Source organism: Liolophura sinensis, chromosome 12, assembly GCF_032854445.1.
Source record: "Liolophura sinensis isolate JHLJ2023 chromosome 12, CUHK_Ljap_v2, whole genome shotgun sequence".
Classification (NCBI taxonomy): Eukaryota; Metazoa; Mollusca; class Polyplacophora; order Chitonida; family Chitonidae; genus Liolophura; species Liolophura sinensis.
Genome location: NC_088306.1, coordinates 27,832,554 through 27,904,642, shown reverse-complemented (window position 1 = coordinate 27,904,642; position 72,089 = coordinate 27,832,554). Strand labels below are relative to the sequence as shown.

Sequence of the window (72,089 nt, the reverse complement as noted above, 5' to 3'; positions counted from 1 at the left end):
TTTTCGCCCAATCACGTGGATATTCTCGTATAACCATGTGAAGAATTATTCATATTCCTATAGCTCAATGTGATGTTAATCCATAATGATTCATTGGTTCCTTCTATGAGTGGTTGAGCAGAACGAAAACATCGGTGTTTCACGATTCCATTGCTGCTCAGTGACTATATATCATTTTGTAGGATGTTCAAAAAAAAACAAAAAAACAAAAAAAAAAAAACAGACAAATAAGATTGCTTGTGTTTAATGGGCGGACAAAAGACCCTGTCTATAAGCATCAACAAAACACTCATGGGTGGGTTGAACTTTTTCAGAAAATCACCCCAGGCAGACAAATCCCACTTAATGGCCATACGCTACTGGTGTATGCGTAAGGCCTGTTAACCTTAATACACTTTGGGCTTAATAAGATCTAAACTGATAGTGTCTACCGTCTAACTAACGAGAGTGTCACATTTGTCCGTGCTTTGCGCTTGGCTATTAATTACATTGAAATGATTGAGCATTTGGAGGTGAATTTTGAGTGAATTTTAATTTGCCACCAGTCAGTCATGATCGCGTTTCTGGATGTGATGTCAATCGTTTCGTCTAGCAAGTCAGAGCGACTCTTTTGCGAGCATATTGCCCCGTTTACACTCGTATGGTGTGGGAGCAAAAGCTCGCAGTTGGTCTCAGTCGGTAGCAGATACTTGTTTCCACTCATCTGCGATCACTAGATCGCTACTCAAAACTCGCTTCTCATGAGACAAAGGTGCTTGGCCGCTTAGATTGCAAATGTGGCTTCAAGTCGGAAGGTTTGTACGAAGGGCGCTGATTACCAACGAGATTAGTGTGGTTTTCCGTCTCCAGGTCTAAGTGTAATATTTTTTTCGCATAACGTAAAATACTAAACGTTGGATATCGTATCCAACATGAAGTTTAAAAGCATTTTCCGTTATAATTTTGTGATGTTGCTTGGCCGATATATCGTTGTACAAAGTCATCAAATCGCATACACTGAGAAAGTCAAAAGCGCTGCCATTTATACCAATTTTAACCAATCAGGCTGTTTCTGTCTACATCACCGACCCCTGTTTTGTCATTTAACCGTATGAGAGTGGGGTAGGAGTGATGCACTTCCGTGGGCTCGGAAGAATTCTTGTCCTGAATAATGAATGCTTACAGTATTTCTTGAAACAAGGTGAAATTCGAAATGGCATGGGCATTCCACAAAAAGTTTGATGTTGTCTTACACACAGGCTCCTCGTTAAGGGCATGTGTGTGTTAACCAAAATATATGATGAAGAAGACTTAGCCGACCGACCGACAGAGACGGTTATCGCAGATAATCACAAAATAGATCTGTTTATATAATATGTTTATACGGAGCTACAACAACTGTACCATACACACAAATACATCCACATGAGACATGCGCAGGTGAACATACGGTGGAAGCCATGTTTGCATGATTGATACTTGCTAGGGGCACACTTGATCATCTTTCACAAACTTCATATAAGTCCAGGTTTAATAAAACTTACAATTAGGGTTTCATAGCTCGGCCTATATAAAGTAGCCAGTAAATTTCGCTCATGCAATAATTTACTGAGAGGAATTTGCAAGACGTCGACCTCAAGTACTTTCTGCCTTGCTGACAAAAAAAGTTAATTAAATTGCGCCTAATGGCATAATGAAAACCATGTGTATACGGCTAATTAATCTTTCGTGCTTCAAAATGGCAGTCATGAGAGTATTGTAACAGATAGCTACAACGTAACATATTGCGGAAACTTATGAACCACTTCAGAGAGGCAGGATGGCATGAATACAATCCTTGGCGTCCTTGTTTGCACCTCAGCCATGATCCGACCTCCACCAGAGCATGAGACGGTGGGTTATATGTGATCAAGGTATTCTCTCTTGTCTTTTTTCATCGAGGCGCAACCTTTAACTGTCAGGTTCGTCGCCCATTATTAGGATGATCTGATGGACCTGTGAGGCGAAATGAGCGTTCACTAAGGTTACGGTAGAGTGATAATTATCATGAACGCCTGAAAGAATTAAACCCTAGGGTAAAATATATATGAAAAACAGTAATCAGATTTTTTGCAACCAGTTTTTATCCCCATTTTCATTTCCTTGTGTGAAATTCGTCTTCACTACTTCTGCATAGATAAACAACAATAGTATGATATTAGACAGATTTGACTGATGATTAGACTTGTATATACACAGCCAGAAAACACGGTCAACTATAAGCAATACAACACATATGGAATTTAAAGAAAACTAATTCATATTTGAGGCGATGGGGGGGGGGGGGGGGTGGGGGGAGCCTTGGCAACAATATTTGCTTAAAATTATCAATTTAGTACACAAAATATTTATTAGATACATGTGTATTTTAATATCACTGCCTTTTAAAGCACGTTTTGTGAAAACGCCAAGAAGATTTCCGTGAAAGAACCATTGTTTTTTTTTTTCACACAAATTAATATTGTCTTCAAATCGTGTCTACTATTCACCCATAAATCGGTATATACTCTTTTTCGTCCAATTAAAAGGCATTTGAACCTAACAATCCCTGATAATAACAAATAATGTTGTTATTATTCATATACTTTCTATTCGTCTATTCGTCACAACGATTACTGTTCTTATGCAACCGTGTTTATTATGACTTCTTTTTTACTTGTCTTCTGTGTGCAATATTCATCGGCCTTTTTCCTTTTTTTTGGTCAAATTTTTTTTGGCTACAGATTTTATCTGCCTACCCCAATGAGGGTGACGCTGGCTATGGCTACAAATGAGACACATTCCTCACCCTCAGAAATATTGATGGGTACAAAAATAGCCTGACATAACCCCAAGGGCATCCTATCTACGAACACGCTCCGTATACTTCCACTTCATTAAGAGACGGGTTTTATTAATATACGCCTAACCGTCCACCCAACCACATAGATGGTCGTGCGGTCTACAGGATAGGTGATTTGAACAACAGATAACGCTAAAACACGGCGTACTGAACTATGTGGCTGACAGTGAAAATGTTCACTTAAAATTCAGTAATTTAATCTTTTTCATTTTATTAAATCACATACACTTGCTGTATGTCAGTACGTACTTTCTTACCTTGAATGATGCTATCTGTGGCTTAATATCACAAGTTTATTTGATCATTTATTTGATTGATGTTTTAAGCCATTTTTAAGAATGTTTTACTCTTGGCGGCTGGATTTATGGATGAATCCGGATTGCCCGAGGTAAACCACCGACCTTTGGCAAATTGCTGACGAACTTTCTCATGTTTGACGTACATATATGTACACGATATTGTTTGAAGACAAGAATATTCTCAAGTCCGGCGTAAAACACCAAATAAATGAATAAATTGAAGACAGGCGTTCTTAAACGAACATTAACCTGGCTGCGCAAACTGTCGCATGGACGTCGTCGACACCTTATTCTCAGGAAGAGCAAGGGTGTTCACAGCTCAGATCCAGCAATGAAAGAGATATCTCATGGGCTTCGTCGACACCTTATTCTCAGGAAAAGCGAGGGTATTCACAGCTCAGATCCAGCAATGAAAGAGATATCTCATGGGCTTCGTCGACACCTTATTCTCAGGAAGAGCGAGGGTATTCACAGCTCAGATCCAGCAAAAAAAGATAAATTTAAGTATACAACAACCTATTTTTGTAACTAGGGACACCTTCTGTAACTGCCAGCTTTTATTCATTACATTTAAAAATCTATTTCGTGACATACTTTGTTTCAGAGTTATTATATATATGCTTGAAAGGTCGACCCTGTCAGTGGTATGTAGGCGTATATTACACATGTAAGTATTTATTTATTTATTTGATTGGTTTTTTACGCCGTACTCAAGAATATTTCACTTAAGTCCAGCATGAGCTGGACTTGACATGTAGATAAATACAGAGGCAAAGTCAATTGGTCTGCATGTGATAGCGCTAAATTGTGTTGGTTTTTTTAACAGCGATAAACAGAACATGAGTTCTCTCTTAACGAGGTGAGAAAATGATGATGGCGTCCATTGTTCAGACTTATTTAGGATTTCGAAAACACTATTTTGAAAACGTTTGAGTCACGATTCTTTCAAAGTCTCCGAAGTGACATATTGTCAAACCCTTTGAATAGGGTTGATTGTCTACCGGCCAGATTTCTTTTCTTTTTTTTCTTTTAGTTATTTTGTTTGAATTTCTAATGTAAAACCTAGGGTTTTTCCTTATTTAAAAGCACTGCATACATTGTTGTTTAAAAGCGAAGGTAAAAAGAGCCTGACTTTCGCATAAGAATACAGGCATGTCAGACATACAGATACCATCAAGAGTGGATGTTTTACGCTGGGCCTAAATATACATATATAGACCTACATATATAGAACTACATATATAGACTACGAATGATAAACTGATGATAAACAGAGAAACACATATAGGCCCTATATTCTTACATTTACTGGACTTAGAATGTTGTAAACTATAATAAAAACTAATCCTGTGCTGGCTTCAAATTGTAAACGCGCATTTATTTCTTGTGTTTATACATGGAAATGGCTGATTTGTGGAGACACTCATTTAAGTACTAAAAATTAAAGCACTAAATGACAAAACAGCATACAGAGATAAAACTGACTTGCAGATCTGTAGTTTGATGAAGATTGATGAAAATTATCATATTAAAAATAGCTCTCGACAAATTACCGAAACGCATAAAAACTATTTTAGATGGTTTATTAATTAGCGCAGCGTGAAATACACAAAAGGATAATTGATGAATTTCACATTATTTATTCATTTATCCTATTTTCAGAGATGGGTTAAGGAAATATTCAGAGTAATTATTTAACTGAATCCTTTTTCGGATGTTCACATTTCATGTTTGCTCTACATGTGCTCGATCGAGCACAAACTCTCGTTTTGTCCATGAGTACATCTGCGTGAGCTAAATACAACTTCAAATCGTGTCTTCGTGAAAACACACTTAGTCTAGGTGTTTTATTTCAGATGTGTGTTTTCAGGTTAGATGGGACGTATCGTTTGTATCATTAAATTTATTGGTATATGTTCATTTGTGTTGTATATTCATCAATATACATTTTTATCATCCTGAAAATTAATTATAGCCAAAAAGCATATATTTAAAATTTAGCTTACCCTGTATTTGGTATAGGCTATATTGTCCACTCCTGCAGTAATTCAACTAAAATCTCTCATTTTCTTATATGACTTTACACTGTAAGTTATGTACATTATGTTAAGTAAGTTCAGACAAGCCCCATGAGGCGAACCAGTGGCAAGCTAGTGGTGGGCTATCTGGTTGATTTCAAAACACTTTAAGAGCGGTTATAGTGAACTGTATATTAAGCGAATCACATAGCTTTGAAAACAGTACACAATGCATTGCATAAAAAATATATCATTTGACGGCGTGCTTTGTTACAGTAGAAACTTGACATGTGAATGAACCGGACAAAAAGCAAACATCCACCAAACAAATATTGCGGTAACATACAATGTAGCAAAGAAAATGATTAATTCATTTAGAATTAATATTTCGTCTCTTAATTATTTTGTCATCAACAAGGGAAGTTACCCCAAAATACCGGAAAATAAAGATATGGGTTGTCAATTTCCGGCATTGAATGAACATCAAGATCTATATTATTGTATAGTTTCAGTTATTGTACTGGAAGCGGTAACTAGACATCAGTGTTCACATCCTCTAAAATTCGATATAGTGTAGAACTTCCAGGAAAATGAGTACAGAGATTACATATACCTACATGTATGCTACCCAGAAAAAAATTGTGTGATAAGCAAAGATGATGTTTGAACAGAATTATAATCTTTCTGACAAGTTCGCCCATCGTCACTGTGTTATGTCTGTTTTCACAGTGTCCGTCACGCATCATTAACCACTAATTACTTACTTATATATATATATATTTGTCATATTTTATTTGCCAATGTTGTTTCACTGACGGCAAACTCACAAACGCTGTGAGACTAAAAACAGTTCCGCACCCTTATCTCTCCTTGATATAGATGGCAGCGTAAAAAAACAAACAAATAATAACAAATAACAAAGAGGTAACTGGATGATGTTGTAAATCTCGTTCTCCTCGGGATTGACTCGCACATTTCTTTGGACTTGTATGTTGCATTATCGGTTGATGTCTAAAGAACATTGCAGCTATCGCTCAGCAAATGTTTAGAGCACATGCACTGCATTTTAGAGTGTGAAATCTGAAATATTTTGTCACTGGGTTTCAAACAGATCGAACATTTGAAAAAAACATTTCATGCAAGTTTGTACTATGGATCATCGTGATGTTCAGCAGCGTACATTCGATACTTATATGGATATCCAATCAATGGATATCATTTTAAGGATCTAAGTTAAATAGAAATATGCATCCTATAAAAATAGAAACAAAAGCGATAGCAATTTCCTCGCTATAAATACAATCTATGTATCTTATATAAAAGTTTTTAAACAGACTGAATTCTGGTTACCAGCGGCAGATCATGTCAGATTTTAAATCAGATAAAATGAATGTTTTAGATAATATAAGGCAAATTCTTCTTGCTTTCGGGATGTGCGCGCTAATTGTTTGTCCACTGTTAATTTGCACATTCTGATTAACATTTGAATCAATGGTTTAAACTTTAATACCGTTTCTATTTTAAGTGAATATTATGCAAATTTTAGTGAACGTTGATGTCTTTGGATGTAACTGTTACACGCCCTGCGGTAAGTAACTGAGCATAAAGAAACGTAAAATTGATAAAAGTATACTATACACTATCGAAAAAGTAACGAATGTTTACATATTACTAACTTCTTCAGGACACGTGGAAAATTGCCTTCTCTAAATAGCTTATAGTGAACAGAAATTTATTTTCTGTTACTTAACAAAAGCTACAGGCCCCAGCACAAATAAATCTTCTGTTAGCTTTGCTACTGGAATTCATAAAAGATATGGTAAATAAAACTGCATGATGTCGAACTGAGCAGTATATTCGTGATACCTGGTGGTACCGATCAACGGCTTTTTCTCACCTGTATTGATTTTTGTGTACTTTTAATGTATATATCTTTACTTACCCTCCTAGGAAACTGTCTTCTCTCTTCAGCCATTGAGGTAAAACTCACGTCAAGTTGCTCACATATAAATGTGATCCTGAACAGTGATGCTTTTGTCAGGTTTTCTTACAAAATTTCTTCAGTTAATGACTTGTCCCTTGTCGAACCTGTTTTCGCCCCTTGATGAAGTTTTTGGTACAGTGTGGGCCCGGCTGCATGTTAAACTGTACAATGTCGATACCTTCAGGTGTTCACGGGTAAACTCTCATGGCCCAGTCCGCCCATCCATCCTTATCCCGATACAGAGAGAGACTGAGCGTCCTGACGTGTTTTACTCTATTGAGCACAGCTTAATACACCTTAGGCAGTGCTGATAAAAGAAGCAAATATACAGCCGATTATTTTCAGGCATTTTCGTTGTACGTAAGCTTGACTCGGTGGTTTACGGCAAATCTCGTGGAGCGCCGAAAACGAGGCGGAAACTACCGATCGGGGGGGTCTTTCTTCTGGCGCAGATAGATGTTGTCTTCTCTCGCATACCATAGCGTGTTTTTGTGTCTCGAGGCTACATCCATATTAAAACGGTTACTTTATCTCAGGGTAAGCTCGAGGTCTACACTGATAAAAAAAGGCACACTTGCTCATGGGTTGGTAGGATAGATCATAACCTGTTTAGCATCACATACACATAAAGTGAACGAGCCTGATTAATGCAATCGGTAAAAGCTGTCCAAACAAAATTAGCAATGAAAAAACGGAACCAGAAAATTCACAAAAAGCTGTAAGTTATTTTTACTTTTCTCTTTCTCCAAGGTGCAAATGAGTCTATTTTTGATCGATGAAATATTTGTAAACTTATCGGGAACATGTAAACTCATTTAAATGCTGTTTATTAACTCTTCCATGGGGACGAAATGCGATTGGTATGTCAAAGTCTGGATCCCTGACCTCAGACGACTGAATACTATATATTTACGACATTTTTATAAAAATTCCCTGATTTTCTGCTTCTTGCTCACTGACTGACAATAATTCAAGTATATCAATATCACTGCCTCACATTTTGAACATATTCTCTCCACGATATGTCCGAAGTGGCGATAAGTCACAATCATTCACTGAAGTATGTCAAACGGTGAATGATATGTATACATATCATTCATGTATACATATCATTCATGTATACATATCATTCATGTATACATAACATGTATTCATACAAAGTCAGGGAGACGTCCAATAGCACATGTTAGATTAACATATCTATATATATATATATATATATATATATATATATATATATATATATATATATATATATATATATATATATATATATATATATATATATATATATATATATATATATATATATATATATATATATATATATATATATATATATATATATATATATATATATATGCCAAACGTTAACTCGCGGTGATTACACTGACGTGTCAAAACATTTTGGATTTGCAAAGGATTACATTTTCTCGCTAAAATTTAACGAATAATGTTCCTTTGTTTGATTGTTTCTGATTTAAAGCCGGTTTCAGGACAAGTTTCGTCATGTCACTCTGATATCTTCTTATAGCGGATCAGTCGCAGTGGTATCTTGTAGCAGACTTATAACTGTGATATCATCTTGTAGCAGACCAATCACGAATCTTGTGGCAATCACGGTGAAATTCAACTTGACGTATTCTTATCACTGTGGGTGATATAATCTTGTAGCACGCGAGGCACGATGACATCGTATTGTAGCAGGCGTATAACGGTGATATCATCTTGTATTTGTCTGTTTGATTGGTATTTTAAACCATACTCAAGAATATTTCACTTATACGACGACGATGTCTTGTAGCAGACCAGTTATAGTGATATCATCTTGCAGTATGCTCTTTCGTGCGAAAATCAGTTTCAGTATATTATAACAAAAACCGGGCTATCTCCTGATGCTGACGTGATTGTCGATTTTAAAGTCGTTAACGGCCAGACTCGGGGTTGAAATCTGGGTCCCTAGCTTGCGATTCGACCATCTTATATATTAATCTTATACATTGTATACATACACAGAGCACATATTTTGTCTGTAAAATGCACTGGGGATTCGATATCAGGCATGGAGATTCTTACATCTGGTTATTGTGCATGAGATAAGCAAGGCGAAAACAATAAATGAAAAGGATTTGACATGCACTTAATAAACGCACCCTTATGACTATTGGGGTGCATCCCACTGAGAGGTGATTTATAACTGCACTGTCACTGATCTCATACTTTAACTGATTTATAATTTACTTAATCCATATTCCTTACCGCGCATGCGCCGCTTACTATTTTCACTTTACATTACCGCTGCTACCCCTACTACCACTAAAAAATTTTGTACGGAACAACGCCGTGGTCACCAGGGTCACCAGGCCTATACGTCGCACAGACTCTAAAAGCCAAGCTTATCTAGTGGTGGCAGTGATGTTAAGCGAGCGCAGAGAACGGCACATTACCTGGTGGATGTGTTAACATATCCACAGTGACATCTGTATTAGTGTACTTCACGCTGGCTTAATCTTGATTTGCTCGAACGAAGGAAGCTCTTTCAGCAACCTGCAGATGATCGCGGGTTTCCTCCGGACTCTGTTCGGTAACCTCCCACCTTAAAGCTGGCCGTCGTTTTACAAGTGAAATATTCTTGAGTAAGGCGTAAAACATCAATGAAAAGAAATATTTATTTATTTATATGACTGGTGTTTTACGCCGTACTCAAAAATATTTCACTTATACGACGGCGGCCAGCATTATGGTGGGAGAAACAAACGACCATCCGCAGGTTCAAAAGAAATAAGTAAATAAATACACAATCAGTGTACACTGATACACATATTATTGGGGACGTGTAAATGTGTACACAGTCGTGTTTAAAGAATGTATTCCCGAACCAGGAACTAATTACTGCTGTGTGCATGTAACTTCTGACTTCTAGACAACGCCTTTTACTGCATATAGAAACGTCTACGATTTACGAACAAACAGTCTGATAGAATGGAGGTGCAGTCAGCTGGTAAACCACATCGTGCTGTAGCTTTTACCTTTGGTCTCTAGTAACACCCACACACCTAAATTTATACGCCTCGCCTCTTTGTTCATCCTCAAGCATTTCCGTTAGTTTACTGCTTAGAAACATTAATCAACAAGAAACATATTTATATAAAACCACAGCACAAAGAGTAAAACTAAAGGAGTGACGTCAGTGCAATAGTTGGAAAGCGGGCATAAATACGTAACAGGTGAAATCCGAGCTCCTGCCAGTTCACCTCAGGGTTTTATTCTAACTGTTTGTGGAAATGACCCGTATGCAACACGTGTGTATCAAGAAATGATCAAGATGAGCCATGTTCCGAAGTCAGTTGTGAATTTAGTTGAGTTTTGTCTTGTGTTTTTCGGGATGTTATAGGGACGTCCGAATTTAGGGCAATCCATTTATACTCTGCTCCTTTGTCGCCAGTATTCATCGGTCTGTACAGTCGTTCAGTCACACACTCCATATGCTCTACGTTTCGATATGTTGGACGTCCTTGTGGAAATACAACATACTTTTGAACCCCCTATGTTTGTTTTACAGACGAAGAGCTCACTGGCTCCAGGTGATGTCACAATTATTTAAAAAAGAAAACGAGTATAGCTCTAAATCGTCATACCAAAGGCATGTAAGTCGGCTGTTTCTTGGTTTGATTGTCATGAACAGACCAATTTGAATGCCAGGCCAAGGAAATTTCAACAGACAACTTAGACTCCGATTAAAAATTATTTCTCTTATAGCACACACATTTTTGGGACTGTTAGCACGTTCTCTATTATGTTCACAGTTGTTTCCAGTGTTGGAACACCATATCAAAGACACCAAAGATCGCGTCGTTTGCGGTATACTCACCGTATATACGGTGCATCCTGCCGTAAGTTCAGGATTACGTCACAATGATTCACATCATCAAGGATTTTAAAAGGCAGAGTGCGGATTAAGCCCGAACTTCCCCCTTACGCGGTTGTCACTCGTACTTTTATGACTCCGGCGAAAGCTTAATTGGACGTCACTGTTCAAGAATTACTCAAAATGTTGTATTGTCATCACATTTAATATACAATTACGTTATAAATGTGTTCATCTTCATCTAGGCAGCCATCATTATAAACAACTGAAATAAAACACACTAAAGACGACATTATGATTTATATGAATCGTCAAGATTTGGTAATTGATGATGTCCGAAATGAAAGATATATCTTTGGTTTTTATAGTGGCACACTGGAAGAACACTGAAATCCATATTTCCATACACTAAACAAATTTAGGATACTGTGTTTTACTGTCGTTTGACTGAGGTAGGACGCAGTATTACTCAACCACGACGTATCCAATCTGTATGTAGAATGTATGATATGACATGTTATATAGCGATGACTTATGAAAGAGTTAGTACCTAGGCCAGATATCACGTTAAAATTAACAATTGGCCTCTTTTCATTTACATAAAAATTATGCTTTCATAATAATTTCATTTTGTCCCTTGGTCGAAATCAATGACCCATGTTTCATACCGTGTCAACGAGACTCATCAAAACGTTGTCGTTTTCCTTTTCGACTGCAATGCCTGAGGATGTATTTCTGAGTTAAAGTGAACATTTTTTAAACTTCCGGAATTAGGAGTTGTATATTCTACTCGCAGTGTAGCACCAAGACTTGTTCTGCCTGAGTTAGGGAAAGGTAAGTTTCGATTTTTGTACTGTTTTTCAGAAAGTTTGTTTTTCCGGTTGAGCAGCGCCTCCTGTCGGCGTTTGAATTCCAACCTTCTGAGGTCCGCGGCCTCAGCTTGGAGTGTGATGGCGGAGCGCAAAGCCTCGAGTCGTCGAGATTCTTCCTCTTCGTTAGGATAGCCAATCATGGATATCATAGACAGTTCCCTGTTGAGTTTAATGAAACTCTCCCTGCTTGAAGACACGTCGGCTGTGCTCTCAGATGTATCATCTTTAGAGTCGGTTGTTGATATCAAGCTTTCTCGCCGGGAAGATGGCGCTTGGCTGTCGTTATCAGACCTGTACGATGAGCTGTAATTCGCGTCTCCGTCTGAATCACTCTGGGGTAGATCACCGTCACTGTGCTCGGCAATGAATCCGTTATCTGTAGTTGTAGGGAAGTTCTCTAGTGTGGAGTTACATTTAGCGGTAGTCTCCTCTGGATTGCCACTAGAATTATCCCCATTTTTTTCTTGCTTAGGATCTTCCTTATTTCCCAAATTTCCATCATTTAAAGCATTATCTTGCAACACAATCTGTTTGTTACCGTTTGCACTTCCCTCGGTTTCGACAAAGGCCTCTTCTTCTTTCTCGGCCATTGTGCGCGTAACTACTGCTTAAACTTGTGAACCGTCATTTCACATTGAACCTCGGTTAGTTGGAAAGCGTAGCTTTTAAAAAAATAGATCAGAATTTTATCTTTTCCAACCAGAAAGCAGCCTTACATCCAATATCTGGCTTGTAGCTATAAGGATTGTGAATTCTTATTAATTTCCATACAGCAATTACACTGATTAGAAATATCAAAGTATGTGGCATACGGTGGCCATTTGTGCGACATTCAATTGTCCAGTTTCTAGTGATACTGCAGCAAAATGCAGACCATCAACGATTACAACATCCAATTTTATAGTGTCCGGTTACGGTGTCAAATGTTACACCATCTAAGGGTATTCAGTATGTAGATAAGACATCAAATATTACGCTATCCAGTGGTATAGTATCCATAGGTATGGTCAACTACGGCATCCAGTGGTATAGTATCCATAGGTATGGTCAACTACGGCATCCAGTGGTATAGTATCCATAGGTATGGTCAACTACGGCATCCAGTGGTATCCAGTATCCATAGGTATGGTCAACCACGGCATCCAGTGGTAATGGCATCCAGTGGCACCCAGTCGTAATGTCTGAAATATGCAGATATTAAAAAAATAGTGGGAATTGTTATATGTACCTATTTTTGTTTCCCTTCGAAAGCCATTCGGACTTTGCTCTTTCTTGCAGTCATGAATTCAGTGAAACAAATTCCTGTCTTTAATATTATTATATAAAGTTAAGACGACTTTATTTTCAACAATTAACAATTATAAAAGGTCAGTGTGTTATATTTGCTATAAAGCAATACAGGTGTTTAAATCATGTTTAAATTATGTCAAAATTAGTTTTGTGGTTTTCAGTCCGAATGCAGTTCAGACGCATAGACATTAACACAGGAAAATTAACCCAGGAGTCATTTTATTTTAATGGTGTTTTATGTTGCACTGAAGAATCGTCCCTTTATATACGACGGTGGTTAGGCCATGGGTGGAGAAAACAGAAGTGACCTGGGTGAACTACAAACCTTTGCTAGACAATCTGCAAGTCACTTTTACATGAAAATTACTAATTGATTCCTTCACACGATGTATTTATTTATTTGATTGGTGTTTTACGCCGTCCTCAAGAATATTTCACTTATACAACGGCGTCCAGCATTATGGTGGGTGGAAACCGGGCACAGCCCGGCGGAAACCCACGGCCATCCGCAGGTTGCTGGCAGACCTTCCCACGTAGGGCGGGAGAGGAAGCCAGCACACGATGTATTAGTGTTAACGAAATTTTGAAAGCAAACTTTTTAGTATTCCTACAGCTGCACTTTGCAGATGAAGACAAACATGTAAGTTCAGATGTATATTAGTTATAATATTATAATATATATCATTCCAACATGAACATTTTTAAAGTAAATTTCAATACTGCGTCAGTGAATTCATCACATTTTGTACACAGCTTCACAATATTTAAATTTCTGTAAAATTGTACTTCAAATATCGGATATGCAGTATAAGAGCCATTAATCTGAGTTGTTCTTATTTGCTTCCTGAAAGCAGTATTACATAGCAGAGTGTACACTTGTAAATATTCGCCACTTACCTCCAGTGTATATTATCGGCCCTTCTTGCCACGTCCACCGCGGCTTCCTATGTGCGACTTCGGATCATACACACTCAAGTACATGTTTGACAGTTTCTACACGCACATTTTCAAATATCGATAAAGATCAATGCTAAACGTTCGATTTCTCACCGGTAACGAAATCATCCATTAGCAAAGTTGCGAGGTCACGACAAAGCAGGTACAACTTGTGCACCTTTCAGATATTCTGCTTTGAAGAATCAATGCTGTGTAGTAACTTAGCTATTTACATTACCTGTATAAGTTAACGTGATCAGAATGACCCACGTGCCACGTTCATAGCAACGGGGCTTAGCCGCAAACGAACGTCTCCAAGAAATATCTGACTTGAAGTGCTGTTTTCACCTTTAACGCGGGTTAAGCTTTTGTTCATCGTTTATGGTCCGTCTCGTTCTTGATAAAGGTGTGGGTAACTATCTGTTTGCAGTGTTCTGAGGATTTCAATGTCCGATTGTCCGTCAGGTTAAGATTTCTGTGTTGTCCAGTTTGTGCACACATTGTGTTGGGACTCTCTCGTGGTTAATGGGCCTGCTAGCCAGGTCGTCCATTACGACAGAATTTAACACTGCCATCCAGAGATAAGCAAACAAACGTGGGCAATACCACCACGCTACATGCCTATGTATAGTTGTGTCTAGAAACTTATTCAGGCCTTCAAATGTTTAAATGCCTACATTAGCGCTTCGCCGTCCTATGAAATCTCCATTACATTAACTCTGAATGTAAAACCTTATAAAACCGCCTACATGTACAGCCATTTCAAAGGAGGTTTTTACAAGTCTCAGCCACTGCAGAACAACCATTCCTGAATACAGTATAATAGTAAGCCGAGTGCCGAAATGCACTGCCCAGGCTTTCTTCAACCAATAAACATAAAATTTACTGCATTTTACATTATGTTTATTTCTTTACATATTTAGTGCTCAAGGATTTTATCCACCTGGCGAGCAGATTCATTTTTAGACTGAAAACCGCGGTCAAACTTATTGGCGCTGGAATCGAACCTGCGACCTCTCAGACACTGGATATGGAATTTCAGAGAGAAACCACTAGTCTACTGAACACCCCCCCCCCCCCACCCACACACACACACCACATTGTATTACATAACTTCTAGTCACTATGTATTCATCATAGCAAGCTTACACAAAGTTCATGTAGGGATGCAGTTGGTATTTTTAATAAACACAAAAACATGACTGTTTGTTTTTAAGTAGAAGAATCATGGAGTGGAGTAAACATGTTCCGGTATAATAAAACATATCCCTTTAATTCCTATACATAGTGTTTAGGAATAAAAACTACTGGTTGTACCGGTATTGAAATTCTGAAAATTGTTGGGTGAAATTTGCGCCCATCATATATACGTCTGTCTTTGTGTTGATGTGAAGTTGAATGGTGTTCGTTGAAAGCTGGTCAGAGACCAGGAAAAGGGGATATATCCACAACGAGCGGTAGTTCCAGGGTCAATCCTGGGTCGAGTCACACCTAAGACCGTAAAAGAGGAAGTTGTAGCTCTCTCGCTTGGCGTTCAGCCCGTATCAGTATAATGGCTCGGGCACGACCGCTTACTTGCCTTCGGTAAGGCCTCAGTGAAGCAGCACTAGATAAAAGAGCTTGGAAATCCGTCATGCAACACAGAGGCACATTAAACGTACATGCACTCTAAGGATTCCTTCGCCGTCGTATGACTGGAAAATTGTTAAGTACGACGTTAAACCCCAAGCACTCACTCACTCAAAACAACATGTCAATCATCAAGGGACTTAACTCAGGCTACCTTTTAGCTTCACCGAAGTTTGATTAGATACATTTTGTCTCCCCTGAAAATTCATGGTCGTTTAAGACATATTCTCACATACCAGCATGAACCCGACTTGAATTCACAGTGATAGCACTAGTGGGAGGCTCCTGAGTCATTGTGCCACGATGCCACGCCAATCATTAAGTCACGAAGGTCCCCGCTTCATTTCAAGTGTTGTGATGCATGAATAACCCTTCAGCCTCGGTCCATTTGTATTGTTTTCCTATGATAGTGTACTAAATCTGACGAGACCACAGTGATGTGGTGAACAATTTTTTTAATCACCAAACATATAGTCTCTGGTATGAATAAACACCAGGACGAGCGTAACAGAAATGTGTTTATAAACAAAATAATTCGTTTTAACGGAAAAAAGATCTCGATCGATGGTATCCTTTTGTTTGTCCGGTGTGTCTGTAAGAACGTTCTACGAAAGCAAGCTGAATACACTCGAAACACATTTAAAGGAAAAGTCCTCTAAAATCGAAATAGGCATCACTAAATAGGCCGTTTAAAACTATGCATAAATATGCTTTCATTTGTTTTATTTAGATTTTTGTGAAAAGAGTTAAAGTCTTTCAAACATTTGAAGTCTAAGGTGGGGTTTATTGACAATACTATCGAGGTTCAGGAACTCTGACGTTACAGGAGGTTTTTCCAACTCTAATCACGACACTGAAGGATGGAATAACTCTTTTTACCCATTAATAAAACATTACTGAAATAATGTTCTCAAAAATTCCTTTCTTCTGAGAGAATAAATGAAAGTCTATTTACGCATAGTTTCAGTTGTCCTTATTTCATACTTTAGCTTTCTTTTACTTCAATGTATCAGGTAACTGAAACAGGGAAAGCTCTATGTACTCGATACATCTGTGTGTGATTTGTCGTTTTGTACCAGATGATTGAAACAGGAAAAGCTCTATACTTTCTCAGCCTTGTGCACACGGCGCAAATTGTCCGTATTATACCAGCTGACTGAAACGGCTCTGTGTACTCCATACGTCGTGTACACATGGTGTGATTTGCTGCTATTGTACCAGTTAATTGAAAGAGGAAAAGCTGTATGTACGTCATAAGCCCTCTGCACACGGTGGGATTTGTCGTATTGTACAAGATGATTGAAACAGGAAAAGCTATATACTTCATCAGTCCTGTGCACACGGTGCGATCTATCGTATTGTACCAGATGATTAAAACAAGAAAAGCTCTATGTACATCATACTCCGTGGGCACACGAAGCGATTTGTCGTATTGTACCAGGTGATTGAAAGAGGGAAAGCTCTATGTACTCTATAAGCTCTGTGCACACGGTGCAATTTGTCGTATTGTACCAGACGATTGAAACAAGAAAAGGTCTATGTACTTCATAAGCCCTGTGCACGCGATGCGATTTGTCGTATTGTACCAGACGATTGAAACAAGAAAAGGTCTATGTACTTCATAAGCCCTGTGCACGCGATGCGATTTGTAGCGTTGCACCAGGTAAATGAAACAAGAAAACTCTCTACTTCATACGCCGTGGGCACACAGTGCGATTTGTCCAATGATGCCAGATGAATACAAAATGCGGTTTGTCTTATTTCCATACGACTTGCAGATATACAACACACCATGTGAAGGCGTTATAAAACTTGCTTCGCCATTTACGTCGTGGATCTCCTAAATGGTTTGATCTCTACTCTCATGTTAGTTGCACCTGATTGTTTTCGATTTATAGCTAGCTAAACAGCTTTATATGACCCAGATCTGTAACTGTATATATATATTTACTGTTTAATCTGTTTAAGATTATACTACGTGGGCACTGGACAGAGTGATGCGTTCCAAAAAAACAAGAGAACACTATGACAAATATGAATACGGGGAACCGTTTAGACTGTTACGTGGTTATAGGCCATATATAATGATTTATGTCTCTAATGGAGCTGGACTTCATACAGCTATTTAGTGCCAAGTTCATTTTTTTCGCGCACAGACTCACATTACATGAGCAATGTTTACAACAGTTTTAATCAAATTTGAACTTAAAGGTGCAAAAAATGTGTGACGTAACTTGGGATATCCATAAAGATCACACACTCATTTCGCTGTATTTAATTCGGGTTTAAAATCTAAAAAAAAACAGAAAATAAGTAACACTATTTTCGTATATGGTTTTTAATAGTTTTCTACTGATGCGTACTTTATTTTTACAGTTTAATTCCCCTTCAGATAGTTTTAAAAATAATTTTCAAATGTTTGGAAATAATTTGAAATAATGAACACAAAATACGGATGTATAATGGTAACACGATTTGCACAATAACATCAATCATGCAAGAGTTATTTACAAATAAGGTGCTCATTTATTTCATCCTCGCTTAACGCTGGCTTTAACAATGTTTCACCTACGTCAACAGTTTAAGTTTAAAGAGCCTTGCAAACAATACTATGGTGGCTCGTTAGGGCCACAGGAAATTTTTAGCATTTTCTGATAACTTTAATAATTCAGAAGACTTTGGAATAAAATATACCATTATGAATAAAACATTTGAAATATATGTAAAAGGATATCAGCGCAGAAACAAAAAAACCTCACAAAATTGATAAATTCAACTAAAAACTTGGAACACAGCGAAAAATATTTTCTCCGCGGTGGAAACCTTTTCTCAGCGGTGTAAACCTTTTCTCATTTTCTCGAGCCAAGGCATGATGTAGATAGAGTATCAGATCTATATCGCTTGGCTGGCGAAGATGACCTTTTCTCCGCTTTTTTCACCGTTTTTCAAAGGTTACAGTTGAATTGTGTTTGCGTTAATTTCCTTTTCCATATACTTTAAATTGTTTGTTCTTTGTAATAAGCTTTCATTAGAAGACCTCGAACCACGGTAAATCAGTAGAAAATGTAAAAAAAACTTCGAATGGCTCTAACGGACCACCGTACAATACGCCACGCTTTCCCGTTATGCGAAGGTGCGAGATATTAGCGGATTGAGCCGCTTAAATGCGAGCCTCTACTGTGGCCATATATACAAATATTGTCTGAAAATACCATCAGTTGTCATGCTATAAGTAAGGCAGTATTCGCAGAGGTGATCCGGACGGCACATTTAACAGCCGATATAAGATCGGTGTGTTAGTAACGAAATTATTGCGTACCATACATTTGACTGTTATGGATCACTTTTGTTCCCTGAGATATTCTCTCTTGGTCGCTATTGGGATAAAAACAGCGTCGACCAAATCGAATTACATCAGGAAACATATGCCCACCGACATATATACTGGGCTTATCAACCAAGGCATCTATACTGACCGCGCCCTTACACAGCGAATCACTAAATGCCTTCAGTATAAAGATCACTAAACATGCAGTCATAATTTATCACATGTTCTAAACTTCATTCAAACCTTGCACTAAACCTTGTCAATTATTTACCCGTCCAATGGCAGAATCGTGTTAAAATTATACCGCTGTTTCTCTGCGAACACTGGAAAGCGTTAAAGATATATGAGCAAACAGTATTCGGAGTCACGACATAGCAAACCCCGATACGATTGACTCAAGTATGTGAGTGATGGACACTGGTCATAGATGGCACAAAGACTCAGCATATAAAATACACTGCATTGAGTCACGAGATATCTGTATGCCCTTTTTAGAAACAGAAGCGTTTGCCTGATGTCATTGTGAAAAATCCATGGAGAAATGTATGAAGAAAGCGTCGATGCATCTGTATAGCACCTGGTGGGTGGGGACTTCGTTATAAATTCTGATGTATACGCTTCGTTATGTATATCCACAATTCATAGTGTTCACGCAATGGTCAATAAGCTAAATAGCGGTTTTCAGTGCGCATGGCACATCCGGGTCACAGGCAGGATGAACAAATAGTGTCCCTATGTTAAAGCATTGTAACCCATTTCAAGCAATTTATGTGTACATGTCTTTGTAAAACGTTAAACCTTACATGCACTCAAGCAATTTATGTGTATATGTCTTTGTAAAACATTAAACCTTACATGCACTCAAGCATCGTTTCCAAGTCGAAAAACAGGTACAAATTAATAACCAGGTGAATAACCATATGTTGTAGGCATATTTATTTATTTGATTTCAAGAATATTTCCCTTGTACGACGGTGGTCAGCATTACGGTGGGTGGAAACCGTTTAGAGGTTTTGGGGGAAAACCCACGACCATCCGCGGGTTGCTGGAAGAAATTGCTGATAGGGTTTGACCGATGAAATTTTCCCCATCAGTGACAAACAGCTTATCCAAGGGTCAGTCAGCCGGAACCTTTCAACACTTCAGGCTAGTGTGCATTCCCCCCCTCCCCCCACCGCCACACCTCATTATCTAAAACATTATACCTAGACTGAAACTTGGAAGCCTGCCCTACAGAACGCATACCGTATGCGAGTTAGACAAACGCACTTTTCTTTCTTTCGCTCATAAAACTGACCAGTATCATACATATCCTTCAATGTGGAGCTTTAAACAGCTTGCAAGCAATCAATCATTCTATATTCATGAGTTAATATTCATGTATTTATTTGATTGGCCTTTTGAAATTAAACATCCTTCGTCATTTACCTGATAACCGGATAGAATTGCTAGGACAGCGATTCAAAAAGATGTCTTGCATGTGTACAGATAAATGGTATATTACTCCTCGCTGTGTAGTGTTTGTGTCAAGCCTGTAGCCAGGGACTATCACGCAATGACTGTAAACCACAAAATGTACATGTCATGGCTTTTTAACCACAAACGACACGACTTCAAACAACATAAATATGAAAAGAAAATATGTGGGTTTGTGCACAATAAAAGACAATATAGACATAATTCTCTTTTGTCCTCGTTTAAATAATACGTTTTCATGTTGGCGAATTAATCTTCTTAGAATAGCAAACTCAGCATATCGACGGACAAAAGAGCGCTTGCGTGTTCACACCCTATACGTGGCAAATAGGTAACGTTTTCCCCAGCTCTCAGAGTTGGTGCACGGGGCCTTGGTTACACGGTAAAAATACGTTTGTCGTTTTTATACACATATCTCCTAATGCTTAGAAATGCGACCTGATGTTAATTCATCAAAGATTTTGATTAGTAAGTAAAGAGCTGTGTTTATTGTAGTAAACATATCAGATTTTTACACAGTATTGTGGTGGATATTTTCAAAAATACAAACAGTCCAGTAAACATGACTGTGTTTATATTGAGTGTGAAAAGGTGATATACATGTAAAAATGTTTACTATAGTAAACTTAGTAAATATAGTAAATATGTTTATAAAAGTAAAAACGTTCACATGTTTTCCGGATTTGTACACTTAATATAAACATAGTCAGTTTTACTGGATTATTTGTGTTCACTGGAAATATGCACTACACATTATGAACTTTTATTAAACAACACCTGAATGCCTTTCTCAGCTGTCATGTGCTTAAGAACGAAGCATCAGACTTAAAGCCTTAGTTGAAGGCCTAAAGTCGTAGAGGACGAAGCACCACAATTAAAGCCATAGTTGACCAACCACCAGACTTAAAGTCTTAGTTGACGGACCACCAGACTCAAAGTCGTAGTTGACGGACCAGAAGACTTAAAGCCATAGTTGACCAACCACCACACTTAAAGCCATAGTTGACCAACCACCAGACTTAAAGTCACTGTTGACCAGCCACCACACTTAAAGCCATAGTTGACGAACCACCAGACTCAAAGTCGTAGTTGACGGACCAGAAGACTTAAAGCCATAGTTGACGAACCACCACAATTAAAGCCATAGTTGACCAACCACCAGACTTAAAGTCACTGTTGACCAGCCACCACACTTAAAGCCAGAGTTGACCAACCACCAGAATTAAATCCATAGTTGACGGACCACCACACTTAAAGCCATAGTTGACGAACCACCACACTTAAAGTCACAGTTGACCAGCCACCAGAATTAAAGCCATAGTTGACCAACCACCAGACTTAAAGCCGTAGAGGACGAACCACCAGACTCAAAGTCGTAGTTGACGGACCAGAAGACTTAAAGCCATAGTTGACCAACCACCACACTTAAAGCAATAGTTGACCAACCACCAGACTTAAAGTGACTGTTGACCAGCCACCACACTTAAAGCCATAGTTGACCAACCACCAGAATTAAATCCATAGTTGACGGACCACCACACTTAAAGCCATAGTCGACGATCCACCACACTTAAAGCCATAGTTGACGAACCACCACACTTAAAGCCATAGTTGACGAGCTACCAGACTTAAATTCGTAGCTGACGAACCACGAGAATTAAAGCCATAGTTGACGGACCACCACACTTAAACCCATAGTTGACGAACCACCACACTTAAAGTCACAGTTGACCAGCCACCAGAATTAAAGCCATAGTTGACCAACCACCAGACTTAAAGCCATAGATGACGGACCACCAGACTTAAAGCCATAGTTAACCAACCACAACACTTAAAGCCATAGTTGACCAACCACAACACTTAAAGCCATAGTTGGCCAACCACCACACTTAAAGCCATAGTTGACCAACCACCACACTTAAAGCTGAATTTGACGCACCACCAAATTTAAAGCCATAGTTGACGAACCACCACACTTAAAGCCATAGTTGACGAACCACCACACTTAAAGCCAGAGTTGACCAACCACCACACCTAAAGCCATAGTTGACCAACCACCAGATTTAAAGCCATAGTTGACGAGCTACCAGACTTAAATTCGTAGCTGACGAACCACCAGACTTAAAGTCGTAATTGACGAACCGCCAGATTTAAAGGCGTAGTTGACGAACCACCGGGTCCAAGCCTGTAACATCATCCACTAGTCTGTAAGCAACAAACGCAGAAATGACAGGGTACTCATGCTCGTGCTGGCCTCCTTTCCGGCCGTACGTGAGAAGGTGTGTCAGCAACTTGCGGGTTATAGTGGGTTTCCACCAGGCTTTCACCTGTTTCCTCCCTTCCTCCTTTACATAAGTGAAATATTCTTGAGTACGGCGTAAAACACCATTCAGATAAATAACATATATAGAACGTCCATCGGTAACACACGTGTACTTTGTGAACAGCAAAGCTAGATGTGAAACAATCGAAATGTGATTTTGTAAAATAGGGTGCTTCGAAAAGGGAAGGTTTCTTCGCGATGAAACCGCAATGGCTCAGTAATATAGACGTGCAAAATGACTTAAGCTACAGTATGGTAATTTTGATCAGGGCACATTTATTTGGTAAAGTTATTGCTTTTATTGTGTTCCCCACAATCTCTATCTTCACGCACCCGGATAGGAACACAAGGTACATGTAAACCGTCTAAACGAAATCACGAAAAAATTCGAATAAAACTTATGTCTTCTCCCACGCAACGTATTGATTCCATAACTCGTTTGTATCGATGAATTACTGAGCTAATCTAGTTCATTTGAAAACTGTTATTATATGTATGTTATTGATTTGTGCTCATTTTATTAAGTCTTATCAGCCACAAAATGACACTAGAAACAAGGTGGCAGATAAACGCAGTTATGTGCCTCCACTTAACATGGCAATTAACTTCTCTGTCTCCATTAATGTGTGAAAACGCAAAGCCCTGTGCCGATTTGACAATTGTCCTCAACTGGAAGACAATACGTTTTCTCTCGACAAATGCACAATTGGGAATATAATTGTCCCCACGGGTATACATTATCATCCTTCAAAATGAAACACCCACTTTTAGAAATTCTCCCAAGAAATCCCTTGTGACTTTCGCCCGCTTTACTCGTTTAGCCAATCAAAGGTGTGGATGGCAGCATCGGCGTCGAGCCAATCCATGAGGTCGGCTTATGGGTGTCTAGGCGGGGGTGGCTGATAGTGATATCTTCCGTCCCGCGCGGTGCCGCAGACGGGCACCTGTGGTAAGAGTGTGTGAGTACTGTACAGCCGTGACGATCGCTCGATTCGACCAGACAAGCCACCCCGCGCCAGCCTCTTCGTGAAGCCTTTCACAGATATAGCCAAAGGTAAGCCACCACATATTGTCGTATGATTGCTAAACTGCTGCTAAAATTTACACGTGGGGATTATTTTACACAAAGGGGGGAACATTCATTCGAAAGGGCCAAAATATTCGATGTGATGATTTTGAAACAGGATGCAGTAAGTTAGGCTGGAACTTTTTTTTCAAATTTTGTCATTTTACCGCAGTTACAACACTTGTTAACCTGGCTCCTGGTAACAACATTAACAGTTCAAATACATAGGCAAGGATATTAAACTACAAAGGGAAGAAGTGTCCCTTCGAGAAAGCGAAAATATTCCTATTAGATGATTTTGAAACATGGCAAGCAAAAGTTAAGCTGGAACTTTTAGGCAAAGTTTGTTATGATGAAAAACCATCCTCTCTCCAGTCAGAAGTCACCACAGTTTTGGCATGTTGCCTGTTAACAGCAACTGTTCAAATATCTAGGCAATGATATTAACAATATAGAACGAAGTGTAATTTGGAGAAAGCGAAAATAATTCCATTAAGGTGGGACTTTTTAACGCAGATTTTGTCATTCTTAAATTTTCATCTATACAGTGTTGAAGTAGTATCTTAGGTGTTGTTACCGTTTTTCCGTCAAATAGAAATATGTTAGAGTAGTCTCTCAGGCATTGTTACCGTCTTTCCGCCATATATCTGCGTCCAAGGTTTAAATAAAGCAATTCCTCGTGCGTCCAACGCTCTATGCGAATGAGCGGCGTTCAGTAAAACAAATCACCATGCATGTTTAAACAGACTAGGTTTAAAGTAAAAGAACGCACCATATAGGGGCGTCACAATTCCCTCGACGATGTGCATCCTATATGTTTGAGCGGAATGGTTTTAGGCATAAAACACCTCACAATGTTTGAGCGGTCAGGGGTTTAGTGAAAAAACGCATCATATAGAGGCGTCACAATTCCCTCAACGATGTGCATCCAACTCACTATATGTTTGAGCGGAACGGGTTTAGACATAAAACACCTCACAACGTTTGAGCGGTCAGGGGTTTAGTGAAAAAAACCATCATATAGGGGCGTCACAATTTCCTCGAGAATGTGTATCCAACTCACTATATGTTTGAGCGGAACGGTTTTAGGCATAAAACACCTCACAATGTTTGAGCGGTCAGGGGTTTAGTGAAAAATCGCATCATATAGGGGCATCACAATTCCCTCAACGATGTGCATCCAACTCACTATATGTTTGAGCGGAACGGTTTTAGGCATAAAACACCTCACAATGTTTGAGCCGTCAGGGGTTTAGTGAAAAAACGCATCATACAGGGACGTCCCAATTCCCTCGACGATGTGCATCCAACTCACTATATGTTTGAGCGGAACGGTTTTAGGCATAAAACACCTCACAATGTTTGAGCGGTCAGGGGTTTAGTGTATCCAACTCACTATATGTTTGAGCGGAACGGTTTTAGGCATAAAACACCTCACAATGTTTGAGCGGTCAGGGGTTTAGTGAAAGAACTCACCACATAGATGCATGCAAAATTTCAGTAAAACAATTCTCCAAATACATTCTTCCAACCCATTGTGTTTGAGCGGAACGGAGTTAAACAAAACGACTCACCTCTGTTTGAAAGGACTACGCTTAAGCAAAAGAACTCACGCTGAATGTGCGTCGACGGTTTTAGTACTCGACGTGTCGGTGAATCCGGAGTTTAAGTAAAAATCAACTTTCCCCATATGTGTGTCCAAGTTTTAAGTAAAACAAATCATCGTGTATTATGCGCTATGTTCTTGTCGCACAGCCATTTGTATCGTAGCTGTTTATGAGCCGACGGAAATCAAATCGACATAGATACAGGCAAACATATATAAAATTGTCCATCCCTACCAAATGTATTAGCCCATGTGACTTTGGTTCGCTTTCTACCAAACTCACATAACATATTACCTTGATATTCGGATTGTAATCGTCTGTCTCCATAAAGTCAAAGGGCCGCTGTTTTGTATTTAGATAGGTAGCGTGCTACAATACGAAGCTTTAAGAGAATGAAATACAATAGCGCATTTTCTGCTTTCTGCTTGAAACCTTCTCGCCATCGTATGGCGGCAATATTGCTGAAGTGGGGCACAGTCATCAGTCTTTCATTCATTTAATACGGCATTTGTCCCAGAAATTCTGTTAACTATCAACTGTTATTTGTTACTTGATCGATTAGGCGGTTAGCGGCGTATACTCAAGAATATAAGAGTTATACGAAGCTAGTCAAATTTAAGTGAAGTTAAAAGGTAGATGTATATATATGCACAACTGCACGCACACCTATCGTGGGTTTGCCGTCTCGTTCACTATGCACAAGTATACCCACTCTTGTATGTACACACAGCCATATATGATATGTCATTAGCACAGGAGAACACAGCCCGTTGCAGGATGCACATTTTTTATACCAGTTCGTGATTAATAAGGTACCTGTTTAATCATGACTAAGTTACTCAGGTGTCAAATCGTTCTCACAAGACTGGAAATCTGAATCCACCTCCGTAACTGTCGATACGACACCTGACGTTCATTCGTTCACCCAGAAAGCATTGAACACTAAAAATCTGCTTTAAAAGTGACAACCGTTTTGTTTTTTGCCATTATATCACTCATACCTCTTGTTTTTTTTTACGTTTTCTACCAAGACAATACTGTCAGCTTTGACTAAACTGTGCACTGCATAAGACTAACAAATTCAGGCTAAAGTAAAACGTCTACTTCAGAAACGATGCTTCATAAAACGTTTCAGCTATTGATGATTTAATATGAAAGTTTTAATTTTAATAAATTTTAATCAAGTTGAATCAAGTGTTACAACTTGAATCAGCTGCGGCTTTAAATCAGGTGGTTTCACTCGTACCCTTCAAAGGGCGGTGACTTTCTCCGAACACTCCTACTGACATATACCTTTCACAGGGCGGTGACTTTCTCCAAACACCCCTACTGACTTTGGTGACTTACTCCGGACACTCCTGTTTTCCTCAACCATATTTGAGCTGACTCCTGTCAAAAAAGTCCAAAAAAAAGTGAAACATTGATTGAGTATGACGTTAAGAATACTAAATAACTCGGATATCATAAAAATGATAATAAAACAGGATAAATGAAGTATAGTGTGTTTCAAAGTTGCAATTATCGAACATTTCACGCGGCTCTTCCTCACTGAGGAAAGATGGCAGTGTAAAATAGTGCATATGTACATGTGCACACGGCACCACTCATACCCAACCCAACCCAACCCATCCCATCCCAACCCAGCCCCCACCAACCAGCGTTAACACCGCTTTTCATCGCGCGTCTGGGGATTTGACGTCCATTAAGAGATTTCCTCCTCTCATCCCATCAAGGGTAGAACAGAGGAAGTATGCCTGGTAAAGATTTGAGTGTGGCCCAAATCACAGTAATCCGAAATCACTTCGGTTTGGATTATCTTTATGGGCTTAGCTTGGAACCTTAGACTGGGGACGGAACTCATCTAAGATAAGAATACTCTGTCTTCTACCAGCCCATTGGCTAATGGGGAAATGTCGCAATCCAGGCGTGGAGGGTAATTCTTGGAATGTACTTAAAACAAAGATTTTCTCCACATTCCGGTTAATTAACGCCCATCTTTTCTACCTATATACTCTAGCCTCTGAACACATTGCCATTTGTATAATATATACCATGGACAGTAAAACTAGAGCAGCAACTGCAGTGTGATAGTAAATGATCACAAGTAACGGATGAAATACGGCCTGTTGTCAGTTTACCTCAGTCGGGGTTTTATTCCAACTGCTTGTGTAAACGCTTAAATGTTAGCAAATTACATGCCATTTGGCATCGTGGCTTTTACCACAGAATTAGGTAAAAAAAATATGCAGCGATGTTAATTCCGATTTATCAGACGAAGCTGATCTAGACTTTCTCACATTTTCTCCATAGAATACTATATATATATATATATATATATATATATATATATATATATATATATATATATATATATAATACATGTATACCAGTACACCTCACATTGTCTGACATTGTGCCTTCTCAACAGCATCAATCAAAAGGATGGACGGTTAACAGCAACTATAAAAGACGGCTATGTCCATGGTACACTCTCGCTGGACGAGTCGTCCAGACTGACTAAGTTCGGGACACTCATCACTGACCAACGAGATGGTTTGTTAGAAACCTGATCGTGATGAATCTACTGCAGCATTGCGTCTGGAGATTTGGGAGGTAACTGGTCAGGCGCAGTGGTTTCCCACGGGCGATGTTCGATCTACTCACAATAGAAAGATGTCCAGTATAGAGAGCAAAACCATAGAAAGGGCGACAGTGTGATAGCCGGCAAATTCTCTCTTATAACCAGTGATATACAACCTCCGCTCAATTTACCTCAGGTTTAGGGTTTTATTCTAACTGTTCATGCAAATGCATAAATAGAAGCAAATGACACGCCGTCTAACGCCATGACTTAAGCAGAATTAGGGGAAAAAACAATATTTAATAATGTTAACTGCTATACAAAAGCTGTTACTGCTATAGATTTAATAAAAATGCTGTATTTTATCCTCACATTTAATATAGAAACACATTAACACCCCAGTCCAGAAACCACAGAGTTATTGTACAAATTGGATATCACGATTGCTCACAATTTAAAAGCAAGGCGTCGAACGATACATTCATAGATACCGAATCGTCAGCTATAATATACATTTCAAGTCAACAATCGCAAGACCAATTTTCGAAACAAAGCTCAGCAAAACCACCTAAGAACTATAAGAAAATAGGTATATACAGACAGATACTTTAGAAACGGAGTCAACAATATTTGCATTTCATTGCTTGTTTTTCTGTACCGATCCACAAACCAATTTCTGGTCGGTCCAGTGTCAATGTGCTGTGACTTGATGAAGCGTCATTTACAGTTTCTTCATTTCAGTGAGGCAGCACTATTAATATTGCCGCATTACCCAGCTCATATATATTTCAAATAATGTTGTTATATAATTGTTATATAATGTTGTTATGTTTAACTTCAGGCAGGTAAGCACTGTGAATTACCGCATGTGCATGTGACGAGACAACACACATGACCTTGACCTAGCTGTTTTAATTAACCTTCTGTTTCACAGTCATTCCATGGGCATGTAGACAATGGAAGTTTCTTGGATTAATATACTGGGGCATATTGTACCCTTGGTCACTTATTTATTTATTTTTATTTATTAATTATTATTGGTGTTTTACGCCGTACTCAAAGATACTTCACTTATACGACGGCGGTCAGCATTATGGTGGGATGAAACCTGGCAAATCCCGGTGACAACCTTCGACCATCCGCAGGTTTCTGGTAGACCTGCCCGCGCACGACCGAAGACAATATGAAACGGACTTGAACTGAGCAATGACATTCGTGGAAGGTTCCTGGGTCATTGCGCCGAGGCAGACTACATCCAATTATTGTCACTGTCTTTCGATCTTGTACTAATATTTCTGAACTTTTGTGCTTAATTCTGCAAGAGCAACGATACTACATGTATAGGGAACGTCTAATTTGCTACTTTTTAAACGTTTACTGGTAAACGTTTGTAACGTTAATTGACAAGGGACCGTATTTCACCAGTTACGGGTTACCATTGGTCAACGATCTGGTTTCACTGTACATGTATATCTGAACAAGGCATCAAGAGAAAGACTGAAAAATGCGGCATGTGTTGCTAGAAATTGAACTACCAGGTAATGCACAAGAGAACACTTTGCATCTCAACAGGCGGCCAAAATATTACTGTCCACGGTTACTACGTAACCCATAAACTGGCCATTGACGTTCGCTATCCTAGATTAAAGGTTTGAAAGCTTATATCTGCCAAATAATACATTCTTAAGCATGGCTCTAGTGGGAAATAATGTGTAAAAGCCTCGTTTTATCAGAGAATGGGGAATCCTGAATCCGTTCTGGTCCCTGAACTCAATTTTGCACTATTTTTTGTTCTTGTCTATGATACATTGTAGCTTCTGTTGAAGTTATTTACTGGTAAAGCGGAGTAGAGATACTATGCTATATTTACTATGGTACTGGCCGTCGGTATTTTCCACTGAGCTCCTGGCTGACTTCATTTGAATACCGTTCCATTTCTCCATTAAGTGGCCATGGAGTCTCAGAACTCGATGTCGGGTTGACAGCTGGAAGTTCACCCTATTCGACCCGATCATTTTTTTTACTCAGAGAAGAGAAGAGTTTCTCTTAAGGGAGTTAAGCCGGACCGAACAGCCTTACCTCGAAAACAAATTGTCACAATGGCTCTCCCTAGGTAGCATGTGAAACATTTGCGCTTTTACAGTAACCAGGGACATTTCGATGATATCTCTCTATAAATCATAAATATACATTACACTAAATGATTAAATATACACCGACAGCTACAATATGGATGTGATATGACCTATCATATTTGATGATTCACTGATGTCTATATAATGCGGCGAACGCAGACACAATTTCATATGCCTTTAAGTGTATTCCTAGTGGAAATTAAGCGAGAATTTATGTCGAAAACCTGCGCTTGGAAACCCCATTTTATTGTAATCAGCCACCTGGCCATTATTCAAAGTCAAACGACAATGCTATGTTGACGTTTCACTTCTCCTTCAACTATTTATTGTTTTAGCTGGTGCCTTTATTTTATATTATCGCTATTTGACATTTCATATGTAAGATTGGTCTTGGGCAGAAAATAAAATTGTAGATTAGTCATCTTTCATTTTTTGTGGCGCTTTGATGACAATGAACACTCATCGGTATTTCTGAGGGCGTATACACCGTGTTACATTCATTAATGGCCACTTGTCTTCTGCCAATAAATTGTGCAACTCTGTTGGCAAGATCACACAAGGGAATGACTGTCAAAAACATTCCGGCTTATTGCTTTTACCAACAATCAGATGAATAAAATATTTCGTTGGCCTACAGCTGATGAGAATCCCGTTACGAGGATTCAAACTGTTTGAGGATTTTGTTAAACTTCCGATAGATACAAAATCTCTTGTCAGGCTCATGCGTGAATCCAACCCTACTCTGTGCTGCAGAGGGCTAAGTCATGTCATGGGATATAGATTATTTTCCCTATTTACCCTATTTACATAACGCCTTTAGGAAGTGGAACGTTATCAAGTTGTAAGGCGCACCATTCCAGCCACGAGGCAAACGAGGTGCATGTCCAATCTCAGCACTGAGCATGAATTGTGTTCATGCGATCACTCCATTGTTAATGAAACCTTGATCATGTTATTGGTTATAAGCAATCGACATCGCTCGTGCGGTCATGGGAACTATCTCACATTAGCAGAAAACCATTTGTCTAGCACCAGTTCCGTATGTAAGACAGTTCGCCAGTAGATTAGAAGATACTGGTGATTTACTCCGGGCATTCCGGGGCACTCCGGAGGCACTCTGGTTTCTCCCGTCCACTATCCCGAAAAAGATAAAAGTGGGAGTTTCTTTAGCATGGCTGTAAGCAACAGTCCAATAAATAAGTAAACAAACATTTATAAACGTTAATCTGACTGTCAGCGACCTTGAGGATGTTTTGAGGATCACTGATCAGCCATTCGACCTGATCCTTTTACGCAGAGGAGAGTTCTCCCCAAGGGAGATCAATCGATAGCATTCAACGCTATACTCGGTTATATTATGCCAACTACTCCAGACTATACTGTGGTGGGATGTTAAACATTTAATAGGAGCTCTGTGCTGACAGATAGTCCCGATTTGCACTGACCTGATCAAGTATAGCTAATCTGATCAATGGGTGCAAACAACGCGGATGGCACAAGAACAATTTCATTTCCCAGGGGGTGAGAAATTGTATCACTGTACTCGAAGAACCGTTGTTACGGTGTCTGATTCCGTTTCAAAGTTAACAAATGAACAATTTTTGCTGAGAACGTTTTTATGGTAGCATTCTAAAAATGGATTTATTGATGATGTCCATAGTGACTCTTTTTTTAACTGCTTGTTTGAATGACTAACTCCTGAATATTTCAGCGACAAAAGGTAAGTCGGGTTTATGGGTGGTGAAACTGGACAGCACCCGGGTAAAAATCAACGCGCTTCGCAACGCTTCGCAATAAATGGATGGATCCAACACATCCGTTATCCGAACACCCCTTCTCGTGACAACGTTGCTTTTCATTCTATTCTTTTTTTTTTTGAGTGGTGTTTTACGCCGTACTCAAGAATATTTCCACGACCATCCGCAGGTTGCTGACAGACCTTCCCACGTACGGCCGGAGAGGAAGCCAGCATGAGCTGGACTTGAACTCACAGAGATCGCATTGGTGAGAGACTGCTGGGTCATTACGCTGCGCTAGCGCGCTAACCAGCTGAGCCACGGAGGCCCCTCATTCTATTCCATGTGAAAGCAATTGTGACGCCATGACGTCACAGAAAGATTGAACATTTGTAACCAATGCGTGGGACATCCGCTTGACCTATTTGCAACAATACTACTTACGATTGGCCAGTTGCGTGTTCTTGATTGACAGGTCCGTTTGGCCCATTGGATCTAGAGTGAGGGAGTGAGGCTTGGGGTTTAACGCCGTACTCAACAATTTTTCAGTCATATGACGAAGAAGGAATCCTTAGGGTGTATGTAATGTGCCTCCTTGTCGCAGGACGGATTTCCACCGCTCTTTTATATAGTGCCGCTTCACTGAGACGACTCACTGAAAGCAAGCAAGCATGAGCGATTATACTGATACGTGTCAACCAGTCGTTGCACTATCCCCTTCATGCTGAACGACAAGCCAGGAAGTTACAATTTCCTCTTTTACCGTCTTTTACCGAGGATTGGCCCTGGATCTACCGCTCGTGAAGCGGACATCATGTTTTGAAATATATATATATATATATATATATATATATATATATATATATATATATATATATATATATATATATATATATATATATATATAGGTAGTGGAAGCTTGGAGAAAATAAATTAAGCCGAAATGAAACTCCCTTTTTCGCGGCCTCTGACCAGCTTTCATCGAACTACATTCAACTTCACATCAACACTAATACAGGCATATGTATGATCGGCGCAAATTTCACCCAACAAGCGGACACTCTACCAACTGTGCTATCCGGGCCGGTGCATTGGAGCTAGAGCCTAATGCAAAATAAACACACTGGAGAATTGGCAACATAACGTGTTAACAAGAAGTCGGTCCAATCGATGTACTATTTTGTTGTTCCTATGATTATATTTGACAGTTTCTGTATAGAAGTGCTACTAAAGCAAATACGTAGTTTACGAGCACTGCAGCCAACCAGTAGAGAGTGATGTGCTTTACACAGCTTGAAGCCGATTTGTTTAGGCAGAAAATTTGCTCAGTCGGCACAGATATAGGATACTTACACACAAAAACGGGCTTTCTGTTACGCTTAATTTCGTATCTGAAAACTATTTAAAAAGTTTTTGCTGTCTTTTTTTTTTCTTCAAACTTTTATACATTGAATTTCACATGAGAATAAGTTAATTAAATGTGTTAAATGTTTTCCACATACAATTCATAATGCATCCTTTTTAAATATGTTTCTGTATATAGTATTGGAGAACCAATACAGCCGACATCAAAACGTCCATTTCCCACATTTACATCACCCGGATTGCACAGCTAGTCAGCCTTTGTATGAGCGGGCCTTTGACAGAATCATTCTCAAATGGTTGCCAAGCTTAGTTGTATGGGAATAAACAAAAGGCATTGGCCACCTCCCTATTACATCACCCCCCAAGGGCCTGTTGCTGTTGTTTATTCTATGCACAATGATAAAGTGGTTCGATTTTATGGCAATTTAAAACCATTATTACCACCATAATACGCTACAATAACACTTAACCAGAAATGGCTCGGCTGCAACATTTTGTCCACTCGTGTTATAGCATTCACAGTGGGATACTTTTCACCCCAAGGACCGCTTTACGTGAAACGACCCAAAGCTTTTAAGCGTTGGATGGGATCAATTAAATATTCATATTCAAAGACATACATATATGCATATAAATATTACGCCAGCACAGAGCAATGACACAAGAGCCTGGCACCAATGCGGTGTCTGTGAGTTCAAGTCTGGCTCATGCTGGCTTCCTCTCCAGCCGTACGTGAAAACGTATTGCATCAACCTGCGGATGGTCGTTGATTTCCCCCGGGCTCTGCTGGGTTTCCTTCCACCATAATGCTGGCCGCCGTCGTATAAATGAAGTATTCTTGAGTACGGCGTAAAAAATTAAATAAATAGGTAAATCTTGTTAATTTGAGTCCAAACATGAATTGGATATCATGTGCTGTACACAAGAGGCATGCGGGCCTGCACTTTGTAAGTGTGTACTGTGCAAGGTGTAAATGTACTAGGTGTAAACTTTCCACTGTGAAAGAGTGTGTAGTGTGTAAGTGTGAAATGAGTACAGGTGTAGTGTGCCCTGTCTAACATTGCACCGCGTAAGTGTTGATTGGGTCAGAAGTGTGTAAATGTAAAATGTGCACGTGAGTACTGTATTAGCGTGCGATTTTTAAGTGTTTTACTGAATAAGTGTGAATGTCTAAGTGTCCAATGTGTTAGTGTACTAGGTGTGAGCAACAGATTCTCCGGGCACTAGATGTGAGCAAACAGTTTGTAGAAGTACAACAAACTAAATTCCACTGCTGAATTTTCCTACGAGAAAGACATTTGGAATTCCCGAGCTAGATTGCCTTTCTACATTGCCCTTGTTGATTGCGCTATTAGACTATCCATTTATTACCTGGCTAGATTGCCTTACTGGATTGTCTTACTAGATTGCGTTGGTAGCTCGTCCTGCTGGATTGCCTTGCCAGATGAACTCCTACGTGTCCCTCTAGATTGCCTGCAAGCTGCCTCTCTAGATTACCTTGCTAAAATTGTCTTGCTAGATTTGCTTAGTAGATTTCCTGGCTAACATTGTCTCTCTAGAATTTACCCGCTCGGATAGCACAGTTGGTAGAGCGTCCGCTTGGGAACGGTAGATCCAGGATCAATCCTGTCACACCTAAGACTCTACTCGCTTGGCGTTCAGCATGAAAGGGATTGTGCAACGATTGGTTAACCTGTATCAGTATAATGACTCAGGCGGGGCGCCTTACTTGCCTTCGGAAAGGCGCCTTACAGAAGCAGCACTATATAAAAGAGCGTGGAAATCCGTCCTGCGACAAGGAGGCACATTACTCTAAGGATTCCTTCGTCTGAAAAATTGTTGAGTAGGAATTTTAACTCCAAGCACTCACTCACTCACTCTTACTAAATTACCTTGCGAGATTAACCTTCTATATTACCTGGGTAGATTGTCCCGCTAGATTGCCGTGCTTAAACTGCCTTGCTATATTGCCCTGCGGGAATGCCTTGCCGAATTGTCCTGCCCAGATTAATACCCACCCAACTCAAACTTAGCTAAATTTCAAAGCCTGTCCTACAAAATGGCACACACCAAAGGGACAAAAACTTCAGAAATGCAAAGCAAAAATAAAATCACTAATATCAGAGCTAAAAGTAGCTAGCATGAACTATATTAATAGTGACCAGGAAATGCTAACTGTGGTATGTATACACATAAATACGGATACCTACAGCACTGACAGCCTTGGTAACCACGCATGCGCATAACTCTAGACTCTCTTAGCAAAACAGGCCGGGGTGGAATAAGACAGCCAGCTTGATAACCATGTATGGTACCGGTACCTAACTGAAAGTGGATTTCAGATGTCCGAGTGCCGGGCCTCGCGGCGGGAATTTTGTAACCCAGTCGGGATTGTCTGGAAAATTGTGAAAGATCACAATTAATCATAGTAAATACCAGGTATGAGACAAGGTGACAAACGACTGAGGCTCAGCCCACCTCAGTCACGTTCCTCGGCGCTTAGCGCGTGGCTATATCAATTTTGTCATCTCAAGGATGCTATTTACCTTACCGGTAATTTATACAGCGGAGCAAACTAAGTTACGTAAAAGCTTAAAAGAATCCCGTTTGCCTTTTATAGGTTATATAGGAAGTATATAATGGTAAACCAGACCACGCCTGTTGGAATAGTGGAGAACGGAGAGATCTTGCTAGGTGTAGTCTAGGTGTAGTCTAGTTGTTTTTTTCGCTTGAGAATAGGATTTAACTTCTCGCAGACTCTCGCGCTCTCTCAAATTACCATGGTTACATACAGGCGTTGTTGTTGCCCGTGAGTGTTTTATTTTGCGTACTGTCCAGTTTCTCTGAGAGGGGACGTGATAAGTGGTGTATAACGGAGTTTTACAAGAGTATATACGGAAAGAATGCAACTCTTATCACTGCTGGGTTTACATAAGTTCCCATGCCTCTGGGACTTAAATTCTGTGTTTTCTGATGTGAACTGCTAAAGGAAATAGTAGTAGTGGAGAGAGAGCTTAAATTATTGGCGTCTACCACACAAGAAAGACTATTCCTTCTTCTTTTATACAAAACAGGCATGGCCCTTTCCCGCCTCACATGCCCTGGAATTTTGCATATTACCCTACAGCCTACAGGACACAGACGTATTTAAGCTTTTCTTAATGCCACATATCTAAAAGTTTGTATTATCAGGTAGAAGTCTCGTGTGCATTCAGGGCATTAGATTTGACCTTTCTGGAAAATATCACTGAGCTTGGGACATTTTATTGACGTCAAAAGTAATTAAATGGACATTAATTTTTCCAGAAAACTTCAAAATGTTCTCCTAGGGATACAAAAGACTTGTGTTGTGTGTCTAAGTCTGGAGGTGGAGAATTTCAAAAAGTTCTGTATGTTCTACCCAATGCCATTGTTTTACAGGAAAACAAGATACAATATCTAAGTTTGATGCCTTGTTGTTTGTCAGTCTGCATGTTGTGTACATCACATGTGCTTTGAGGGTCATTTTAATGTGTTGGCTGTTGTCCTGTTTAAAACAGGCACAAAGATAGAGTGAAGTCCAGAAATCGTAATCATAGTTTCACTCGTCATCGGGTCCTATCAAAACTGAAATTGCATGAATCTTTCCTGTACATATCTCACGAAAACAAACAACCAAGAAATCGAGATTATTCCTGATGCCAATGCTCGTCCAAAGAACTGTCTCTCGAAACCGAACAATGTGCAAAATAAAGCACTCGCTGTCGAGCAATAGCGCCATTATGTAAGTGTGTTATCGTCATTGGCTTGAGGTGTTGATGGCGGCTTATACACCTGGTAAGGGGTAACATAATAGACCTCAGGCATTATTATGTAACCGCTTACCAGGTGTATGTATTTATTTGATTGGTCTTTTACGGCGTACTTCCAGGTGTATAACCGCGATCAAACACCTCAAGCTCAGATGCTAACTCTTACGTATCGCTGGATTAGATTTGGCGGAATACTCAGCTATAGATGTAGATTAAGTCTAACTAAAGCCAAGACTATCCTCAGGCAGCAGACCTTCCCACGGATGACCAGAGAGGAAGCCAGCATGAGCTACAGTTGAACTGACCAACCACACTGGTGAAAGGCTCCATGGTCATTGCGGTGTGCTTGCACGCTAACCACTATGTATCCAGCCTTGCTGACTTGTCGTGGATGTGTGTGCGAATTTCCTCCACGAGATAAGGTGATCTTTCCCACATCTACCTTGTGTGAAGGATGCACAATATAATATACTAAACAAGCATAACTAAATTATTTAATGGCATCTATTTGAAGCTCGCCTTTTATGACCTACACCTTCAGGAATTTTTTACAGACGATGTGGGCGACACTGGGAAATTAATAAACCATTATAGTGGAATGCCAAATTACCACATATTGTTTCTCAGGGGAATTCCCCTCTATACATTCATTGATTTCTGACTGAAGTTCCCATGGTTAAAGACTGCGGTAAGAAGTATCCAAATCACAGACTCAGAAGGAAAGCAAGACAGTTGCTGTTCAGAATACGGCCCCTTAATGAGCGCGGGTTTAATCACGGCCTTGGATAACGAGCTTTAAGATTTTCTCACTCTCATTGTTTGTTGATACTTGGTCACAATAAGCGTAAACGACGCTCGTGTGACCGTTTGCGCTGCCTAGCTCTCATTGAAGACCACTTTGTCTACCGCCATAAAGTGTGCAAGTCTATGCAAGTTCGTCAGTAATTTGCCAAAGGCTGGTGGTTTACCCAGGGTCGCTGTCCATTGACAATCGAATCTACGACAAATATGAAGGCTTCATTCAAGACCGTCATTACCTACCTGTGTCAGTGTATACGAATATGTTTGATCTGACGAATAAGCCTGGTTAATCTCTTAATCTTACACTGAACAGAGATCATTTTTTTAATCTGTGAATTTTCCCGCGTAAATAAATCAGTTCCATGCTGTGCCAAATATACATTTATTACTACTGATTTGCTATACAAAAACAGCGATTCAGAAACTGTGACGTAATGCAGAGAAGAACAAACTAGTACACAGTTTCACCGTTACATTTTACACATGGTTTTTAATCAGTGAATCTGAGTTGTTATAAACAATATCCGGTGGAAAACACGAAGCCTAACTGAGAGGTCCATACTCGGTCCATACTTTGTCCACACTCGGCCCATACTCGGTCCATACTCTGTCCACACTCGGTCCATACTTTGTCCACACTCGGTCCATACTCGGTCCATACTCTGTCCACACTCGGTCCATACTCAGTCCATACTCGGTATGTATTTAGTTTTCAAACCTGCCCTTTATGTAGAAAAAACACTCGAAAAATGAACGACCATCATTTGCTCAAAATTGGGCTTTGTATTTCAGTAAAAATAGTCAAAATGCCATTTGCGTTGATGTTCGCGTTTTTAGAGAATGATTTATCGTCGTGCCAAAATTATGTAACCTAATAGCGCAATCATCTGTGTCAATTGACTTCCTCAAATTTCCATCTTGGTTTGAGACATCGGTATTAACTGTTGTTGCTTACGCACTCACAAAATGTGCCTGTGAGTTCCGAATCAAATGCTCAGGAGAATCCGTTCTCTAAAAGGGTTACTAAAAAGATCTGCTTCGCAGAATAAATAATACACCATGGTTCTTTAGGGAATAGTTAATATTAAGGTGTCTCTAATATCACACTTTTTTCATTTTTTTTCAACTTATTATACCATTATTCATCGATCACAGATTTCAAAATCTGATTTAAATTTTGTGGGAAGTGGGAGCGAATTCGTCCATTACTGAAAACATTTTATAGTTGTAACATCCCTAATATATGAAAATCGCCAAGTGCGTTCACACGTTGTTATCCCATATATGGTTGTTTGAGGAAGAATGTGTGGTTGCTAAACCGATTGGTTTCACGTTTAAAAGGTCATAGTGTGCATATAAATATAAAACTTAATGATCTACACAAAAGAATGATTCAAAATTGGCGATGGGAACGCATTATTTTCTGCCTAGTTGTAACAGTTCTGATACAGATTCCACCCTTAAGTCAAACTTTAAAATCTCGATGTAATATGGCGTTTACCCCCCACCCCCTCCTCCCCCAGGAGTTTGGATACACTTGTTAAGTAGTCCGAATTTTATCTGGTGCGATTCAAAAACAAACGCTTAAATCACACGTGGTTTTGTAGATTTATCTCCGCTTTCAAAAGGAGTCGAAAACCTAAGTCGTATAATTAACTTACAATCTCCATATAACCTTTTTATCCGACGGACTGATGTTAGCTCTATGAACGTCGTAAGTTAAATCATAAACTAAAACCCAGCAGACCATTTTGCGAAGATTGACAAAGGCTCCAATATGTAGCAATAAGTAGACATGCACACATATACTTACCCTGGGTGGAATGTCACGGGGGACGGACAAAAACCCCGGGGAAGGAAACCCCCTCGGGCAAAAGCCCCAGCGTACAAAAGTTCTTCGATCGAGAGTATATGGTAAATGACAGATGTTGATAGCTTGTTTGAGAAAACTTGAAACTTATTACCTGAAGTAATGTTTCATATTTTAACATGTTTGCAATAGAATCCCTTCTTACTCGTTCAAGCAGCATGTAATCTAACTGTTTCTTGACGACATCGCTTTTTGCTTGGCTCGAGATCAGAAAGAGCTATTTTCTCTCAAGGGTATACAGAATGCTCAACCTCCATTACAGGTTCTAAAAACAAAAGAAATTTACAAATATGGTAACCAATGGCTGTTTTAAAGCTTGTGTTTTAGGACTCTCATTCCTTTAAGATTACAGATATTATGTATATTTCTATCCCAGAGAAATATATTTTACATGTTATAGACAATGATTGATTCCAAATAATTGTAACAGGGATCGTTCAGAGTGTATAGTATTCAACAACGTGTAGCCAGTGTTACTGGCCCGCATTTATGATTTACGGAATTAGTATACATAATTAATTTCGGGGTTTTATTGCTTCTTTTCCTGCTAGATATCATCCTGGCGAGACAATTTTAGCGATATAAGTCTATGCGTCCATGGGTATACATAAAAACATAAGCTAAAAGCAATCAGACCAAAAAGGATGACGTAGAAAGAAGAATGTTTAGGTTGGCCACAGATGCGCTGTTCTTCAATGGATAATTTACTGTTGGGTTTCAATAGTTCCACCTTTCGTCAATTTGTCAACTTTTGCAGGGAAAACTTACTGCTTAACAAATTTTGGACTTTTATGATTCAGAATAATTTGTATTCGATCATATGCATATATTATGGATCATATATAAAAGAGAAATTACACAGAAACTTACAAAAACAAATTTATGATTTTTTGTTCTTTTTCCTATTCCAAAATAATATTTTTCTTATAAACTATAATAAAATTTGGTTTAAATAGTCTATATTTTAAAATGCGTCTGTTACAGAGAAGACATAAAACTGCATATGATACCTGAAAACCGACTCAAATTGCATACGTTATGGCATGTGCGAGGTGACATTGTGAATCATAGTGAGCAATATAACCAGTCTGCCATACGCATTCTGAAACATGTCAACCAATCAGATTGAGCATAGTGGTAGATCAACTTATAATTTCTTGACGAAAAACATTTGATAATAGTATTAGTTTGACATCAGAGACAGACCACATTGTTTTGAAAACGTTTGTGTACAGCGCTTATGACAAGAATGCCGTTAAGGCAGAGTGCCCGACAGTGAGACGTTTGGATGGGAAGTTTTTATGTGGGAAACGAAGTCACTCTATATGTAATTCCAGTCAACAAACATTTAACGTCATGCTTTTTAGAATATTCTTGAGTACGGCGTGAAACACCAATCAAATAAATAAATAAATAAATCATGCTTTTTAGACTGTCGGACATGTTTTGTTGGTTACAGGACGACGGGGCTTATGTCCGCTGGGGTGATTGCCCGCCGGGGTTTTTGTCCACCGGGCACTTGTCAGTGGGGCTTTCACCCACCCGGGCTTTTGTCCTGGATTCGAATGTTACAGTGCAATGGGCCACTTCATCTACCTCCACAATGTGGCAGCAATATTGCCGAAGTCATGTCAAGCCGTAACCATTCATTCAGAGATATGCAATTTTGCATTCTCAAAAATGCAACTATTTTTTTTTTTGAATTGTTGTCATTACGACTTTTCTCTCCAAATAATTCTCAATTTACTCTCAAGTTAACATTCCGCGCATCTAGGCAGTCCGTAACTTCCCCAACTTGAAATTCTCAAATCATCTTCCTGACCGACTTGTGAGACATTACTGGTAAATTTGGAGAAACCACAATGAATGAAATTTTGAGGGAGAGCCTCTCAAAAAACTGGGATTTGGCTCGCGAAAAGCTCACCTCTAGAAGACACATGAATGCAGAACTTTAGCTCAATATATAAAATACTTGGTAACTGGTATTGGTAATTTACGGTAATTTACGGTGATTGATATGTACACAGAGCATCGACGATGGGACGTCCCCCTCGTATCAATGTGCTTTACGTCTGTACAAAACCTCAGCTCAATACATGCATTACTGTTCCGGATACCGTCCCTATTATTTATCCTAACATGGATTCTAATACAACATCGTGAATAATTTAATTTACAGTATTTATTATACACACAGATAATCGACGATGGAATACCCCCTCGTGTTATTGTGCTTTACTTGCAAGTAAAACCTCAGTTCTATACTTGCAGAACTTACTGCAGTACGACAGTAACGTGTACTAATGTTATGACTTGAATGACCATATGACTTTAATACACAATATATTAGGTCAAGGATTTTGTAATTTACGGTAATTTATATGCACACAGCAAGTCAACGATCACAAAATCACATTCGTTTGGTTTTCACCCACCAATATTTCCACGCAGACAGGTTATTTCCTGCAGCGGTACATATATGTTGTCCTGCATTGCGAGTGTATAGCAATAGCAATGTACCAGTCACTGCTACATTGCTATGGTAGAGGGGTTTAGTTCGTACTTTGTAAATACGTGTATTGCCAGTGTGCATACACTCCGATCAGTTGTTACAAAAGGTCGCCGCCGACTACTCACTGAATGTGTTGTTCTTTTTCAATCTTTGCTGATTTTAAAAATGTCCCGTTTTTTAAAATTTTCATGTCCAAAAAAGTAACTATTTTCTCACTCCAACATGTTTTTGTCATCATATATGATTGTAATGCTAGTTGTATGGTTCTAAACCTTAATCATTAATTCAATCATTCATTCATTCATCGCTTTTTGGACGAAGAGCTTACATATGGGGTGCTAAGGTGGTCCAGCGCACCTTTCCGTCATTTCCAAAAACTGTTCACTATTAACCGTAAATGTGCATAAACAGAGGCGCAATTAAGAGATATATGATAAGTCTTATAAACGAAATTATTTTTCCATTTTTTATGGTATAACTTCCTTCATTCCCGTAAACCACAATCTTCGTTCTAGAATTCCTTTTCATTTATCATTTAAGCGGATAGGCCAGCGAGGGTTCCTTGTTTCACTGTGTTGCAGCCTAGCTCCTGCAGTAACCCGACTATATACTGTCATGTTGATTTCACGTGTTCACTATCCGTTTAATTATGAGGAGACAGAAATAGATTAGCTGTGGATTTCAATAGAAAAAAAAGTTATAAATGTTTAGTTGGATCGATCTTTCTGATTCTTACTCGGGTTACCAATGGTGAAATTCTCACTCTAACAGTTTAGAACTCTTAATATGAATACCTTTAATTAGATTTTGCGACCGAGAATACCTCATATTCTTTTACTATACACAAGTACGCCTTTTCTTACCTTTAAAATTAACAGATGATTCTCCGTGAAAACAAGACCTCCTGACCTTAGAGTCTGCGTGTCGTCTTGTTATTGGTTTACCACGGACGTTCACGTCCATGAAAAATGAGTGCTAATATCAGCAACGTATCATGGGTCTATCTTAGTCGAATGGGAAGTCTCTTTTTTGTCGGCATTTTAAGCAGGTAATATTAAGCGAATGGATGCGTAGGAAACACGTGTTTAATAAGCATATTTTTGATTCAGTGGTGTTAAAAAAATCTACCCACTTTGGTTAAATTTAAGGGAGACGACAGATAATCCTGATGCTACATCTGATGACAACAGGGATAATTTCAATAGTAATATAGTAATATACTAAAAAGTCCTTCAAATGACGCACACACGCCTCATCTTGTAGCAACTGTTAGATCTTGATACGTGTTAAATGTAAGAACTATATCTTAGTTAAACATTCATTTATGAACTGGTGTTTTAGCTTCTTTTAGAAATGATTTTTGTAACTTCCCATTTTTAACGCCCTCTCAATTCTTTACCAGAAGACACAATATATGAGCACACACCTAATGACTTCTCCCCCTCATACGACTAAAAATGTGTTAAGTGCGCCCAAGCATACATACATTTCTTTACCAGTGGTGTACGAATGTCAGATGTAAGGCTTAGACTCGTTCACGTAGTTTTGCTTTCTGGCACGTGGTACTAAGTTTCAGCCGTTTGACGCCATGGGTCAACTCGTCAATTAGTCCACCATTACTACAATCAAGGAAAACCTTTGAACATGTATATTTGTCATTCAAATTACCATCGAGTCATTTAACAGCATTAAATAATGAAAAGTAAATATTTGCTCGCGTTTATAATGTACTACAATCCGCTATTTTTATGAAGAACTGCGCACTATTTTCTCGGCAAATCGCCGCCGTTATCGTTTCAAAATTGCCGATTTCATTAGCCTTATAGCTTCTCGGATCGCTTACGGCGGCGCTGAGTGTGATTTGCGATGAAGCATTCACTGTGCTCGTTAGTCGATGTGAATCTCTGGTGACCGGACTAAATGGCCATGACGCAGGTTAACGGCCCCTGCCCAACTAGGCGACACCCGCACAACACCCAGATGTTTCTAGTTGTTAGAGCTAATTGAGACTTTATTAAGCGGTGGATTTTACGGTTTCGGGGTGTTGTGTCGTTGCTCAGAATAGGGCTGTTGTAATATACCTTAGGGAAAACGGCGAGTTCTGCTACAAACTCTGGATAACAATGGACACTAGTCGCAGGCCTACGTGCACCTTAGCATGCAAGCGCCGGAATAATACTGGAGTCGCGTCACGGGAGTTAAGAACTTACCATCGAGGAAACAAAACAAAGCGGTGTTTTCTCTTGTATTGGCCCTATACCGGACGTTGTTTCCGCCTGTACGAATTTCATACTCGTCTGGGTTTGTCCACCGTGCTCAGCTGAGCGGCATTTCAAGAAATGTTTCCTTGAGCTGAAAAAGGACACGTGTGAACAATAAATAATTGATAGAAGACACCAGATATAGCGATTTACTCACAGTATATGTATGGCATATATACTTGAATAAAGGGATCAAATCAAACTGCACTTGTTTCATTCACAGACAAACTGAATACAATAACAGGGGAAATCCGATTGATGAATAAATGCACAAAAACTTCAATTGTCTACACCTAGCAAATGACTTGAAATTATAGAGCACTATAGAATAGTATGGAGAGTGAAAACCAGAACACCGACAACGGTGTGAATGAATGAATGAATGAATGGTTGGTTGGGGTTTAATGTCGTACGTAACAATGTTTCAGTCATATGTCTCTTGTCAGTTCACCTCAGCTAGGATTTTATTCAACTGTTTATGTAAATACCTAAATGCCTATTCATTCTGCTTTCCTCTCCAATCGTACGTGGGAAGGTCTTCCAAAAGCCTGCGGAAAGTCGTGGGTTTTCTCCGGACTGTGGCCAATTTCCTCCCGCATAATGCTAGTCGCCATTGTATAAGTGAAATATTCTTTAATACGGCTTGTAACACCAATCAAATGAATAGATAATACGCACGCCCTATAGTAAAATAGCTTAGAGAAGATGCAGGGAAAAAAGCAATGATCGCAACCAAGAGCTGGATTCGATTCTTTGACCTCAGTGGTGACGGAGGATCGTGTGCCCTGCCTGGGTTATTATAGTATACTCGGCATGCGATGTTCTCGTCATATACAACCAGGAGGCAGCTTTTCTTTGGAGAAAAATGTCTCCTCTGACGACTATCACAACAAAATTGTTATTAATGACAGAAAGAACTGTTATTACTGATTTACAATCATACCATACCCAATCTAACTTCAGACCAACCTGTGCAATATAAGTATTTACGTAAACAGTTAGATCAAAACCTTACTGAGGTAAATTGACAAGAGACCGGAATTCTGCACTAACGTGTCACGATTTGTCGACTATAACGCTTTCGCTTTAACCTTGTCTAAAACACATAAAAATGCTGTAAAGGCACAGAAAACATCAACGTGAAGTATATTTGACGACCAATGACGTCACATCAGGTTTCTGCCGCACATCACCCACAGTCTATTAGATATCATGATTCAAAATGCGTATACATATAAAACTGTGAAAGCATAAACATATAAAACTGTGAATGCATAAACATATAAAACTGTGAATGCGTAAACATATAAAACTGTGAATGCGTAAACATATAAAACTGTGGATGCATACACCGAATGGAATTTCAAACGAATTATTTCAAGCAAAGAGCAAAGTCGAGACCTCATTGATATCCGTCGTATATAAACTCTGGTCTTTTAAAACCGTTTTACTTAGTTGGAAAAATCCTGTAAAAATGTAAATCAAATTATTTTGATAACAAGGCAGTGTTGAATGGTTTTTCATCTGATATATACTTCGTTTTGGTGTTTACATTTAACACACATCACTAATTACCAATCATTTGTTGTCGTGGAAGCAGAAACATGACAGACCTCAGTATAGGGTGACGTGGTTGAAGAAATAAGATCACGTTGAATATCGCAAAATCTCGCCTACAAACCAACAACGTTTCGGCACGCTAACATAGCAATTTGAAACTAAAAAGACACTCACAGTTAGTCTTTATCAATTATAAAACAAAAATTAGTGACAACATTGGCGATTTTTTTTGTTTGTGGGGAACTACTTCTTGGAGACACCTTAAGTGTGTCCCTTGAGATTTCTCATACCATTATATCTTCAGCCGAGACAATGGAGAAGCGACAGTTAAGTTATTCGTCTTTGACCACATTCATCAATCAGTTTGGCACATAAATTTCTACTTCCACTCAAATGGACTCGTCCTTGGATATATGTTTCTCTCCGAATATATGGTATGGACACCAACGTATATACGCCCTTCAGTTATAAACTTGAAACTTTTCCAGCGCTGAAGCTAATGTATATGTTTGTACAACATGAGTATAGTTTGAGGCATGCATAGATATCACATAACTAATTCATTACTCAGTCTTTTAGAAATTATGATTAATATCTGCTCTTTAAAAGGGATAATACGTATAGTATGAAAACAAATGTTTTTAGCAAGCTGCTGTTAAAAGTGGGTTAAGCGGTGAAAACATACCTCTATCAGCTGTGTCTTTCTTCTTCTGTTGCTCTTTACAAACAGTTTCAAGCTTTGATATTCCTTAGGGATACACTTTCATAATACTGCTCTTCCATTTGGCTGTTATTTGCTTTATAAATTATTCACGCTGTTTTAGTACATGTCTAGCAGATTTTTTTTTTGATTTTTGTACATTATTTGTTCCACTTTTGTCCTCACTTAATCAAAAAAGAAAAGAAACAATATCTTCGACAAAGCTCCCGTAACGGACAGCTTTAACACGTCACATACGTGGTCAGTGCATAAAGGCGGGATAATCGAATTGAATATCAAATGTAGTTGTAAAAATACATTCAAAGTGGTGCATTTATTCGCGCTTCCATCCTTTCCAAGAAATTGCATATTAACGCATGCGCTTTATTGCATTAAACACGACAGCTGTGTCACCTCTGGTTTGAGACACAGCCATCACTTTCTGCACCTTCACTATTCACCGGGAATGCTCAGCTGGTGCCGTCCCGCAAATACTTTTTTATCGTGTGCGTTTTTTACCCTTGAAACAGGTGAAGTCTAAGGTGTTACCACCACCTGGAAGTCCGGAACTTATTTCCATATTTTCTTTTCTACATTTATATTCCACTGACGTCTTGAAATATCGAGCCTATGGCATCGTCTCGAAATCGGGAGACCTGGGTCATACCAAAGACTTTAAAAATAGTACTTGTTGCCACCTGGTTTGGCGTTCAGCACTGGGAGACTGGTGCAAGGAAACATGACTGGTGGGCCCAGCGTCAGTATAATGTGACCGGGTGGGTTGTCATGTCTGGTGATGTCGTCATGATACTTCAGTGACGGCAGCATTTTGGCGGTCCTGCCACAAGAACACAATATGACGTTAAATTTCAAGCATTTATTGCAAGAAAGTTTTTAACAGCTACATAAATCGATCTGTTTGTGGGTCGGTCAAAGTTTTTAACATGGGGCTCCTATCTTTTAAAACTGGACATCCACATGTATCTGTTAACACTGGACTCCTATCTTTAAATACTGGACTCCTACATGTATCTTTCAACACTGGACTCCTATCTTTTAATGCTGAACTTTTAAAACTGGATCCTGTGTTTTAATGCTGGACTCTAATCTGTTAACATTGGAATCCTATCTTTTAACATTAAACACCTACATTTCAATATGGGTTTCCTATATTTTAACATGGGACTTCTAACTGTTAACATGGGGATCATATCACTTGATGTCGGCCATTCAGGTGCCTCAGAGCAAGAAGACGACAAATCCTGCAACCCGGATGTTGTGAATATGGGCTTGTTTGATTCTAACATCCAGTTGTGTGTCTATAGTAACTAGTCAGAGGCCAGCACTTTAACCCCGGCAGTCCGCTTCCCTCTATCGACACAGCTGACCGCTATTGTAAAAAGTGAAAAAAATTCTTGTTGTGGAAAACATCATTCAAATAATAAATAAACCACAAAAAATTGTGTCTGAAGTGACATCTGATGTGATCATGATGATAGTAATCGATAGACAGAGGTCATGCGGCCAGCTTGCCTAGCCCTGTGTTCTTTGAAAAGCGCTAATCTTCCAGCATTCTGATCACCAGTTACACTCTGTATGTATGTCACACGTGAGAATGTTTATACACTGAAAAAAATAATCTGTTAATTTTAACAGAAAGTCTGTTGTCTGAATGATGCTAGCATGTATTCTGTTATTATAACGTAACACTGTGTTATATTCAGCATACTATCCTGTAAGTTTAGCACAATCTTTATGTTGAAATAATGGAATAGGTGTGCTATATTTAACAAAATAAAATGCTGCAATAACGGAATACATTCTACCATCACCCAGATAACAGGCTTTCTGTGAAATTTAACAGATTATTTTTCTAGCGTAGGTAACTTGCCAAATACTGATGGTTTACCACTGCCACTGGGGCTTCCTTCACCGATAAACCTAGCTTAAGGGAGAAATTATAATCCACATGCACAACTGTCCGTCAGTTTCTTGTCGCTTGTCACTTTACTGAAAGCCCGTTGTAAACACTTACATTTAAGTACGAGTTCAGATCTCACTTGTTCTGCTGTAGCCTTAAACGTGGAGAAAACATAAAAATTACAGTTTTGATGAAAAAGTGAGATAATTTTAGCTTTAAATGAGGTCTTCAATATTTTTATTTATTTTTCTTTAAAGGCAAAAAAAAAAAACAATGAAAAATAATTTGTGTATGGTGGTACCACCTCATGTATGTTGTCTTTGTTTTAATAATGTTATAAATGAGTATGTAGCATATGTAAAATACATTTGCACTAGAATTCTTTTCTTTTCAGCCAACAAATGTGTTCAACCAGGAGTTTGATTAAATTTATATTTTTAATATAATTAAAAGTATTATCGTACCCACAATACAAACATATTTTAAAATACCATTTTCTCCTGAAAGAAAAAGTCAACAATAATGTGAAAGACCATATTTGCAAATAAGACTTCGGGCTCTTTCATCTAATTCGGGCATCATTTTTTATGTTTTCTTTAAGTAATAGCTGAAGTTCATTACCTCAAAGCATGCAACTTCCCTGTAGTTAGTCTCCAGGGCACTTAACACTTTTCTTCGATCTCACATTATGTGACGTATTTGAGCAACCATGTATTTTTCTTTCTCTCTATTGTGCCGCAAACGTTTGAGAAACGACTGTTGCATGGTGGGATCCAAACGAGGTTGTTTTTCAAATAGACTTTAAAAAAATACGACAGAGGAAAGTTTTGTAAAAAGACAACAGTCTGTGATAGTAACTGTTTTATAGTTGCGTGGAAATATAAAAATAGTCAATAGGTTCTTAACTGCATTACAACAATGATCAGCGAAATCGTGGTTTTTATATACAGAGTTTCGGTTTCAAGGTGTGGCCAGTTCTTTTAGCAGCCGTTTACAATTAGATTTCCCATGATTCAATTCACAATTTCCACCCAAGAGGTTGACATATTTCTCCACCAGGCGGCGCGAGCTTCTGCCGATGACGTAACATGTGTAGTGTGCCGTGGAGAATAGCTGTAGAGAAGTTGCATACTTCTGGATAATGAACGTTTGTCAGTTAGCTGGCGAAGAGAGTTGCTTACGTGGTCACTCCCTGAACTCCAGTTTCCCCTATGCAAACAACTGAGTGGCGTCACATAAGTGGGTCTTTCTTGACTATACTTGAGCTTAAAACACCAAGCGAATAAATAAGTAAATAAATAAACTGACATTTCATGAATGTTATTTGTTTGCTCCTGGCAGATGCGGACAGAAGCTGTGGTGGTGCTCGTGCTCTTACTCAGCGCTACATGTGTCCAGGTGTCCCACGGCACGGAGTCGTGTGTTAAAGTCTGTTTACGGGATTTTCTCAAATGCGCCCGATCTTTTCGAAAAGACTGCTGCGCCGATTACATACCTTGTATGAGGGACGTTTGTCAAGAGACGAAATACCCGTAAGTATGCCATTTCCATTTTCCATATCTATAGCAGCTCTAGAATGAATAAGTGAATGATTTTTCGTAAACAGGCTATACCAGAGAATTTTGATAAACGAAATCCACATTCGCTATTCAAATCCAATTGTATGTATTTACCACGATTAGCTCCACGCATTGCCATTCACACTCTTGCCTGTACTTTTTATCGTGTTAAAATGGTTCTAAAGTTTGAAACAGTTATACTGTGATCTGTTTTATTAATCTTAGGAACTTTATTGCCATTTTTAAAAGATAGCACGTCTACTGGCGTATCATATTTTGTAAAATTGGGATATTCTGAACTAATTGCAGGAATTCGATTGGATCAATGTTGATGAATTTTTTACCCGGCATCTTCTCTTCACCACGACATTAGCAATATTGTAGGAATAATATTTATAGTAACTATGTATAGAGTCGGTGTGTTTGTCTGCCTGTCGGTTAGTTGAGTCGGTCGGAGAAATTTTGACCGCCTACCTTTTAACATGGCCCATTCACTTATCAAGGTGCCTAGATGTAAGACGACAGGAATTTACTTGGTTCTTTATTAATTCATTTGAAATCCTGCAACCTGCACTTTTCATGAATGTTCCTTTTGAAAACAAAGTTTTCAAGATGTGTTTTTAACAATTTTTTCCACGTTACCACAATTGCCAATCATTTTCTAGTTCGCAGCGCTAGCTGGGCCCCTTTTTCTGTTTCTTTTTGGATTTTTGTCAATCGTTCTCTTTTTCATTGCACGTTGTATTTACCGTTATATCTTTCCTCCTCTTTTTGTCATCAGTAGTTTTTTTGTTTTTCTTCTTCCATGTTGAAGCTCTCTCCATTATACTCATTTCACATGAGTCTATGTCTACCTATGTCTACAGAGATAGGATGTGTGCAAATTCGACTCCTTTAATGAGACAGTATTACAGAAGGCGCACTGTATTTTCAGGCTGCATGTTTTCATCCTTATCTTGTAACCACAGAATCTTACCTTTGTAGCGCTAAATTCAGTGTTTGCTTGGCGTTTGATCCCATGACTGTTGGGAGCTTTTACTGCGTATATTATCGCGAGTCGCCAACTGTGGGGATCAACTCGCCTAAGTTGTTCAGTCAGCCAAGTAGCAGGTCCTGGGCCAACAAGTGCGAATCCCGCTCTCGCTGATTCCAAAGTGGCTTTGTGTCAGGACGTTGGTTTTATCTCTGGGTATATATCCGAAACCGTACATTGCAATATAAACGATGTCCTAGAACATTATAGCCTTATTGCATATATATATATATATATATCAACACCATGCTACCATTACTAATTAATTAATGACAATCGTTTGGTTTAGATCTCTCTGTTGTCATATATTTTCATGCATCATCTTTCTCTTAATGGTCACTATTAAACGTGTTTTTGCCACCATAAAGCGTTTCATTGATGTCACAAAAACCTTGCTGTTTACAAAAGGCATGACAAACGGCAATAATCTGGTGATTTCTTGCATTTCACCACCGATAAATGATGATATATATCACCATTTACCTGATAATGTGAAGACACTTGAACTCTGCCATCACCAATACTCATAACAAATTGTCAGGTTTGTCAGGTACCTGCCAAAGGTCGGTGGTTTACTCACATCTACATCAACTACATGAAATGCCTTGTGCTTGCAGTCAAGTAATACTAATAAATAAATAAATAAATAAATAAAATAAATAATGAATCTATCATTTATATGCAATGACGGTCAGATTTGTTGGAGGAAATGGATGCGCCCCAAGTAAGCCGCCACTTTTCGCTAACACTTTAACCAATGCATTGAAATCAGTGAATGATTGAATGAATAAATAATAAAGTATTTTTTTTTCATATGCAACTGCCTAAAGGCTGTGCTTCACATGGGACTTCTGAAAGTCTGTATTTCACAAGCAACTTTTTAAAGATAGTATTGCACCAAGACTGACTTTCAGCATTCCACTTTATGGAATTTCAGAGGCTTTATATGGAGGTGAACCATATGACGTTTTAATCAGGCACCAGGTGGTGAAGCTCGCGTGGTAACAAGAAACTGCTCGTACTCGTGCCATAACGCTGTCATTACCAAGACGTAGCCGTGGTAACAAAAGAGATGGGATCGTGGCTAGTCCAAGATATTGCGATGGTGTCAATAGATGCAATAAAAATTGAAAAATGAGAGCATTTTAAAATGATACTGAACACTCGATTAAACGATTCGTTGTAGACTGTTGCTGTACAGGTTTCCCATGTGTTCCAGGTGACCTTGCCAACGTTCCCTGCGCCGCATTCAGAAAGATACCTTCATGAAGCTTTTTTGTAATGAGACCTTCCTGAAATTTCGCTTTACCTGATCCACTACATATATTTCAATATATTTGACGAAATAAAAAAGGACTTGCAAACGAGTTGTGAGCGAATAACACTGTAACAACCCCCTTATAGTGAATTTATCTTGTTCAGTATCTAAAACAACACTCTGAGGTACAAAGGGCCATACAATGGCCATAAATCCTGCTTTATTTCTCCATACTTACCCGTTATTCAAAGTCAAGCAAGCTTTCCAGACCCTTTGCTTTTTACAACTGAAGAGTGGATCGATGTCGACATAAAAGATTTACGGTATAGGGAGTAAAACCAGAGCAGATACGACAGTATGACAGTTGACTAATGATCACACGCAACCGGTGAAATACAGCCTCTTGTTAGTTTACCTCAGTTAGGGTTTTGTTCTAATTTTTGATGTAAGCGCTTAAATAGTGGCAGATTACACGCAACGTAGGACCTGGAGTTCCACAAGCCATGTAGCACATATGTAACTACATAACGTTTTTCCTGTAACACATGTGTGACTTCATAATGTTTTCCTTCTAGTACATGTGTGTCTATATAACGCCTTTCTTGTAGGACATGTGTGTCTACATAGCCTTTTTCCTGAAGGACATGTGTGACCATATACCGTTTTTCCTGTAGCACATGTGTAACTACACAACAGTTTTCATGCAGGGCATGAGTAACTACATAACATTTTTCCTGTAGGACGTGTAACTACATAACGTTTTTCCTGTAGCACATGTGTAACTACATAAGGTTTTTCCTGTAACACATCATGTGTAACTACATAAGTTTTTCCTATAACACAGGTGTAACTACATAACGTTTTTCCTGTAGCACATGTGTAACTACATAAGGCTTTTTCGTAGCACATGTGTAACTACATAACGTTTTTCGTGTAACACATGAGCACATGTGTAACTACATAACATTTTTCATGTAACACATGGGCACATGAGTAACTGCATAACGCTTTCTCGTAGCACATGTGTAACTACATAACGTTTTTCATGTAGCACATGTGTAACTACATAACGTTTTTCATATAGCACATGTGTAACTACATAGCGTTTTTCATGTAGCACATGTGTAACTACATAACGTTTTTCTTAAAACATGACAAAGGTATGAATCAACAATATAACATACTTCATAGGTTACGTCCGAATTACTGTAGGTGGGAAAGCTTCCCTACTGGCAAATGTCCATCATGTATACTACACAGGATAAAAATGACAGGTGTTTTGTTCCATTCATCTTGGTTGTATTCTGTGAACAAATGGCATGGTGTCAACAAAGATTTAACATCCGAAACGTTAATCCGTCAATCTCGGAAAACAAAGGAGCTTATGACCCAACTCAACAGCTGCTCTAGGTCGTAAACGCTTTTGTGTGCGAAAATCGGCGCAGCTCAGATGTAGTTGGAACCCGTTGTACTCCGTCGTAGTTTTTTGATTGTCCCACTGAGTTATGTGGCATCGCAACCTTCTATAACCTTCAGTTGTCAGCTGAAAAAGGTTAGAGTCAATTACTCTTAGTTTTTCGGTCATTTCATAAAAAATGGCAGCATCAGAAAGCTCCATGGGAACCTTAAACAAAATGGTCTTCTGAGCTGTCTACAGTCATAATTACGTGTATCTCGTTCAGCCCTAAAGGATAAATGAAAAGCTATCGTAAAACGAAAAGTGTGGTTTTAAGACAAATAAGTATGGACATGCCAAAAATGTGAAAAAAAAAATTTCACTTTTGAGGCATCTCTTGATAGCCTCTCACAGGCCTCCATGGCCGAGAGAGTTTATAGTACATCAGTTTGGAGCAGTCACACAGGAGCCTCTCACCAAAGCGGTCACTGTGACTTCAGGTCACGCTGACTTCCTCTTCGGCCGTACCTGTCGAAGTCTACCAGTAACCTGCGGATTGTCGTGGGTTTCCCCCGGCCCTGTTCGGTTTCCTCCCACCATAATACTGGCCGCGGTAGTAAAATATGTGAAATATTCTTGAGTACGGCGTAAAACACGAAGCAAATAAATAAATAAATAATAGCCCCTCTCTTTTATGTACGTTTTTGTCAACTGTCGGAAATGACGTCTTCGATGAACAAACTGGGAACACTGGAACAGCTTAGCGTATGGCCAGTTTTTTTAGGTTGAGTCGAAGCTTAAAGATCCCTTGAATGCTGACCTCGCAATAGCCTGTCGTTACGAATGAGAGATAAAACCTTGTTTATCGCTGGCACTGGTTTGGCGTGGTCACTCAAGGCAAACTGCCTCATTTCTCCCACGTCCAGTTGCTCGGTAGGAAACTCTGTATTTAAACATCTGGCTTAAGGCTACACTTAATTCTCCATTTGCTTACATGTCAATGATGTGGGCCTCTGAGCAGTCCACACAGGCAGATTCATCTAGCTTATATCATCTGTGGTTGACCGACCTAGAGTCATTACCAATAAAAAAAAAACCGCGATGTAGCGCATGATGAGGGAAAAAATTCAAAGAGAAGACAACACATATGACATAGGCCTTTTCTCAGTTATTTCGGATGACAGGTAGGAAGAGGCCTACATGATAAAGGCTATTCTTTTGACCGGTGTGGTTAATCTGTAATCAACTTTTGGCCTCCGTGGCTCAGTTCGTTAGCGCACTAGTGCAGCGTAATGACCCAAACGCCTCCCACCAATGCGGTCGGTGTGAGTTCAAGTCCAGCTCATGCTGGCTTTCTCTACGGCCGTACGTGGAAGGTCTGCCAGCAACCAACGGATGGTCGTGAGTTTCCCCCGGGCTATTACCGGTATACTCCCACCATAATGCTGGCCACCGTCGTATAAGTGAAATATTCTTTAGTACGGCGTAAAAACAAAATCAAATAAATAAATAAATAAATAAATATAATCAACTTTTAATCTAGGGTTTTTACGCTGCCATGTTGTACGCCTTGTTAGAGCAGCCGAAATCATGGTGTTGTGTCACTCGTACAATCCGCACGTATGGCCAAAAGGAGAAATAGTGACGTTAGCGGAAACGGGTGGGCTTTCAGGTTTTAAAAATAACTCGACTGGTTGAAATTGGTAACACGGATGAGTTTTCGACTCACTGTAAACTGCGGGTACCGGTATCTCAAAAAATAAAACCACAAAAATAAAAGGCGTACAGTTGTTAAGCATTATAGTGGAAACTCTAGCGATGCTCATTTGGTTTACTGCAGTGTTCTCTTTGGGAGATGGTGGGGGGGGGGGGGGGGGGGGGGGGGGTGCGTGGAGAGAAGCGCTAAGCTGGTTCCGATAATGCTAACAGTAGTAAAGGCTTTTAACGCCATTTTCAAGTGTGTAAGGTCTGCTTAAACCCCAGTGTATTCCTATATACTTCACAGCATGCCATACAAAATTTACCCCAAACGTGGGGTAAATAGTGTGAAGTCTGATGTAATAAAATTTGTAGTCCTAACCAGCGCGTGATCACTCAGTTGGGTCAGAGATGGTGCTATTCTCGTGCATATAGATAGCATATGTTACCTTACTTCTTAACTAAAAAGCCAGGCCAAAGGGTGCAGACAGTTCACAGACCCCCGAAAATGAATTTCCTCCCCTAAGCAATTTAATGTTTTGGGATTATAAAGCCGCCAGCTTACAGGACTTAGTACTTAATTTCACGGAAATAGACCCAATGGATTGTCGTGAACGAAGTGTCATTTTATTGTTGTTTTAAAACGCCTTGCCCGAGAATTCCCTAGTTTCCTCAGCTTGTGGGTCCTCGTTGGCAATAAGCGGACGCTGGACGCTCCTGTGTCCGTTTACACAGAAAGCCTGTTCCTGGAAGATCGCTCCTTTTCCGCCAATATAGTGGACATGTACGTTCGGTCCTTTGTGAGAAAGTTCGTCAATATTTTTCCAAAGGTCGGTGGTTTACACCGAGCACCCAAACTTCCTCCGCCAAAAAAAAATGATTGTCATCGTATAAATGAAAAATCATAGGTATAGCGTGGAGCATGAACCAAATAAATAAATCAATAAATAAACCAAGAACCAATCCCTTATATGCGATGTCTGTCAAGAATCAGCCGGGGCTAGATTCGAACCTGCTACCTTATTAAATTTATCTATTTATTTGATTGGTGTTTTACGCCGTACTCAAGCATATTTCACTTATGTATAGGCCTGGCATTCCTACCTGTCATCCCCTACCCTGGGGACGCTAAGCTGTTCCACGTTCCCAGTTTGTTCATCGAAGACGTCATTTCCGACAGTTGACGAAAATATGCATAAAAGAGAGGGGCTATTATTTATTTATTTATTTATTTATTTATTTATTTATTTATTTATTTATTTATCTGATGGTGTTTTACGCCGTACTTAAGAATATTTCACTTATATATAGGCCTACGACAGCGGCCAGTATTATGGTGGAGGAAACCGACCAGAGCCGGGGGAAACCCACGAACATCCACAGGTTGCTGGCAGGCCTTTCCACGTACGGCCGGAGAATACGTTAACTCCGGACGACTCCGGCCGTCCCAAGTCAAGGGCCGAATTAAGACGTTTAAGACGGTTTAATTTTGATTAGCCAAGGTGTACGATGATCAACCTCTCGTGATTGAGAAGCAGCGGTCATATCTGTACGTAAACTACAATGTTCTAATTATTTTTCAAGCTTTTGATACGAATTCTCGAGCCGCAGTAGAAACAGCCTACACTGCACAACTTGTCGAATTAGACAGCAATGGATTTTAAAAATCGCTCCTGTTGTCAATATATTCTTTTCGATGATGTCAAATTTACACAACACTCGTTGTTTTCAACGTTGCGGAGCGATTTATTCATTTTCTATTAAACAGATAGTTTTCGGCCATGCTATCAGGTTCGGAATAAGTTCATCACAAACACACGTAGTAGAGACTTTGTAGTTATAGTAGAGCGTCACGGGTCCCACCGTCAACATCACAACGTGATACGTATGCCTAGTGATATGATTATAGCTATGCTTGGCCTTTAATGTACAAATATAATGATAAAATCCCACAAGGCTTAATATCTAGTTACTCAAACCTAATATTCTATATTTCTTGTCACGCGATGGCAACTTTGGCTTGAACGTCTATATGCTTTACATCTGGGAAATATCCGTCGTTTAATTGCCAAAGGCTGGATTTAATATAAATATTATTCTGGTTACTTATATATATATATATATATATATATATATATTATATATATATATTCTGCTTGCCGTCTTACGTAAGTCAAATACTCTTGGGTAGGTCGTCAATTAAGTTATGAATTAATGAATTAATCAACCAGTCAGTCAACCAGTCAACAATGTAATCAACCAGTCAATCAATAGAGTGTTTACATGGCGTACGTCGATCTGCTCTGTATAACTCGTAGGGACGAATCTTGACTCAGAAGCGGCACCCATGTGTCGAACTAGACATTGCTATACCATCCAGTCAACCAAGATGGAAGTCCCAGGTCAATAATGGCAAGGCCAATTCCCGCAACGATGTTTAACTCTAATTATCTTCAGTGATGTTAGAAAGGCGCAAGGAATTTTCTAGGTGAATGAGAGAAATTATTATTCAATTCGTGTACATCTATGAACAGAAACAGACATTCGTAATTAAGAAATTATGTAAAGTACGAAATTAGGACGGAATCATGCAGAGAGAAGCAGTCAAGGATGTTGGAAAGACGCAATGCATTTCTAGGCGACTGAGTGAAATCAGTATTCAAATCGTGTGCCATGCTAGAATATCAGTTGTCGATAAAAAAAAAATATGTATCTCAGTCGCGCTTTGATTGCAATTGTTCATATATCCAAAATGGCGATCTAATTAAACACGATGAAAACTAACCCCATGCAGCGTGCTAGTAGGCTACATAAGTTACCGATAAAGTCACGAAGTTTGTAAGGTTTAGAAGCCTCATTTGCTACTTGCACTTCATTTTCTTCCACCTGGCTGTTGTTCTCATATCACTATATACGTCCTATAGACTCTTCAGTTCTCCCATGATTCCGGGTCGGATACATGTATACACAATTGTGCTGCATGGAATGATGTGATATTATCGCAGCGAACCGTCAATCAATCGAGATGTTAAATGGGCTGAAGCCGTGCAAACACTTTTAGACGTTTTATTATCATAATGTCCTCACAAATGTTAAATATAATCACGGAAATGCGCGGCCTTGAAAACTGACAGTGCAAAGTAGCAGAGCTTTTGGGGGTGTGCAAGGTGGAACTGTGAAGACGCTTTTATTCCCTCATTGTACACGGTTTGAATACTGATTTCACACAGCCGCCTTGCGTCTTTCTACATCACTGAAAACTGCTGACTCCTTCTATTTGTATGATTCCGTCCTATTTTCGTTGTTTATATACTTTCTTAGTTCTTTGGTAGTTTGTGTTAAATGTCGTTTTGGGAACTGGCCTTCCGATTATTGACCCGGAACGTCCTTATTGATTGATGACTGGTATAAAGAATGTTTTATCGGATCGTTTTCAATCGTTAGCAGGCATGAGGTGTAGGTTAAGTTTTAGCCATGGCTATAGGTAGATCGCGAGTATCACCCGCCTCCATGCACAATTCCTCAGGGCTTGATGGCAACAGCGATTGTATGGTCGTATTTATTTATTTATTTATTTATTTATTTATCTATTTATTTGATTGGTGTTTTACGCCGTACTCAACAATATTTCACTCATTTGACGGCGGCCACCATTATGGTGGGAGGACCCCGGACAGAGCCCGAGGTAAACCCGCGACCATCCGCAGATTGCTGACCAACCTTTCCACTCTTATATTTACCCATTTCTACAATGGAGTTTTCTTCCAATTTGTCACCTATACATCCATAGTAGCAGTGCAGTCCTTTGGGGAAAGGGGAGCAGGGGGTGGCATAATGAGCTGTGTCTATTCTATTTTCGATGTGACAAGAAGTGTGTTGCTTTGTTGCAGAATATTCTAACAATAATGCATACAATGGCCAACGGGTGAGAGTGTCACTCTTAAAAGCAGGAGACTGCGAATCTAACCGAGTCGGGTCTAAGACTTCAAAATTGATAATGTTTGTTATATTCGCGTTTCACACACAGTCCAAGGAGATGTGTCATGTATATATTGGTGTATGCATGTACACTGTGACTGTGACTTTGATGCTTTCGGCATGACATTCACTACAACAATTCTTAATGTAAAATGTCCGTTTTTAAAATAAAAGAACATTTGAAATGAAATCGGACGCTTTAAATAATCGAGCTGAGCAGTAATTAAATGAAAAATTTACCAGTTTTTAAAAAATGCATTTTTTCCATATCTGGTCAAGTGGAACTCTTTTCAAATACAGTGAATTTTTGCTTCAACATTGGGTTTCGTTTCAAAACTAGAACTTTTTGTTCTATTTGTTCACGTTCGATATAAAGTCAACACTATAAATATGCAATAAATGTAATGACTCCCCTATAATGTCACATCTAAGGTAGCATTTTCCACATTAGGAGGAAATCATTAGACAGAGTTAGAGAGTTGCGTGGGAAGATCTCATAATTCGTCATTGTCACATTATATAGGGGGCCACACAACATTAGGGGAAGCCAGTACAATGCTTTATGAGGACTCACCTCCTCGTAATATGATCGACGTATACATAATTCGTCATTGTCACATTATATAGGGGGCCACACAACATTAGGGAAGCCAGTACAATGCTTTATGAGGACTCACCTCCTCGTAATATGATCGACGTATACATAATTCGTCATTGCCATATTATATAGGGGCCACACAACATTAGGGAAGCGAGTACAATGCTTTACGAGGACTCACCTCCTCGTAATATGATCGACGTATACATAATTCGTCATTGACACATTATATAGGGGGCAACACAACATTAGGGAAGCCAGTACAATGCTTTATGAGGACTCACCTCCTCGTAATATGATCGACGTATACATAATTCGTCATTGCCATGTTATATAGGGGCCACACAACATTAGGGAAGCCAGTACAATGCTTTACGAGGGCTCACCTCCTCGTAATATGATCGACGTATACATAATTCGTCATTGTCACATTATGTAGGGGGCAACACAACATTAGGGAAGCCAGTACAATGCTTTACGAGGGCTCACCTCCTCGTAATATGATCGACGTATACACAATTCGTCATTGTCACATTATGTAGGGGGCAACACAACATTAGGGAAGCGAGTACAATGCTTTACGAGGACTCAACTCCTCGTAATATGATCGACGCATACATAATTCGTCATTGTCACATTATGTAGGGGGCAACACAACATTAGGGAAGCCAGTACAATGCTTTACGAGGACTCAGCATTTTGATATGATCGACGTATAACGTTGCTATGGATCTTAATTGCAGAGAAAACCAAATGTCCTCACTTCATCCCTTTGTCAAATGACACCATTTTCGCTCAACTAAGGGCATAATCAGATTACTTTAATCCAGGCACTTGGCATTCCTCCAACATTTGTTCCGAAGAAATTTGCATTGAGGTTTAAGCACTTTTTGACACAGAAAATCTTTATCTGTTGTTTTTTATTTGCTTTTTGGATAATTTTGGGAAAATATTTATTCATTTATCTTTATTTGCTTATTTATTTATTTGTGCTCTGACGCAATATTCACGAATTTTTCACTTTTAATATTTGGAGGATCGGGCCAGTGAATGGGGGAAGCACGTCAAACCTCCCGAACTTTAACAAAGCGGCCTAAATTACGTAGCCTCTTGTTGTGTTTCCTGTTGTACACTGCACCTCACGGTGTATGTGTGCTCATAGAACGATTAAATAATACGCAAACACTGCTTTGTCACAACCAAAAACTACGTGTTTTACTACATTTATGGGCATTTTTGTGAAGTCCGTAAGTGTCCCTTTCTGAATGAATTTTCTAATTGTTTACATTTGGATATCGAGTAGGAAAACGCTAGAACGCATGTCATGGCGCGCAGAGCAAATTAGAGTTCATGATATCTCGTGTTTGTTGTAGTTGTATTGTGATATTAGTTTCTTATTAACTTAGTCTTCTAACACAGAGAGAGAATTGTCGATTTTCAGAAGAGATACAGCTTGTAAAAATTACTCAAGGTTCGTAAATTATACACCATATTTAACAATTGTGTGCTGAATTGTTTCACATTTCATTTTATTTTTATTTTCCAGATGCAAACAAGCATTCCCACCCGGAAAAAGATACTGGCGAAATTCATGGCTGGATAGATTTTCCCAGTATTCTCGATGAAGTCACCAGTGAAATCGGACTTAAAAACGAAAAAAACAAAACAAAACATTTTCTCTCTTTTCCTTTTTTTTTTATTGGGAAGGGGTGTACATTTTACCATGATAATATTGTTTCCATTGCTGTCCAACAGTAATATCTGTCTGTTTTTCTGGGGTAGAATAATTGGTCCAGTCAACGATTGAGCGCATTGTTTTGTTATTTTTAAGAGTCGATTCTGTTGTATAACACTATACTAAATTTCCCAATGTCGGATTTCACCAATAGTATCATTGTCCAGAAAACTCTGGTCAAAATGGTCGTGTAGTAGAGGTTTTTGTAAGCGTTCACTGTAGTTATGCGTCTTCTAATAAGTCGTTAAGGTGATCTGTCTTTTATGAGAATGTGGGCTTAATGTCGTGACAGCTGCTGTAAAAAATAACTGGCTGTACAGTATAAAGTTCTTTGCTTAAGGTCAAAATCACAAGATAATCCCCAAGACCAAACACTAATACCATCATGCTTTTCTATACTTTGATATATTTCTCCTGGGCCAGCTTTTTCCGTACTGTGGTACATTCCCTTTAAATCTACATGGAAAAACAAGAGCAGATTTTATATTTTGTGGTATATCCCATCTGGATTAGCATGGCAAAACAAAGCCACACTCTTCTATACTGTGGTATATTCCTTCCGGGTCAGCATGGCAAAACAAGGCCACACTCTTCTATACTGTGGTATATTACTTCTGGGTCAGCATGGAAAAACAAGTCCAGGCTTTTCTATATTGTGGTATATTTCTTCTGGGTCAGCATGGAAAAACAAGGCAAGGCTTTTCTATACTGTGATATATTCCTTCTGGGTCAGCATAGAAAAACAAGGCCGGGCTTTTCCATATTGTGGTATATTCCTTCTGTGTCAGCATATAAAAATAAGGCGGGGCTTTTCCACATTGTGGTATATTTCTTCTGGGTCAGCATGGAAAAAACAAGGCCAGGCTTTTCTATATTGTGATGTGTTCCTTTTGAGTCATCATGGAAAAACAAGGCCATGATTTACTATATGTTGGCACATATATATTCCCTTTGAGTTAACGTGGAAAAACAACACCATATACGGTAACAATATTGCAAATACGTCGCATTCATAACATTCTACATTTCACCCATCTTTTGCCGAAATGTTTATTTTCCTTGTAATGAATATATGTGAAAACATGTAAAAGCGGCATACATGAAACTGCTATTTTGTTCTGCTTTTCTGTCGAATGAACCAAATTTGTGTATTACTGAAAGTGGACAGCTAAATAAATTATTTATATCTCATGTTTCGTGTTTACTTCGTTAAAACAATTCTTACATTTTGTACGTCACATATTATGTATAATGTTTTATCCGCTGTCCATTGTTCCTTTACGAACAAATCAGCAGAAAAAGTTTGAAGGATTTGGTTTGATTCATTGGTGTTTCACGCTGTACTCGAGAGTATGTCATTTATAATATCAATTATATACGGGGGGGGGGGGGGAGGGAGACTAGGTTGCCGAGGTGGGTAGCACACCAGCACGGCGTAATGACCCCTGAAGATCCCACCATTGCAGCCGCTATGAGTTCAAGTCCAGCCCATGCCCGCTTTCTCTCCCGCTGTACGTGGGAAGGTCTGCGAGAAACCTGCGGATGGTCATGGCTTTCCCCTGCGCTCTGCCCGTTTTCTCCCACCATGATGCTGGCCGCCGTCGTATAAGTGAAATATTCTTGAGTACGGCGTAAAACGGTGCCTGGAGTACACCATCAGCATTAGATGATTTTTTTCAACGCATCAGTCTCAGAATTTCATAGGCCGAACGAGCCCAACGTAGTAAGTGTTTTCCCAGGAAAATCATGTTCGACCACCTGAACCGCCAAAAGAGCCCTGTCGACCACTGACTGCTCGTAGCCACCGATATCACCAGAAGCACAGGATTTTCGAAAAAAGAATTCTAAAAATATAGCTTGCGTAACGTTAAAAAAACGCGGATCGAGAACTGGCGAGAACTGGAGAGTCGAGATTAAAAAAAATGTTCCTGATTAAACTACCTGGCCAAAACATTGTGCCGTTTTTCCTAATCTCGACCTTAGGGTATAGGTGTTCCGAAAGTGGGTACGAATTGTGCCCCACCTTTTGGCCGACATATACCTGTTCTCATATGAATACAACTATATGTAGAAATAATTAAGAAATAATCCTTACTAAGCCCAATCTTTTTCATCAACTACACGGTATATTGATGATCTGCTAGCTTTAAACAACCCATATATAGCAAAGGTTGTGAAAGATATTTACCCACCCTCGCTGGATTTAAAGGAAAGCATAAACATAAAGCAAAACGGTTTCCTCTCTCGCAGACTTTACAATAAGAGGGATAGTTTCAATTTTGACAATGTAAATTATCCTTACTTGGACAGCATTATACCGAAGGGGCTCTGCATATGGTGTGTACATATCTCGCCTTGTAGCATTTGTTAGATCCTGCGTGTTGTGTGACGGTTTCAATAAGCGTCACAAGTTATTACTGCAAAAACTAATGTGTCAAGTTTATTCCATCAAATGCCTTCATTCCAAGTTTCTTAGATTTACAAAGAGTACAACTGCTTTGTAAGTAATTATGGACAGAGCGTTCAGAATCTCTGGTGCTCTGCTTCATGATGGTGTCTACTTTCGCTCAACCCGTGGTTAGGGGCTATATGGTCATCGTTTTGAATTAGATCGTCCCGTTGGATATACGAACAGTTGCAATCAAAGCGTAACTAGATACATATTTTATTATCGACAACTTATATTCTAGCATGATACACGGTTTGAATACTTATTTTACTCAGTCGCCTGGAACATACATGTACCTTGCGTCTTTCCTACATCATTGAAAAGTGTTTGTATGATTCCGTTCTGTTTTCGTACTTTATATACTTTTCCTTTGGTATTATTAGTGTTAAACGTCGTTTGGGGAATTGGTCTTGCGATTATTCACCCGGAACGTCAATCTTGGTTGACGGCTAGTATACGAATGTCTGTTTCGACTGGACGCCCGAGTCGACAACTCGAAAAAGTAATATATAAAGCGAAAAACGCGTATGAATGTTTGAATACTGTAAGATCTGTAAGAACAGTTTCCACCGACTCGATTTGTAAAGTCAACGCAGGTATAAACCTTAAGATATCGAACAGCAACAACACGGTATTGTGTAAGACATATAGTGTAGAGAGCAAACCCAGAGCAGCGACGACAGTATGGTAGCTGACAAACGGTCACACGTAACCGAAAGGAAATTTGATTTTATTATCTGGAGATGCGCTGAAGCTCTTAACCTGCATAGAGTTGCCATCAATACATTATAGAATCTACGCCATCAGTTACCGTCATATTTACGCCAATTGTTATGGAAACAATTCCTGTCTTTCTTGGAGTGAAATGCTTCTCGCGAATACCAACATCGGATATAGTTCATCAACCTAAATATGACTCCAGTTTCTCTTCTTTCGACCGAGTATAAATCCAATGCGAGTATCTTGTCATGGCGTGATGGCATGGCCCTGTCCCATGAGATTCAGACGATATCTCCGATGTTTTCTGCTTGGTCCTCAGTGACAGCCACAAGGCAGTTACCATGTAAATGGAGATGACCTTAGCTGCACACGGTCCCTCGTGGTTATGTGCTATGCGTTACCAATACCACACGGATCCATCACAGATAGACGTTACACGGAATCGTTGCGATGATAACGGATCTTGATCGCGCGCCTTATGTCTGTCAGATGTGATTACAACTCCTCATTTTTGTGTAATTCTGGACCAGTGAGGTCTAATAAATTGCAATCAACATTATTTCAGCAAATTCTGCTTATAAAGCCATGGTGCCAGGGGCCGTGTAATTTGCTACTATCTAAAAATTTACATGAACAGTTAGAATAAAACCTTAACTGATGTAAATCCCAATCGGCTGTATTTCAGCGGTTAAGTGTGACCATTTTGCAATATTACACTGTCGTCGCTGTTCTGGCTTCACTCTCTATGACGAAATTTTTGAATTACATTTGATACCTTTGATAGCTTTATCAGTAGAGAAACGACTCACTTGTATCAAGTGAACGATTCCAAAACGCTGGAATCCATGCGTCGAAACAGACATTCGTATACCAGCTGTCAACTGAGACGGACGTTCCAGGTCAATAATCGTAAGGCCAATTCCCAAAACCTCGTTTAACACAAACTACCAAAGAAGTTAAAAAGTATATAAAGTATGAAATTAGGAAGAAATCATGCAAAGAAAAGCAGCCACATTTTTCAATGATGTTGGAAAGACGCAAGGTATGTTCTTGGCGACTGAGTGAAATCAGTATTTAAATCGTGTACCATGCTAGAATATAAGTTGTCGATAAAGTATGTATTCGAGTTGCGCTTCCTTTGCAACAGTCCGTACACCCAACGTGGCCATCTAATTCAACACGCTATCCGAGTTGGGCTTCCATTGCAACTGTCCGTACACCCAACGTGGCCATTTAATTCAACACGAAGAATATACATTCCCCTAGCCTTAAGGTACACGAGGTATCGGTTCAAGCATAGCCTTGATCAGAGATTTTCCAAATTCCGCAGATCTCACTGAGCTTGGAGCCTTGGTGACAGTAAACGGTGAACGAGGCGCGTGGAGCCGTTTGTACAGTCTGATTTCCAGCGCACGCTGACATATTTGTTGCATAAAACGAGATTTCTTGATCTTGGCAACATGAAATCCTCGAAATTTGCCCCGACCCCTGAAAAACTGGATTCAGCTTGTTTGATTTCCCGCAATACAAAATTAAGACATAATTCAGACGGTATACATAAAATGGCGACTACTTTCGGTATGACACCCCTTGTTGCGGACACATACCTTTGGACGTATCATGGGACCGTATTTCGAATCTTCCAAAATTTGCGGATCGTTTCGGTCACTTGACACAGAGATCTAGAAATCCTATTTTCAACAAGAAATGTTAATGCTAGATTTAAGGTTCGTTGAAGGTCATTAACTTTGCCTTTTTGCAAGGCTTGCCAAAGCTCCGAGGAAAAAGCAAAAAAATTGTCTCCAGATGTAGTTATAGTAAAGGTAACAAATTTCACTTCTAACTCAGTGTATTATCTGGGTAGTGGAAATGTTTTTCAGAGATTTTCGCGTTTCTCCTTTGCGGAATTGTACCTAAGTCAGTGTTTTGACAAATCCTCCTACACTGTTGGAGTGGTGTTTAACGTCCTCCGAAGAAACCGGACAAAGATCAAACTCACCTGTAAAAGATATCTGAAGATCTGGAAGGTTCATTGATCTTGACGAAACCGGACAAAGATCGAACTCACCGGTAAAAGACATCTGAAGATCTGGAAGGTTCATTGATCTTGACGAAACCGGACAAAGATCGAACTCTCCTGTAAAAGACATCTGAAGATCTGGAAGGTTCATCGATCTTGACGAAACCGGACAAAGATCAAACTCACCGGTAAAAGATATCTGAAGATCTGGAAGGTTCATTGATCTTGACGAAACCGGACAAAGATCGAACTCACCTGTAAAAGACATCTGAAGATCTGGAAGGTTCATTGATCTTGACGAAACCGGACAAAGATCGAACTCACCGGTAAAAGACATCTGAAGATCTGGAAGGTTCATTGTATGAAGCTTGTATTGAAGTATCCCGCTAGTTGATAAAATATGGCCGATAATGTATTAAGTTACAAGTAGAGCAACCTTTGAGTTTTAAGAGGATTTCTTTAGGACAGTCTTATTTATTGTATTGGGGCCTCCGTGGCTCAGTTGGTTAGCGCGCTATCGCAGCGTAATGACCCAAGAGCCTTTACCAATGCGGTTGCTGTGAGTTCAAGTCCAGCTCATCCTGGCTTCTTCTCTGGTCGCACGTGGGAAGGTCTGCCCATTTTCCTCCAACGATAATGCTGGCGGCCATCATATAAGTGAAATATTCTTGAGTAAGGTGTAAAACTCCAATCAAATATATAAATAAGTAAATTTATTTTATTTATTTGAATGGTGTATTAAATAAGAATATTTGACGACGGTGGCCAGCATTATGGTGGCGGAAACCCACGATGATCCACATGTTATTGGCAGACCGTCATACGTACATGTATGATTGGAGAGGAAGCCACCATGAGCTGGACTTGAACTCACAGCGGTCGCATTAGTGGGGGTGCTTTTGGGCCATTGTGCTGTGCAAGCATGCTATAATCCATAGGCCATGGAGGCCCAGGAAAAGTCTTACACATGTTCAAAATCATCATAGCTATTTTGTGTATTGATCTGCTGTGTGGTCATTTTCAACACTGATTAGTTAAGAGATGAGATGGCGAGGAAAGGTGGATTCACCAACTGATTGGCAGCATGCATGATGGGCTGAATAAATTATTACCTGATTGGCATATCAACAATAGATGGTTCGGAATGGTAGCCATCTTTGAGGTAAGTGTGAGCTTATGACACCTCTAATAGACACTCAGTGGGCGATACACAAACTTACCTCAAATATGGCCGCTTTACAAACCATCTATACGTCACTAGAACCAAAAGGGTGGTGTTTAAGAAAACACCTGTAAATTAACGTCACATTAATATTTATTTATTTATTTATTTATTTATTTATTTATTTATTTATTTGATTGGTGTTTTACGCTTTACTCAAGAATATTTCACTTATACGACATCGGCCAGCATTATGGTGGGAGGAAAGCGGATAGAGCAGCCCGGGGGAAACTAACGATCATCCGCAGGTTGGTGACAGACCAAGTAACGTTTTAGATGAAGAACACCGACAATGTATGATCCTGAAATAATCGTTGATTGATTGATTTATTGATCTATCCTTTTTTAAAAATCTGGAACTATGGATAATTTTTTTCAGGAAAAGATGCATTGTTTAAATTTGTCGTAGGTCCAGAGATTGATTGACTCACTGGTTGGTTGATTTATTGATTGTCTGACTGACTGACTTATCCTTTGTTAACGTTCTGCAAAAGAAATAATTTGCTTTAGGAAATGCTGTATAGTCTAACCCCTTGTAGTATTGGAATTTGGATTTGAAAAGACAAAAGATCGACGACACCTGGCCTCTGAATCAAGAAGCGATCTTGGAGTTAAGTCAAAATTTGAAATTACTTTGAAGCGGTGGTGAATTAAGTTTCACAATCTATGTAAAAAAAAAATTCCACAGTTGTCAGTACGAGGATCTACTATACATGAGACATGACTTTAGCGCGAGATTGGGGTATATAGAGAAGGTTAAACCGAAACTCTTAACCCTTCAGTTAATGTTAAATATTTACACATCAGCGATTCTCTGCGGTCACATTCCGCCGTCGTATCACTTAGGCTGGTCGCTTCCACGTAAAATAGCCTCTGCCGTCTGGTGTAATGAGAGGTTTGCGCGGCATTGACGCGGATGCAGGCGAGTAAATGGCGGCGTTTCAATTGCCCAGGGTATCGCTTCAGACTGGACAAAAGCCGTTGTAAGCACACTATCACTGTTAACCTGCCACTATCAAGTTTGGCACAATACAGGTCTTAATCCGGGAAATAAAGGTGGAAATTGTTTCAGTCGTCTATATGGGTCGTTAAACAGCTAGTTAATTAAGGATTAGCTGGTACAAACCAGCAGAGAAAGACCTTTCACCATTGAAGTAGTACAGATGACCTAAAATTTCGATCATAACTGAGTGCTTCAAATCTCTTCCGAGGGTACATTTGATATTAGAAAAATCTTTTAAGGTTAGTTTGGAAATTAGGATAACATTTCACTAGCAAAAAATAAAAGAATAAGCGCCACAAATACCATTTTTGGATATTTATTGACCTTTAAGATTGCATGTATATTAGGTTAAAATTTTAGATCATATAGGGTATTTCGGACCACAGTTGTTGTTCATTCCCGCCTTTGCGATGACGTCATATATACTCATGTACTGCCAACGAACAATTGCCAATCCAGCTTGGACCCGAGTCCCAATTGCGCGTTTAAGTTGCGCGCACACAACAGTTGTCATACCTGAAAAAATTGCAAACTGAATATATTTGTTTACTGAATGTTGACTGATTCTCAATACTAGGATCTTTGCCCGACTTTCAGGAAAGGCTCTTTTGAATCAAATACAGAACTCGAAAGGCCGAGAGCTGAATCAGATGTAGGTCACGAGAGTTTGTGTCGGAGAGGATATTAACTCTAAATTTAATACATCGATTTTCAGCCCAACCAAAGGCTAATCTGCGAGCAAAATTTCACCCGAATCCCTGCATAACTTTTCTCTAAATTTTATTTATTTGAATTTTACTTAATTTTGCTGACAGTAGGATGGACAGAACTACTTACAAATAAACGCCGGTACAATTATTACATCCTTGGTGACAGAATTAAAATAAGCAAGTTTTTATTTTCCTCAGCATTGACGTAAAAATAGGGATCCAAGTGTTGCGGTTTCAACACAAGGTGGCGCCACCCACGTGTAAACCGTTACAAAACTACAAATACCGTGAAATTAAATTTCTATTAGAGAAACCTCTAATAAAATACTGATACAGGGATTAAGGGAATTTGTTCTTGCATTAAGCAGCATTACGGCCTCTAAACAGTCGTTTACAACAGCGTTCTTACAGAATGTAAACCGCACTGCATTAACATGTGTCATTAATGATTTCACCTGTTTTAACACATGTTAAGCGAATCAGAACGAGCGTAATGTACGGTTTCTTGCTTCATCGGCCATAAATTAGTGCTAATGAACTCGACCGTATTTAGTTAAATTGTTAATTTACTTCCAAACAAATGTCCTCAGTAAAAATCATGGTTAACGTGTGTGTTGTTTGCTCGTTTGCTATAACAAACATAGTTGTCATGGCGATGTTAAGGCATGGGCATGACTTCATGAATTAGTAACTTGCACTGACAACATTTTTTTGCAAACAACAAACAGATTAATTTAGTTTATAGCTATTTGATATGTGGAACATGACTTGCATATTTGTCATACTCCATCAGATTTGAAGGGCTATATATAATGCGAGTTCGAATCCTAGCATCGCTTACGTTTTTTACGTTTCTTCGCCGCAGCACTATGTACAGACTTTTCATCTCTGAGCATGCACTTGTTAATATGTAGAATGAATGAATATTTACAAAATAAAAAGTAAAGCAATAAAGGCTGAAATAAAAACTGGATTAAAATAATGCTTGATTAACATAAATGAAGGAATAATACATGCTCAGAGAAGTGTGAAGGTATTTCAGAAACATCGTCAGGAAAATGTTAATATATAGCAATATATAGATGAATTCTACGTATGGCTAAATCTGTGTGTGTACCTCTGCGTGAATTCGTGTCCAGTTCACCTGCATGAACCTCAGTCAAAGTCAACACCGATTACACACGCACTTCAATTAAAATAGATATAATAAAATATAACCTGTAATTAACATTATTTATTTTCTTCACTTTATTCTTGCTTAAGCAGTAGTGTTAGACCGTAAAGAGTGTAAAAGTTGCCTGAACAGTTAGAATAAATCCCAGACTGAGGTAAACTGACAAGAGGTCGGATTTCACCGGTTACGTCTGACCATTTTCAAACTAACACAATGTTCTCGATTCTCTGGTTTTACTCGTCATGATCTCTTTATAATAACAGTTTCTTTCCCAGTCACAAATGGTTGTTACAATTAAGCTATCAATATAAAAACTGATACAAGAGATTTCTTTACTCCAATTGTTTCATGTTTTCACAAGCACTAAAAATTTTCTTTTCGACAGCTGTGAACTTTATTAATAAGAGCTTGGTTTGAACAAAATAAACCTTTGTCCAGTTCAGCCTATTAAAAGAAGACCTTAAAATACATAGGTTTATTTTTTATCACATTGCGGTTGTTTGCTTTACAGCCATGAAAAGATCGGAGATTGCATCGGAGTTAAACATTTCATTCGTCCACAACGTCATCCTATTCTGTATGAACCGTCCACAAAAATGATTCTCATCATCAATTCATTAAGAACAAGAGCCTATTCCATAAAGCCACACCTGGCTTTTTTTTTTAATTTTTCATTTTTTTCTTAAACCTCATCAGAATGCTTCGTTTCTGGTACTGGAAATTGAAATTTGGACACATTTGAAATAG

General features: G+C 39.1%; 1 long non-coding RNA gene across 1 annotated transcript; it reads left to right on the top strand.

Moving 5' to 3' along the window:
• Window positions 1-23,835: 23,835 nt before the first annotated feature.
• Window positions 23,836-63,217, top strand: LOC135479569 (uncharacterized). Its single transcript, XR_010445863.1, has 3 exons — window positions 23,836-23,937; window positions 50,131-50,321; window positions 61,856-63,217. It is a non-coding gene; the product is annotated as an uncharacterized LOC135479569 (long non-coding RNA).
• Window positions 63,218-72,089: the final 8,872 nt, after the last annotated feature.